Below are 69,339 nucleotides of genomic sequence, written 5' to 3'. Positions count from 1 at the left end.
AAAATTTGATATGGTCCTCTTCCATATCCTCAATTCATGGAAGAGGTGGTTCTGATAATTAATTACCTATAAGTTACTTCCTTAATAGGAGGAAGTAACTAATTTTACTAGAGTTATCTCTTACAAAGTCCATGTTCTCTATCGACCAATTGTTAGTGCCATACCAAGTGACACTATGATCATAATGAATTGAAGATTTTATGGAAATTTTTGGGAAGGATGCGTTGCTAAGGAAAGTACCCATCCTGTTGTGTTTGATTCATGCTTATTTGTAATCATCATATTCATTTAGGATTACATTGTGGTATTAGAGCAAGGTTATTTTTTTCCTACATTTTTGTTCGTTACAGAGTAATTTGCTTACGAACTTGTGTAGATTTTTTTTTTTTGTGCTTTGTAAAATTATTTTGCCAAAATATCTTGGACAACATTTTCATGGACAACAAATGGATGGGTGCAGGCGCGAACTATAGGAGGCACTACGCATGCCAGGTATGTGGCCTACACTACACAAGCATGACATAGTTATGTGATAGTATTATGCCCAATCAAGTAGATGTTGAAGAACCTGTTCTTGATGTTCCATATGTTTATGATGATGTTTTAGCCGATCTTGTTGAACAACAACCTTTAAAAGAGGTTGCTCCCATTGTAAACTAGCCTCCACAAGAACTTGATGAAACAACATCAAGAAGATCAACTAGAATATGAAAACCAACCATTTCTAGTGATTATGTGATGTACCTTCAGGAATTTGACTATGATATTAACATTGAAAATGACCCTGAAACATTTTCACAAGTTGTGACTAACAGTAAATCTCATTTGTGGTATGATGCTATAAAGAATGAGATGAATTCTATAGCAAACAATCACGTCCAGGACCTTTTTGAGTTATCTAATGAGACAAAATATATAGATTGTAAATAAGTTGATAAGACCAAGAAAGACTCATTATGCATCATTGAGTAATACAAGACCTGACTTTTTTTAAGGATTTTGACAAAAGGAAGGAATTGGTTATCAAGAGACTCTCTCTTGTTTTAAAGAAAGATTCCTTGCATATCATCATGACATTAGTTGCCCACTTTTATTTAGATTTACATCAAATAAATGTGAAAACGATATTCCTCAATAAAGACTTAGAAGAAGAGATTTACATGAAACAACCTAAAGGATTTACCTTTTGTGATGGTGGTCACTTTGGTTTACAAGCTTAAGAAATCCATTTATGGGTTTTTATCAAGCCTCCAGTCATTGCTATTTGAAATTTTATAATGTTATTTTTTCATTCGATTTCATTGAGAGCATTATAGATCTATTTATATACCACAATGTTAGTGAGAGTAAAATCATCTTTTTGATTTTATATGTGGATGAAATTTTTCTTAAAACCAATGATATAGTTTGCTGCAAGAAGTGCTCTCATAACTTTGATATGAAATATACGAACAAGACATCTTATGTCGTTAGCGTCAAAATCCATAGAGATAACTCACAAGTTATCTTGGGATTGTCTTAGGAAGCCTATAATAGTAAAGTACATGAGAGATTCAGGTTGTTAATCTATTCACCTAGTGTATCATTCGTTGTTAAAGGTGATCGATTTAGTTTAAACAAATGTACTCATAATGACCTAAAATAGGAACAAATGAAAGACATTCCTTTTGGAAAACTAATGTATGTCTAGGTCTGTACCAAACCAAATATTGCATTTACATTAGGAGTTTTGGGCAGATATCAGAATAACCTTAGTATGGATCACTTAAAAACTGCAAAGGTCATGTGATATCCTCGAGGAACCAAAAACTTCATGTTTACTTATAGACAATCAGACAACTTAGAGATAGTTAAATATTCAAACTCAGATTTTGTTGAGTGTATCGACTCTTAAGTCAACATTGGAATACATAGTCATGTTAGGTGGAGTTGTACATAGAAAACTATAAAGCAATCACTAATTGCTACTTCTACCACGAAAGCCAAGTTTGATGAATGTTTTGAGGCTACATCACATAGTATATGGCTGAAGAATTTCATCTTTGGGCTTCAAGTTGTTGGCTCAATCTCTAAGCCATTGAGGATTTATTACAATAATTCTGATGTTATGTTCATGGCTAAGAATAATAAAATTGGAAGTTGAAGTAAGCATATCAACATTAAGTACTTGGCCATCAAGGAGCGTGCCAAATCCCATGAAGTGTTTATTGAGCACATTTGTATTGTACAAAGGATGGATATCCAACTTATGCAAACATCGTCATCCCATTGGACAACATGAATGTTTCTATTTGACTCCTATTGGAAGGCGCTCAAGGTAATTTGTAGGATCCAATTGTTAAGGGTACTACGAAGATAATTATATTGATTATTATGGGGGTGGTTATAGATATAATTGAGCTACAATACTTTGGAAATAATTCTATTTATATTTGTTCTTCATAGTGGTTATCTATTATTTTGAAACAATAAAGACATTTCTCATAGCCATGTTTTGAACTACATGCCATAAAACACCATTTTAGGGTCATTTATCTAGAAACTTGTTCCATTTGAAATGCTAGTTTGAACAAATCATCATTGCACCATGTGCGAGAAGTATTGATGTTTGTTAACTACTCATCAATCTTGATACCTTGTCTCATATTGCTTACATTAAACCACTTTCATTTGAACATATAAATAGAATTATTTCCAAAGTATTGTAGCTCAATTATATCTATAACCACCCCCATAATAATCAATATAATTATCTTCGTAGTACCCTTAACAATTGGATCCTACAAATTACCTTGAGCGGCTCAATTTGGATTTGCATGCCATTTGTAATATAAGTCAAGTAGTAGCTGCTTATATGAGGTCGATACCAAGATTGTATATGTCATTATAGATATCAAGTTTGCTATGATCCACTAGTGTTTTAACTTATGATAGATAACATAATATCTAGATAAATGGCATTCTCTAATTAACCTAAACGTCCTTATTGTAGCCAACTAACCTTACATTTGAACCAATTGGCAAACTCATCTTCATGCCATTGATCTAGATTGGTTGTACCCTCGCTTCTTAGAAAATTTGTGTTCATTATTTAACATAAATATTATGTTACTAAAATGCAAAATCTCTAATAAAAATTACAAGAGGAAATGGAAAAATACATACAAGAGGTATTCTTCGATCTTGTCACAATCATTTAGTACTACCACAACAATTTCTGATATAAGATAAGGTCAACAATTAATTTGTTTAATCTACTAAGCTCTCGGGCAATGTGTGCAAAAAATGATATTTTGCGCTTGAGGTAGTCAACATATCCATTGTAATTTTGATCAGTCTTATTGAGTTTTATTTTAACTCCATCTAGGTTATCAATATATATGCCTCTACGATTGAACCTTTAGGACAAACATTATTTGGTAGTATATTTTCAATTTACAAATAAACATATTCAAAACAAGTATGCATTATCACAAAAAAAAAAAAAAATTATACATTACATGTTAAGATAGAGAAGGTTTATAATGATTCACCTCTTAATTAGGTGCATCCACTGACATTGTATGGGACCACCTAGTGATGCCTTTTATGATAAATGAATTTCTAGGTGGACCATCGCATAAAAAAATGATGATAGAACAATTCTTTCCAACTTACACAAGATTACTACAAAATCTCTCTATAACTTCTTCAACATATCAATCTTCAGTGTTTTTTTTTTAGTACAACTGTTTGAAAAATAACCTCAACTCAATAATTGGAGTGCATATGTTGCTGGAAAAATAACCATACAGTATCATAGGAAGCAAGTATTTCATTATTATATGGCAATCATTACTTTTTAAGCCCAATATACGTGAAGTATCCGCATTGGCACATTTAGATATATTTTAAACACACCCATTTGAAAACTTGATATTACAAAGCCAAACACAACCATTTTTTCTCTAGCAGAGGCATTATGTATGATATAATGAAGCCGATAAACTAAGTCACTGCTCTTTTCAAGTGTAGTTCTTTTCTCCATATCTTCCAAGTTAAACTAACTTTTATGGAGTCCTTCAATTTGCTAGGTAGGTTCAACATCTTGGCTTCAATGTTATCACAAATATTTTCCTCAACGTACATAACATTCAAATTATGCCTCAATATTAATTTTGACCAATATAATAACTCAAAAATATGTTTTCTTCCAGTTCAACTAGGCAGAAGACTGTTTCCTCTTCCTATGGGTTGGGTTTTGCCATATGGTATATAGGGGAGCCCCTACAATTATCTCTAGATGTTGCCATTTATGGTCTATGGATAGAAAGCAACAACAAACCATATAACACTTTCCTTTGTGTTTCAACTGTACAAATTTGTTTTACTCGTACATCTCATGCATGTCAATTTTGCTTTAATACTCCAACCTAAAAGTGAATCATAAGTTGAGAAATCATCACTTACTGTTTATGGGTAGAAAGCAATTATGACCCATATAACACTTCTTTCGTTTGTGTTTCAATTGCACCAAATTTGTTTGTCTTATACATGTCAGCCATGCCAATTTTTCTTTTGGTACTCCAACCTAAAAGTGAATAATAAGTTAGGAAGTCATTTAAAGTTTAAAAAATTAGCATGCTTCTTCAAAAAATATTATTTACCGTCAAATCCTATCCCTTCACTACTTATGATCTATAGGTAGAAAGTAACGATGACCCATATAACACTCTTTTCCTCCATGTTTCAACTGCCTCAAATTTGTTTGGCTTACACATGTCAGACATGTCAATTAAGTGTAGCATGCATCTTAAAAACCTCTCTCTTAAATGCATCGAAGATTTGCACTCCCTCATCCCATTGCTCCTTCAACTCATCTACCAAAAAATGCAAATACACATCAATATCATTACTTGGTGACTTCAACCCAAGAGTTGGTAAACTTATCATGAAATAATTATATGCTTGTATCTGTTTGTTGGTTGATCCCACATACCTCGACTCACTACAATATGGGAATTTGTCTTCATTCTCATATTCCCTTCAAAATAGGACACGGGCACTACTTAGTTAATAAGCCTAAGTAGTTTATACACCTAGCTATAATTATTATAATTACCATAAACCTTATTAACCGGGTTATATATTAATCATGTGAATAATTATAATAAACCGAAATATTTGTTAAAGAATAGGTATGAAAATATCTTACATGACTTTCACAGCAAAAATCTCACAGAGCCAAAATTATTACGGTGGAGTCTTACAGGAGGAAGTCTCATAGAAGAATCTCAGTTAAAGGTGTTTTAGTTATGTTAATCTTCTATTTATGTTCAGTTTTTTAATTGTTCTAGGACTAATCTTTTATTGTTTAACTTTGGGTATAATTGGAATAAAAACATCAACACCAAAAGTGACATATACAATAAGAAAAATCGATAACATGAATTTCAACACCAAAAATAACATATAGCATTTCGATAGCTTTTAGTGTTTAGGGATCAGGTTAGGGTTATGATTTGTGTTAATTTTGAGAGAAAATTTATAAATAATTAATAATTATGTTTTAGTGTTATGGTTAGGGTTTTGGGCTAGGGATAGACTTTAGGATTAAGATTTATGGTTTAGTTTTTATTTTTTAATTAATTAAGAATTAGAGTTTAAGACAATTAAATTAAATTAATTAATAATTCAGATTTATAGTTAGGATTTAGGGTTATGATTAGGCTTAAGGTTAGGGTTAGGTTAGAGTTTAGGGCTTAGGGTAATTAATTAATAATTATAATTTAGAGTTAAGGTTTAGGGTTTAGGATAATTAAGTACTAAATAACTAACTAGTAATTAAAAAAAGATAATTAATTAGTAACTAATAATTAATAGTTAATTAAAATTATTGAATTAATAATTAGAGTTTAGGGTCTATTAAGGTTTAATTAATAATTACAATAAGGCTTTAGAATAACTATCCTCGACTATCAGCCACCAGCTCCCCCCCTCCCTTGTTTGAGTGCCCCCCAAGCCCCCTAATGTGCCTCCACTCTCCTGCACACCCATCATTTTCCTCGTAAAATATTAATTTTACTGAAAAATAAACTATCCTAACGAAATATTAGTTTTGCTAGTAAAAATAAACTGCCAATAAAAAAATTCAATTTCATTAGGAAACTCTACCAACCAAAATTTAATTTGGTTGACCAAAATATTAATTTCCGCCAACGAATTAGTTCTACTAGATAAGTGTGTTTTCATGTAGTGGCTATTGGAAGAGAGAAAGGAACGACACCCATTTTCCTATTTGTTGCATAGTAGAAGTTCTCCCCACATGACCCATACTTTAAGCTAACTTAGTCTAGTTATCATCAAACTTAGTTGGTCAGTTGGATTTTAGTTCTTGGGTCATTTACTAGATTTCTTGGAAAGCAAAATCTAGTTGACCTAGTTTTAGATCTAATAAAATCGATAATAAAAGAAAGGCATATTGTTATCAGGGTTTTTTTTTTCGGATTTAATGAGCTACTCAGATGCATGAAAATTCAAGTTTGTGTATAGACTCACCAGTCTGGTGATCAGACTCAAAACAAGTTGAAGGCCACTAGAGTAGGAGGATCGACTCTTATTCCTAAACTCGGTTCATCTAGTCCTAAAAGCCAATATGATTTGATCGAGTTGCAAGTCAACTCAATGAATCGAAAAACTATAAGGGATTTTAGTATATTATCTAATTTTTTTAAATAATAATATGATTAACTAACTTTGACTAGTCAATTGCACATGTGTACAGTCTAAGGTGACGTGTAAGCTTTGAACGCTTGCGTGGTACCATGTCATCACACCACATCAACACCTAAAGAGTTTATGCCATGTCTTTGGAACGCCACACCACCCTATAGGATGCCATGTCATTAACTAAATATTTTAAAATATTAAAAATATAAATATATAAGAGATTTTTTAATTAAATAATTAAATATTTTTTAAAAAATTAAAAATTATTTTTTAAAAAGTAAAAAACTATTTTCAAAAAATTTTAAAAAATAAATATTTTTAAAAAGTTTAATAAATTTTAAAAAATAAATTATTAATTTTAAATATAAGGTAATAAAACTTGAACGAATAAATCAGATTTTTAAACTCTAAAATAATTTTATAAATAATTTTTAAAATTAAAAAATATTTTAAATCTATAAAAAATGTGTTAAATAGGTAAGAATAAAAAATTTAATTAACTAATATATGAATTTTATGTTTTTTTATTATAAAAAAAGTAGAATGTTTGTACCAACAAATAAGAATTTTGAAATTAAATTATTTTTAACTAAATATTATATTTAATTAAATAATATCTTAAAGTAAAATGATTACATTAAGGTATTAAGTAAAATAAAGTAATAATTATAAAAAAATTAAAATAATTAATAAACAAAATTTATATTTTTTATTATATTAAAGTGAAGGTAATGAAATGAAATGTGTATGGTTTTTTAAAACCATAAATTAATTATCAAAAAACCTAAATCAATCATGAAAAGAAAATGGGAGAAAAAGGCAAACCGGAGGGCTTATGTGGTATTTAATGATGTGGCAGATGACATGTCAATTCTACATGGATGATATCATGACTTACCAATGGCGTGGCATAAGTGTTCGGATGGTGATGCGGCATGGCGACATAGCACCACATAAGCGGTGAAAACTTATGTGTGACTTGTGACTGAAGTTGACCGGTTAAAGTTGGATATTTGTATAATTAAGTTCAAAAGTTGGTTATTTGTGTTATTATTTTTAAAAAAATAGATAATATACTAAAATTCTAAACCGATTCCATTCGTTTTAGCCATTTAGAACTTGTTTTTCACGTCTAATTTTGGATATTTGTCTCTGCTCATGACGAAAGAACATCTTTCGGGGACGCATGGAAGAGTAAAAAGCATACGGAGAGACAACCGTTCGCGGCCAATGTCGAGTGGTTTCTTCATGCTCAAGAATTCCAACACAGAATTAACTTGCATCAGCAAGACTACTTTCTAGTGTGCATGTCCGAAGCTGTCGAGATTTTATAAGATTTGTGGGTAAGAAAAGAACGATTAGAAACTTTTTGCTGGACTCGTGTTCCCTAAAGTCTCTAACAGAAAAGAAAGCTCAGATGATCCTTTAAATCAAAGCCAATCCATGTAAAAAGAAGTTTTTTTTACAAATTTCATCAACCCAGATCCTAATTACAGCAAAACCCCCCAGAAGCGATAGAAACAAAGGAAGGAATTAAAATCTAAAACCCAGATGAAACAGCTTGGAATCACTAGTTTCAGTTGGGAGTTTTGACATGCCCAACCCCGGGGCTGTGACCAGGAGTAGTGGGAGCTATGGCATTTGCGTCTACATCCAAGCCAGTGGGGTGAAATTGCTTCTTCCCCAGTTTCCTACTAGCCTGTGTAGCTTCTCCTCCTCGATGGCTTCTCCTGCTGCGAGGCTCTCCTTTCCTTCCTAACCTCTCCCATTTCGAATAAAAATGCCTTCTGGCGTGCTCCTGAGACGGTATAAGTGCCGACGAAACCGCCATTAGAGTGAGAATCACGACCAGTGCAAGCCTCTTAACCATGTTTTCAGGGGAGTCAAAGGGATGGACTTAAAACCTGACTGGACTCTTAGAACACGGTAATCAGCAATATATATATGACAAGGTAAAAGAACATTCATCTCCATCTTCCACAACAAGTAAAGATCCTAGAGCCACTGAAAGTGCAACACAAGATCAAGCAGCAATCAACTGGGCCACTGTGACATATATTCCGTTGTTGCTGCCATGAGGGTTGTCCCCCTGGGTGTCTAACTTAAAGAAAAGGATTCTTACAACTCCATAAACGTCGAAGCAGACACATTAACCATTCAATCGTGTTTGTCTTTAATTCTAGCGTTCAATAAACAAAAGGCTCTTCAACACCTTGTGGATCACTAGTAATAGATTCTAGCATTTTTCTGTCTGTCATGGCTGCCGATTAGATTATATAAGTGGTTCTGGGAGGCTTGAAAGGCGGCGGGTACCCGGGAATCGTTGTTTTGCCATCTCTTTTCGTAACCCACAGCCTGATATTCCATTACGGTTCTCTGGAATCTTTGTTAAGGAGTGAACATGAGAGAAGCACCCAGCAGGGAAAGGTGATTTTCAAGATTGCTCGAAGCCAAACTGCCTTGATTAGGAGTCCTTCATGGACATCCCCAGTTTGGTTTTTCTCCTTGCTTTAATTACTGTGGTGGTTGCCAGTAGTTCAGTCTAGGAGCTTGCATGGTTGTGTTCACAGCGTCTGGAAGGATAACTTTTGTACAGTTTGGAGTTCATATTTGATAGAAAGGTTAAAGAACAGATGTTGAGAGCTTTTTTTATGTTTTATTTCCTGTTCCTCTGAATCTCATACGCTCCTGTTTGTCTCATAAAAGGCTGGTATTATTTAAACAGAAACTTAATGCTGCCATCATGAGTTCAAAAGTTGCCCCAATACCTCTTCTCCCCATCTCTCTTTAAACGAAAAAGGAGAAGTCACACATGTGGTTGGTTCCCAAGGTTATGGAACTGTGTTCTTTATTTGAAAACAATATTGTATTATAATCAGTTCTGTACTAGGCTGGAATGCACGACCCTTTTTTCCAACTAATAAACTCATAATCTTTTTATTAATTTTTCTATGTGGGATAACTATTTCTAACACTCCCTCACATGTAAGCTTGTTTTTTACTCCTACTACACGTGAACAATTTGGAGTGGAAGCCAAGCCTGAGCATTTGCTCTAATATCATATTAGAAGTTTAGTCTAAGACCCATTCTAAAATGATTGACTAAGATAAATATTTTTTTACCAATTAATAAATTCAAGATCTTTCTACTCATTTTCCATGTGAGGCTTTTTTTTAGCTGACTTTGATATTATTTTTTAATTTATTTTCTAAATAACATGTCGATCAACAACTAGCCTTTGAAACATGTACTAGTCAATCAATAGCAACAGGTACAAGAACAACAATACATGAATTACTAACAATAGGAGTCACACAAAATCTATTAATCTCACACATCAAAGAATGGCCAACACTAGGACTACACATGACCTAGTGTCATTGGTCGAACTCTTCAACGTTTGTCACCTTACTTGCAACAAAGAGCTTCTTATCCTCGTCATCGTCCGATGCCTGCCCTCACATAGCAATATCTCATGCAAAAAAAGTCAGCATGAGGAATACAATTGCACAAGCAAATGAAGTTGGATTGGTGCAATATGAGAAATGAATAAATGATTGTAGGATTAGAAACACGTTTGAGCTAACTGAACAACTCAAAGTATAGACAACCTATAGCTTGGAATAGAAAGACGTGGATCGGAGAAAGAGAACGAAAATAGAGGAGAAGTTGAGAGAGGCAAATGGGGTACTCACATCCTCCACCCTCCCTCCTATTAAAGTGTTTCAAGCAAGTAGAAGTGTTATTAGGGACATCACTTAAACTAAACATACCAATTTAATTTACTAGGGTAATAGTGAATGTGCATTAAAGCATAGTTTTACAACCCAAACTCAAGCTTGCAGTTTGTAAACACATGACAATCGTTTAATCCAATTACAATGGCTTTAGTTTTGTTTTATTTCTTTTGTACTTTAGTTAGAGTAACACTTCCTTTTTTTCATGATAGTGCATCTTTTACTAGTCTCTTGACTAACCAATGCAATTTTATTGATTTTGATCGAATTTTTCTTTGGAAGTTGTTTACAATTAGGTTGGTGAACCAGACTAATTGACAAGGTCACTATATATATCTATATATGAAGCCATGAGATACGTTTAAGTGGTATAGTATATGTTCTCTTTTCTTCATATATATATGTCAGAAAGTGATCTTAAAGAAGTTCCATATGGCCCTTCCCCAACCCTGGGAGCACTGTGCTACTAATCTCAAATGCCTTCAAGGAATCTTCTACTTTTAGAGCAAAATTGAGATGGTACAGGAACCACCAAATAAACGGTATTTTAGGTGCAGAGGCAAGGACAGGGAATCCCTATCTTGTCCTCCATGTGAACGAATACTGTTTATGCTAATGGTTTATCCTCCCAAGGCCAACTTGCACTTTGAATAAGATCTTTAATGGCATTTACTAAACAAACACAGAGAGAAGAGAGGCAATCCCAACCCTTCAGTGTGGTGAAGCTAAACCAGCTCTTCAGTTCATGCAAAGGCCACATCACACTGACCTACTTGATGATCTCTGCCAATCTTTCTTTGGGGCAGACTTATGGTTAACAGAACTGCATATCCCTACTGACCCTTTAAGCAAGTGCAAACCAGCTTCACTATTTGAAAGCTACTTTTTGAGTAGTTATTTTAGTTATTCCAAAGACACACAGTACTTAAAGAATCGGAAGTTCCCAACAGGTCGATTTGTCGATACCTTTGGGAGTGTTATTGAAGAAGCACTGTGCACCATTCCTTTCTCTTAATAAGATATAACACTGCAACAAAGTGGGATGGTCCAGGGCTCTTCTCACCATGTGGAGGTGGGGAAGGGCACCTTGTTTCCACCCTTTCCACTGTCCTTTTAAATTTATTGTAATGATGAGATCAAAGGGCAGTGTACTTCCGAGTGAAGGAAGACAGAAAGACATATATATTCATCAACAAAAGAGTATCTAGCATCTGTACATAGAAAATGAACCAACTAATAGTTAAAACATGTCATCTCTCAAGTTAAACATCTTTATCACTTTTTCAGTTTTTTAGTCTAAGGAATCCCCACAACAGTGGGGTAGCTGTCAAGTATCCTATATCAAACATCTTCTTATATAGTGAAGTAGAACAAGTAGCTTCCTTGCCCCTATCAACCTTTCTCCACTCTTGGCATCAACCATCCTCTCCATTTCTCCCATTGAATGCAATCTTAGCATTTCAAACTCTCACATCCTTTACTTTCTTTAATATGGCTAGATTTGTGGCGGTTTCTACTCTTTTCATTCTTGTACTGATCTTTTGCTATGCGATTCTGCCTTCTGATGGGAGGCATTTAAAGTCCAGGCAGACCACGAACAAGTGCAGCAACTGTCAAGGCCAAGGGCTGAGCAACATTGGTGAAACGAAGAAGACTGAGCTGCCTTCTAGAAGAGATTATCATGCTGCTACCATGACAATAGATTTTGAAAGTTTTCGACCTACAACACCAGGACACAGTCCCAGCATAGGCCATTCTCTTCATAATTAATTATGCTCTGAGATGTACCAATTTCCTGTTAGTTTCAGTTGTGTGCTACGAGTGTAAGCAACAGTTCCCACTTTATGAAACTGGATTTGTATTTTTCTTTGGCAAAATATCGATAGTTCCCTTGCAAATGATCAAAGTGGCTTGCTCGGTGCCTGCTACACCGTATATTCCATGCATGAAACTTGAACGCGATTATACTCAGGTTTTCATGTTCCCAAATGAATGACCAGCAGCTTAAACTGTTCTTAGACAAGAAGCATGCAGATTGTTTGATAACGAACCAGGGATGATCATTATTTAGTGCTGCTGTAGACTGAAAACATTTTTATGCATTGGGCAGTGAGTGTATCAGTGGCTTATAGGAGATGTGATGGTGGCAATGTTCTTTTCAAGTTACAACCTACGTTTCTTTTCTAAACAAGCTTGAACAGAAACAGTAGAACAGCTTATATCTGTCAGAAGAAACTCCACAATCATCTTACTTGACAAATTTTTGTTATATATTTGCTTGAGAAATGACACACCCAGTCCAATGAGGCCCTGTTGAGCAAACCTGACGTTCATATCCTGATCTATATATATTTCGTGTTCAAGGAAATATCCAACCTTCAGACTTTAAGCAAAAGAGCCCAAAGCAGACGAGTACCTTTACGAAGTATATGAACTGAACTGGTTACATTATATTCAAATCCTATCTCCTTGTGTGACTTCAAATGCCTTCCCTCTAATAGGCAAATCGCTTGAGATAAAATCTATTGAAGAATGATAAGACAAGCACACAACTTGATCTCCGCCATTACAGCAGTTGCAAGCAGGATTATGAATGGTCGCTAGTGTGGGTATTACTTTTGTAAACCAGAATGATGAAGCAATCAAGCTCACTATTGAAAGCCTACAACCCACAAGAGTAAAAACTAAGAAGAGTAGTGGAGAAGAACAAGAGAAGCACTGATACTCTCTCCTCCAGACTCTCCTCAGTATATTCTGGACTGACAAAGGATAGTTCAAGACAACCTTTCCACAAAGTAAGAGAATATTAATTGTTAGATACTGAGGTAGATCCCAAAATCTCTTCTTCCCAACTCAACCCTAGCACTGTACAGACTGTTTGTATTTGTCTTTATTATGTTAAAGGAGCTCCCATTCCCAGAAGCCAACTGGGTCAATTGAATTTCTTGGAAATGAAGCATAGAAAGAATACGAAAATATTGAATATCTCCCACAAGTTTTGATTCTGTTTCCTTTTGACTTTCTTTTCCACGATTTAAATTCATTTTTTTAGGAGGGGGGAGGTGTTGTTTAGGTGTGGCTTCAAACCGAGCTCGCGAGCGGCTTGAGCTCTGTTCGATTCGGTATCTTTGTAGTTCGAGCCGAGCTCTGGAATCGGCTCGTTTAAATTAACGAACTGAGTCGGGAGCAAGAGTGGGGGGGGGGGGGGGGGGGGGGACCCTCGTCACCGCCGAGCCCCTCCCGTCTGTCCACCTCTGTCGCCGTCAACAGCTACTCGTCGGCCGTTCGATTTCTTCCTTCCCTCGCCTTCACCTATGTTTCTGTCGCGACCATCAACCCAATGACACCAGCACCGTAACCCCCTTCCTCTGTGTTGTCTCGGCAGAATACCTAAGTTTAGGGGAGAAATAATTTCTCCCCTACCCCCTACCTCCCCCCCCCCCCCCCCCTCGTACGAAGATGATTTTGCACGTGCGAGATCATAAAGTAAAAAAAAAAAATTCTTAAACTCTCCTTCCTCATGGCTCTTGAAGAAATTGAAAATACATTTTAGTATAAATAAGTTTCTAGGGACTATTAGTGTCTCATGTTTTTTTTAAACATTTTTCTAATTGAAAATAAAATATCATATAATTTTCTGAGTAATATTTTCCTGCCAAGATGGGCTGGAAAACCGTATAGAAAATTTTTGAATAAGTATTTGACAGTTGATGTTGTAATACTTTTATCATGAGGCAATTTTTATTGCAATTTTGTGTTTGACATTTTATTTGATTAAAAATTTATCGATAAGTATAGTAATATATTAGATTGATTATTAATTTTTATTTCTATCCCTAGAAGAGGCAATAAGAGGTCCATTTAACTTTCCTAAGAAAATTTTAAAATATTTCTTGTAATTTTCTAATAAGTCACTAATAGTAATAGGATTTTATTTAAAGTTTTTTTTGGAAATATGTATCATAGGAAAAATATTTTCTAATTTTTCCTAGAATATAAGCTTCATCCAGGGGCACAAAAGAGGTCATGGTAAATTTATGGCCAGATTCAAAAATTAACAAACAATCTAGACAATATTTGGAGTAAAAAAGATTAATATTGGTGCGTTTTAATCCATTATTGAAATTCAATCTTGAACCTCCCTTATCATTCTTTTTTTAAAATGTATGCATAATTTTATATATAATTTATTTGACATATATTTTATATAGAGTGTTAAATGTAGGTTAAGCACAAACTCGGGTAGAGCTCGAGCTCGAACTCAATTAAAATTAATAGGCTCGAGTTCGATTACAATTTTAGGTTCGAGGCTAGGGTCGGCTCGAGCTCGAGTTCAAAATATTTAAATCAAGTTTGGCTTGAACAAGGTTCGTACTTAGCTGGATTCGATGCCACCCTTATGCCCAATTTTATGTAGTATGCATAATTTTATATACAATTTATTTAACATGCATTTTTTGAAAAGTTTTAAATGTATGTTGAAGCTCGAGCTCAGCTCGAACTCGGTTAAAATTATTAGGCTCGGCTCAAGTTCGAAATATTTAAATCAAACTCGACTTGAACATAGGCAGGTTCGGGCTCGGCTTGGCTCGATGCCACCCCTAGTGTTGTTAGTGTATTGGGATTAGAATTTTCATTCCAGCATTAATTTGTCTAGAGTTTTCTTCAACTTCTGGAACTTTAATTTTGTTATCCAACAATAGAAATAAACTCAAGAAAGACAACTTTTACACAAAGGCATAAAGAAACAAAGACTTTTTCTCTAAAAATAACTTTCAGAGATCTTTAAAAAACATAACAAAGAACAACAATGCTTTTAACATTTTTTTAAACTAGGTAAACTTTTTGAATTCGTATGGTCCTGCAAGGATAAACTTAGAGAGGGAGGGGGGAGGAGGAGGGATTAATAGGTTTATCAATATTTTATGACTAAATTAAAATTGATTGCACTCAAGGTATTAATAAAAAAAATTATCATCCACTACACCAAGGATTTTTATCATGGTTCGCAATTAATATTTCAGATTGTTAATTAACTCCTAGGGTGCTCTTCGCATGGACTTCAATTTTTCACTATGATCAGCCAAACAACATCTATGACATAGAGTTTCAAAAGAATCAATTACAACACCAACCCAAACACTAGTCCACTTATGGTCAACAATTCCTAGGTGCAAACACTTGGACCCAATTAATGAATTTTTTACAACTTCTAATCAGCTTATATAAGCTTTTATTTAGTTGCACTCAAGGGTGATTTGCTTTTCTATTCAAAGCACAAATAAGCCTTTGAATCTTGACACATGGGTCAAGTTCGGATGCTTTATGAGGGATTTCTCGTCTTTGAATGTGATTTTTTTGTACATTCCTAACCATTCAATACACTAAAAATCTCATACATTTTTGTGTAAAATCCTAGACATATCTATAAAAATTAAGTAGATTGATAATTGTTTCCCAGATTAAACGCTCTGGTTCAAACCCCAAAAATTACTCGATGTACTACATGTTCGGTTAAGAGAAATTTTAAAAAAAAATCTTGTAAAGAAATAAATTTATGTAATAAATTGGTAAATCGATAAGTCAAGAGAAAATCTCTTGATTTGTTTAATTTGCTTGATTAATAAGAATTATTTCAATGATCAAGAAAAATTGAATGTTGATCAAAGAATCCAAATTATGTTATTTGTCTATAAATAGGCTTTGAATTCCTGGAAGAATTTATTATGATTCAATGAAATTTCCTTCTCTCTTTCCTTCCGTATGTGGATTAGGCTCATAGGGCCGAAGCACATAACATTTGCTTGTGCCTTTTGTTCTTTATATGCTCAATTTTATTTTTAAATAGTTTTTTCACATGGTATTGGAGCTAAAAGTATGTTTTTTGGCCTATTTTTGTATTTAATTTTTTGCTTTTTTTGCCATATCAATTTTTTTGTTCATGATTCAAATTGGTTTACTTACTATATAGAATGATCCACCCAATGAAACGACCCGGCGAATGACTTACAAAAGAATCTCCTTAATCGTTGGGACTGCCTGACTTACGTTGTGGTGCTTCTTGTTTCTCATCTTTCTGGTTTTGTCTGCAAGGCTTGAAGTTTGCTCCATTGCCTTGTGATGACTCAAATCAAGTTCTTCTGTTCCTGCCTTCTCCTCATTATAGCTTCCTCCCACATTGTTGAACTGTGTGAGGGAAGGCATCTAAAATTGGAGAAGAGAGACCAGAGGAACCACTCCAAGCATCATGGGAGCAACAAAGGGGGGAGATGGAGGAGAACTACTGACACTGGAGGAGACCATTATGGTACAGATGCAGCAATCGATATCGATGGCTGCCGACCAACTGCACCTGGTCACAGTCCTGGAGGAGCGAGAAGTCTTTCATGTCCGCCCATCCATCTCCCAAAAAAGCAACTACTCGTAGACTACGGAGCCAGATAGAAAAGGAAGAAGATGCCCGACATGAATCCTCTGCAGACTAGTTGTAAGCGAAACTTCCATTGACATGAGAGCATTCAATACTGCAACTGAGCAGAAAGAGAATCCATAGTTCTACTGTGCGCAGATCCTTCCGTGTCGTAGTGGAACAGAAAGAGTGGCAGCCATGGATTTCAGACGATAGAGCTGGAACACATTGCCGCAACTTGAGTTGTAAATCAAAGCAGGATCTACTTTTTGGTATAATTTATTTTTATAATGTCTCTGGTGTGGAGACAAGGGTTCGTGGATGAGATTACAGGATATGGGAAATCTCTGAGTTAGAAACTCTGAAAAGTTAGAAGATCTGACAAGAATATTCCGCCACAGGCTCACCATAACGCCGATGTTGTGTATCTCGGTCGATATTCTCTCAGTATTCTGCATGGGGGTGTACAAACTGAGTGCATGGGAAATCCTCAAGTATATTCTAAATATTAACAAGTATATTCCAAATTTATGATTTGAAATCTTCAAAAACTTACAGTTGAGCTATGATTTTGGGTGAATATTTGATCAAATCAAATACATTGGATGTTACCCAAAAACTTATAATTAAGCTTTGTTAAATGGGGATAAAATACTTATAAAAATGTACCAGAAATAAACAAGATTTATTCTGCAGGGAAAGACTCACCACCATGTGGAAATCAGCCCCCTTTTATTTCATTTTTTGTGTCTTGAAAAATTATATAAAGCTGTGTTTTATCACCTCTTCAACAAATTCATTGAAGCATTTCTCTCATTCTCCTTTTGGTGCTTTGAAGGCTAGTGTTTGTGCATTGAAGGTACAGTTTTTTTCTCTCAATTTGTCCATGGTGCCTTGAATTTTCTCAATAATAAAGGTATGGATGTGTCAATAAAAAACTATTGTTAGCCCAGCTGGCTTTTCAAGAGGGGGTGAATAGGAAATTATAATTTTCAAAACTTTAAGGCGTGAAATAATAAATTATGCAAATAAGTAAAGTAAGAAATTCACACCCACAATAATTGACACCAAATATTTTGTTATTGTTGTTTCCCTATTGGTATTCACTGCCTAAGAACCTGTGTTTGAGAAATTTCACTAACCTACCTCTATTAGTTGAAATTTATATTTAAGCCACGTGTATGTTCAAATACACGATTTAAAATTCAATCTCCCCTTGAGATTGGCTAGATTCTAGCTCTAACAAAGCCCTTTCTATCTAGATTTAATCAGGTTTTAGATGAGCATATCTCAAATGAAAAATACAAAAAAAAAGTAAAAATTTACACCCTTATGAATTGGAGAGAAATCTATTTCTTTGAGAGATCCAAGCCTCCAACCTTTGTAGCATAATGAAGAATGTTGGAGCTTGACTAAAATGTATGCAATGGGATAGTACGAGAAAATATAAAAGAATTTTTGAGAGTTTTGGCTCACTCTTTCTCAAAAATACATTTTAACAAGATTTTCAAGAGATTGAGAATAAATGTTGATAGATATGCCAACAAAAGCTCATTAACATCTCAACAAGGGAGGTTTTGTGGGGGCATTTATAAGTTGCCCCAAGCCAAACTAGCCTTTTTTTTACCTGTTTTTAAAAAGTTGAGTTTACATTGATCGATCGATCTAAAGTGGATGATTGATCAATTGTGTGTAACGGCTATTTTTCTGTCAAAATATGACTTATTGATTGATCAATCTCTGAAGTTGATCGATCAATCAACATAAATTTGCTTTGCCTGGACATTATTGATCTATCAATCCAAATGGGTTGATTGAGTTTGCTTTATAGCACAAATTGGCCATGTTCTGGATGATTGATCAATTGACTTTGGTTGATCGATCATGCTTTATATTTTTGGCCTGTGCACTTTTAGTTGATCAATTATTCTAGTGTCAATTCATCTAGTAAACTTTTAAAGCATGAAAATTAATGATCCTAAGTGATTCTAACATGTATGAAATGAATGTATGTATTTGTGAAAACATATTTGAATGAAAAATATGTTATAAAGCTTCAAATTTTTATTGTACCTCAAGTTTTGCAAGGAGTGGGTTTCTCTCTTACATAGACTAAGTTTTTAACATTTCTTAGTGATCCCTAAAACTCTAGTCTTCAATTTTTCTTCATCTTATGAGTGTGCTTCTTCAAGAGTTCTTGACATTCCGTGGGGCTTGAAGTCTTTGAGAAGCTTATATCAATTCAATATTTTAGACTTTGAAATTGATGTCTCTTGAAGGAAAAGTATATGGAATACTAGGTTTGCTATTGGTAACTCAATTAAGTTTTGTTATCATCAAAATCAAGAAGGGAGTCAATGCTCGGTCAACAATCTTCCCCTTTTTTTATTATGACAAAACCTAATATTGAATATTTTAAAATGACAACATCCCTAAGGTTGAAGCAAATTAAAATGTGCAAGTTTTGAAAATGGTTCCCCCTTAATCTATCCATATCTGATTTCGTATTTTAAACTTCAATTTTTTTATTTTTAGTGTGCCAAATGGGTCATTTCTTTTTCTCCCCCTTTTGTCATATTAAAAAACATATAGAAATTGCAATCATGAGTAACAAAAAAAAGGATACAAATTCCCAAATATAAATACAAGTATAACAAGCAAATGTAATTACACAAGGGAGCCAAAAAGTGAGGTCGGAAGGCAACTACAAAGCTAGGATGGCGGTGTGGATCAACTAAAGCGAGTCTTGAGCATGCTCTCAATCCTCTACTAACTCGCTCTAATCTCGATTTGGCCGGTCTTCAACTGCTCTTGTATAGCAAGAATGGTTGCTTGTATAGCCCGAATGTCATCCACAATGTCCTCTAAGGTTCTCAGTCGGTTCGTAGAGTAGGAAGCTTTTTAAGTGGTCCTTCTCCTCTATGGGAACTCGAACTGGTCAGCTTAAGATTTCAGACTCATCTCATCCCTGAAGACGACTTGAGGTGCCTCTTTTCCTATCACCTCCTTCTATACCCATTAACCCCGCCATTTCATGAAGGCAAAATTTTCAACCTTGGTCTCACCAATTGACATCTTCCTAGTCATGTCTATGCTCTCCTCATTGGTGAGGTCAACCCCGCAATGACATAGAATAGCAATAATCTATTGAGCAAATAGGTGGCAATATTCATCATTCTACTTGCCATAAAATATCCAAAGTTCAATCTGACCTTCTAAGTGATGGCCCACATCCAAAAGATGTCAACATTAGTCAATCGGGAAAATGTCCCCTTCCTTGAGTTTGAGACATGGATGACTATCTCTATAATGACTCCTTGTACCATGGTGAGGTGTTTGATCTTCACCTCATATGAACTCCCATTAGTCTACCCAAAAACCAATTAAATGGTGCCTTAAATATTTTGTGGGAGGTCATTGTATAAGTTGACTGGCCAACTTTTCTTCACATATCTCGTCATTCCTGTGAAGGTGTTTCCCAAGATAGCATTCAACTCAATAGACTGAATGGACATTGTTGTTTCTTCACATATGAAGTGATTCTTAGATTTTTTGTGGAAAGTTCCTCCACTTCCAAGTTTGAGTAGAAGACTTTTACCAACATAGGGTAAATAGCCTCCTCTCTCTCCAAAATTCCTATGTAAGGGAAGAACAATTCCTTAAAGTCTTCTATTCCCTCCAAAAAAACTCCAAATCTCCCTACTAAGCTCTACCATTCTCTTTGAGGAAAAATTATTGAACATACTTACTCCATTGTTGTCAAGTACAAAAAGGTTCTCTACAATACGACATTTCCTTGCATGTATTGGTTTCCTTTGACAGAGTACACTTCTTAGCCATGACTTTGGTGTGAACTAACTTGAAAATCTCGGATTTGCTGGAGGTAGTGAAGAAAAAGGATCTTTTCGGATTTAGATGTGGAATACCTCTAAAATCAAAATGGGATTGATGAGAAAGGCACTAGAATGCAGAGAAATCGCTAAGGCTTGGAGTTGGATGGTTTTCTGAATGAAAATGTCATTTAAAACTTTTCACCTTCCCATTTTGTGTCGTGAATAATTGATCATTCTATCTCGATTGATAGACCAATAGCTTAAGTTGATCGATCAATTAATTTGCATTGATCAATCAATGCCCTTTACAGAGTGATTGAAATGTAATCTTTTGATTTCTACTTCACTCTTATGGCACTACTAGTATGGGATGTGTCCTTTAAGCTCAATGTTATCAGCCTAAATGAATCAAGGTAGGTTGTTCATGTCCATTTCTCCTCGAAGATTTGAGAATCGATCAAATCCTAATGGCTTTGTGAAGATGTCCAATAGTTGGTTTTTCAGTAGGAAAGGATTCAATTTTAATTACTTTGGTTTGGACTAACTCTATGATGAAGTGATATCTTATTTCTATGTGTTTTGATCGAGAATAGTTAACCGGGTTGTTACTTAGACTTATGATACTCATATTATCACAATGGACTAGAATTTTACTTTGTTGTAAACCATATTCTTCTAGGTGTTGTTTCATCCAAAGAAGTTGAGCACAACAACTTCCACATGTTGTGTATTCAGCTTCGGTGGTAGATAATGCAACTGAGTGTTGTGTCTTGGAAAACCCAGAGAGAAGCATATTTCCAAGTAATTGGCAATTACCACTTGTATTCTTTCTGTCAATTTTGCATTTGACAAAATCAGCATCAAAGTACCTACTAGAGCAATTCCTGATGAGTTTGAGTACCCAAAGACCTTAGTTTGGTGTTCCAAGTAGATAACAGAAAATTCTTTTCACAGCCACTAAATAAGATTCTTTAGGCATATTGAGAACATTATATCTGATCTACTGGCTAAAAGGTAAAGTAGGGATCCTATCATGCTTCTATAGATTTTTTTATCTATGGCCTTATCGGAGTTGTCTGAGTCAAGTTTCAAGGACAACTCATGGGTGTGTTAATTGACTTAAGATTTTCAATGTTGAATCTCTTAAGCAATCATTTAGTGTATTTGGACTAATTTATGAATGTACCATTTTCGGTTTGCATTACTTAAAGTCCAAGGAAAAATGTTAGCTCACCTATTAAACTCATGTCAAACTCATTTTTCATTACACTAGCAAATTCTTGACATTGAGAGGGGTTTCTAGAACCAAATATAATATCATCCACATAAATTTGAATGATAATCAAATTTTGATCATGGTTCTTAGTAAATAGAGTCTTATCTACAATACCTCTCTTATAACTGTTTTTCTCTAAGAATTCGCTTAATCTTTTATATCACGCTCTAGAAGCTTGCTTTAACCAATATAATGCTTTATGTAGTTTATATACATGGTCAAACTTGCTCATGTCTTCAAATCATCTGGGTTGTTCATCATAAACTTCCTCTTGAATGTACCCATTTAGCAATGTACTTTTTACATCCATTTGGTACAATTTGAACTTCACGTAATAAGCATAGGCTAATAGGATTCTAATTGCGTCTAGTCTTGCTACAAGTGCGTAGGTGTCTTCGAAATCAATTCCTTCTTCTTGGCTATATCCTTTAGCAACTAACATAGCTTAGTTTCTCACTACTTTGTTTTCTCCATTAGTTTTGTTCCGAAAAACCCATTTAGTTCCTATGACTTGTTAATTTTGGGGCCTAGGTACTAGAGTTCAAACTTTATTTCTTTCAAATCAATTCAATTCCTCTTGCATTGCCATAATCCAAGTCATCTTTTCCAGCTTTGACAAAAAAATTGGGTTTTATTTGAGAAACGAAGGCACTCTCTGTCATACTTTCATGAGTTGCTCTTCTAGCTGTAATTTTGCTTTGAGGGTTACTCCATGGACTAGCCATGGGGTTTGTCTCCCACACTATCTATGTCTCATTTAACAAAAAACAAACTAATAAACCATGACCTTCCTAAATGACGCCCTATTTTTTTTACAATCCCATTCTATACTTCTATAGTGAAAAACACAATCCAATCCCTACATTGAACAGGGTCATATGTTCCCCACTTACAACACCTTACCAGCCTCACATCTTTCGACCTTCCTCTATTCTTAAAATACTCATACAAATAATATAAAAAAAATCACAAAAACAAAAACATTAACTACTTAAGTATATCTTTACATGACTTGAAGGATGAACATAGAATAAATGATTAACATTTCTTCTCAACCCACAAAAATATCACAACAAGCTATCAAAGAAAAGTTCAAACCTAAGCCACTTAAGCAATCAAAGTATTGCATGAATCAGTGATCCAAAAAATGAGACATTTGGATAGTGGTCCAAGAAACACAAGCAAAAATGAATAGTCACATCACAGTCCAGTTACTCTTAAGGATATATTTTCTTCACATTTGTATTCTTTAGGTAATCCACATCATAACGTGGATGCTGATTAGAAGAACTTACATGCCATAAGGACACAAAGTGGACTGACCATGCCAAAGAAGATAGATTTCAGTCTAAAGAAAAAAATACAAAATAACACATTGAAATGATTTCTTTCTTTTTCTTTTTCATTTTCTTGCTGCAAGTATAATTACACCATAATGAAGACATATTACAGCGATATTAATAGAAACAGAGAGACAGAGAGAGAGAGAGAGAGAGAGAGCAAAAACTCTCTCATGCAAGGCATTGTTAATTTCAGGTTGATTCATTTAACTGTCCTTCGATTCCTGTCCAAAAGGGGTATGTCAACTGATACTTCCTCAATTACTGATGGACAAGGATGGCATGTGATTCTTTTGACTGTGTCGTGACTTGGTAATTTGAGAGAGAGCTTGAACTATGTCTCTCATGGATGGCCGGTTCTTTGAGACAGAGTTAATGCATATGTATGCAAGAGCTGCTATCTCATTGAGCTCTTCCAAGTTATACTTCCCACCAAGACGGGAATCTGCGATTTCCTCCCAACCAACATTGCCTTCAGTATTTAGTGCCCCCTGTTCACATGAAAATGTTGCAAAGAAATTTTAAAATAGCAACAGTTTATTGGGAACTCATGAAATTGATAGTGTTGAACATTTGTAGACAGGAATGGAAGTTCATACGAGTTATCAGAAGAGTTGACATATAATATAGTATAATTCAAAGAACTGTTAGTCTGAGGATCAGTGTGAGCCATATGCATGCAAAGATTATGTCAGTTATGGGTATTAAGCAATGAGCAGACAAAATCTTCATCTATGAATGCAAACCAAGTTTAGCTCAATCCACAGAAACTTAGGACCAATGAAGATCAGGTGAACTCAATGCCACCATATTTAAGACAACTATTTTAAGTGGGATAGATCAGCTTTTCCATTTGGTAAAATTTTGACAAATCAAGAGATTGGGCCCTTAGTTCAAGAGCCAAACGAGGATGGAGTTCTTGTATGATGTCTTTGATGTCTTTTGGTTCAAGTCACACTAGGTTATGATGTTCAACATTCAAAAGGGTTCCTAAAATTTGCATCATAACAGAATGATGAGGCAGGGATCTTACAAGTTCAATATATTCAAGAAGGCCCTGTAGAGGACTCCTGCCAGCAATTAACTAAAAAAGCAGAATGCCGAAGCTGTAGACATCACTTTTCTTAGTGAAGCTCCTGGATGATACATATTCAGGATCCAGATAACCAAAAGTTCCCCTGATATTTGATGCATGTGAGTCGACCATTACTTCCCTTGAAAGCCCAAAATCAGCCACCTGCCAAATTTTAATTAGAATCATACCATATAAATACATAATCCACCTGATGGTCATTTGGATAAAAATATCACAGAAAACCACAATTCAGACAAAAACTTTTGCCTAGAAGTTATGAAGAGGACAAGAGATTACCCTAGCTCTCATGGATTGGTCCAGCAGTATGTTGGAAGACTTGATGTCCCGATGAATCACAGGTGGAATGGCCTGTAATATACAGAAATTTCAGTTAATATTAGCTAGTTATGATTTCTTTCTAGAAAGAAAAAGCAGGAGTTTACCCCATCATGAAGGTATTCTAAACCTCTGGCAACATCTAGAGCAATATAAAGCCTTAAACCCCAGCTTAATGGATCATGTATTTCTCCTTCACAACACCAAAATAGCACATTAAAATTTGGAAGGATATAATTGATGTCCAGAACTTTTTTGCTTTCTTAACTACAGATTAGGAATTACTTACTGTACAAATGAGAAGCAAGACTGCCGCTACTCATATAAACATATACAAGCATATGCTGGCCTTTCTCAGCACAATATCCCACCAGATTAACAAGGTTTCTGTGGTGTAACCTCCCAAGTAGCATTACCTACAAATAAAGTTCCAACAAATTTACTCCAAGCTGATGACTAATGGAAAAGACTCAACCAAGTTGAAGTCAACTAAAAACAGTAAAGTAGAAACACAATCTTCATCTGCCCAACAAAATGAACTAAAGAATCTCAAAAAGGCTAATCTGTTGGAAACTAATAATCATATAGATATCTAAGCAAATCACACCATCTGTTGTCTGGACACATTATATCAATTTAGGCAGAATGGGTTAATCATTTTAGTCTTACAAGCAGTGTTTTCAGGTGCAAGAAGTCCAAGACCATTGCACAAAATCAACTGCTTACAGAGCATACTGGCACATTGAAATGAAGCATATCGGGCAACGTCAAGTGCTCAAAAGCAAAGTTTGATTACCTCTGTCTGGAATTCTCTTTCTCCCTGCTTGGAATCGGTAGCAAGGACTTTGACAGCAACAGTCTCACCAGTTGACATTTGAGCTTTGTAAACAGGTCCAAATGCCCCCTGACCAATCAATGTGGTAAAGTTATAAGTTGCTCTCTGAAGATCTCTGCAAATGCATCACCATGAGCATGGTTAAACAGAGAAAAGAAACTAATGTTCATTTAGGATTTGATGCACAGTCACACAGCTTCTTTTTGAATTCTTGTTTACTCCTAAGGTATTTTCTACTATTCCTATTACGTATCTTCCATCAAGAACTGTTCTGAATCAGTAGAGACCTTCTGATGAACATGTACTACTAAGTTTGGTTTATAATAGATCAGTCTTCATGCTTATACCAGACAGATCTGAGCATGTGCGAGCTGCAAATTCATATTATCATTGAAATGACTTGGAGTTCGTAAAGATGATAAAAGGGTAACATTACAAACAACCGATATTTTTACTTCATTGGCAGTACAAAACAGTCACTAGAGTCAGAAGCTAGATTATAAAAAATAAAAAATAATCACAAAACACTTAAAGACCAAGGAAATGAACAAACTTGTACGAGTATTTGAGGATTCCAGAAATTGAGACTATGCTTTTTCTATTAGCCCCTCCCAGCCACGAAGCTTCAACATTTACATCTGATAGTTTTGGCGATTCCTGACCAGCAGTTGAATCTGACATTATAGTAGAGGAATCAGCAGCATTGGTACGGATGGGGATAGTAGAAGTCCTCCTTGAGCTGCTACTTCCTATCTGTGCTTGTTTCTTGCGATGCCAAGCACAGAATAGTGCAGAAATAGCTAAAAGCACCCCAATTATCAGTCCTATGGAGGTCCCAATAACTAAACCCAAAGGCACTCCTTTCATCTTCACAATTGATTGAGTTAATACCATTCAATTATTTCCATGGGTACACCTGCAAAAGGTAAAATTTGAGGGCTCTGTTGTTGTTGTCTCTGGCAACGATTGATTAATCTAATTAAAAAACAAATGCATGTTCAGAAACAGTAATAGACCTGCGGAATATAAGAAAATAACATCTAACACATAAGGGAGCATGTCAAAACGAGCACCAATGGTTTAATCCATAAACAGCAAACAGAAACCAGATGAAATGCAATACGAAAGAGCAGGGACTTACAGTACTGATCACGATGTAAAGATAGCAGCACAAAGCAGACGTTCACCATCAAACAGTTGAATTCTAAAAAAAGAAGGAATTACTAAAGAAGCTGGAGAAACCGTACACAGGAGATGAGATAGAGAGAATAACTTAGAAGAACAACGGGCACGGCCTTCGGCAGAACAGAAGAAGCGAAAAACTCAATCGTTTTAAATTCCGTGACTCACCGTTTATTTAATAAAAACGCGCCTACGGACATCAAGCGACAACAGAATCATTCAGCAAGTCATCCGTAGTTCCGAAAACCGAAACTACCCAAAAAAGCTAAAAAGTCACTATTAAATTCCAAACTTTGAAGACCGCAACACATTGATTGTTTGATGGAAAAAGATAAAAGGGTTAGGTGATTAAATGATCTAATCAAATGTGATTTTTTTCCCGTTCTGTGCTCTGTTTCCCAGGTCTAAATACCTTCCCTGTTTATGGAATTGTAATAGAACTCAATCATTTCTGCAACATATTCAAATGGATGCATCAAGTATTGCTTGTGGAATCCATCTGTTTGCCAGGTCTAAAAATACCTTCCCTGTTTATGATGACAATTGCAAAGGGACCTGAGTGCACCAAGTGGGTTCTGATCACTTGGAAGACAAGCATCATCAGAGCATGCAGGGGAAGATGGCAACCATGCTGAAGGAGGTTTTCCTATCAGAGGGACCCTCAGGAATCTCCCCACCATGTGACTGTAAGTTATTCTGGTTCTATGTTTGAAAACCAGCGAACTGATGGAAAATAAGATGTAGGAAGACACTGAAATGGTGATAAGATTCCATTACATTTGTTGTTGGGCATGAAGATTCTCAAGCTTCAGCTTCCAGGAGCAGAAATGTGAGCTGGTTTATGATTATTTTTGAGTTTTTCATGCTTTGCTTTGAGAAGGATAACAATTATTTCATTTTATGATGATGACTTAACATCAATACTGATGAGTTGATTGCATAAACTCTGATTTAACTGTCTGTGTTCAGTAGTAGAAGAAAATATTGAGAATTTAGCTTGGTTGATGGCAGTTCAACAGACGAGCAGAATCAGTTTATTCTAATGCTTTTAAAAATGGAAAAAACTTATAAGAAGTCTACAATGGACTGTAAATGTCGAGATTGGAGTTTTTTTTGTGGTTAGTTCAAAGTTCTAATGAGGGTTGTAATTTTACTTTTTTTTTATTTTCTATTTATAATTAGGTATGGGAGATTTTTTTTATAATACTTGAGTATATGTCGACAAGATTATCACTTGATTATTTGGGGGGTTAGTTATATTGGATTTTCTAAATCTTTGAAGATTTTTCATTTAAGCCCCGTTAGTGTCTCTGGTTGGAAATTTATATCCAAGGAAAAGGTAGAAATATTTTTCTTACGATAGACATTTCCAAGAAACCTTCAGATAAAATCCTATTAGTGCCTTACTAAGAAATTACATGGAATTTTTTTTTTAAAAACGGACTTGTTAGTGCCTTTTTCCAAGGAAATAAATAAAAAATAATAATCAATTTCATACATTACCATACTTATTCGATAAATTTTTAGTAAAATAAATTGTCAAATATAAAATTGCCATGTAAATTACCTTGTGCTAAAAGTATTATAATATTAATTGTCAAATACTCTTACAAAAAAAAATCATATGGTTTTCCAGCCCATCTTGGCCGGAAAATCTTGCCTAGAAAATTATATGATTTTCCTGGTAAAAAATTCCAACTAGAAAAATATTTTCTAAAAACGTAAGGCACTAATGGTCCTTGGATATATATTTCTACTAGAAATATTTTTTCAGCATTTCCAGGAAAAAACACTATTAAGTTGAACTAATTAGGGATTGTAAAATCCTTATGAACCTAAATGAAAAATCTTCATAGATCGCATGGTTGAACAAATTATTGAAATAAGGGTCTTTAATTTCAAGTTTGAACTAATTTTGACTAAACTATTTCTAGCACATATCTTATTAGAATGTATCATTTCCTTAACATTCAAAGACATAAGAAAGGTAAACTTATTATTCTTTTGTCGTAAGATAAATTCATCAAACTACAAATTTATATTAGTTACAAATAGAGTTGTTACTTGTTTTGGTTAAAAGGGATATATACATTGGTTTTTTTTTAAAGGGAAATTTGTTAGTTTTTTTATTATAGATAAAATCATCATATTACAATATATTACTTAAAATAAAGTATGTTACTAGTTTTTGTTAAAAGGGATACAATATACCAAGGTTTTCGACCCAACAATTGAGATGATCGGGTTGACACGGATTTTAAAGGGAAGTTAGGACCAGGGTCAAACTCATCCCCTTTTCCTAGACCATTAAAAATTTACTTTGTTATATTTCTAATGTTTTTAAATTCCTCCTTGTAGCAAATTACAACTCATTGTATAGTTAGGCATCCCTCGTACTAACTTTATTAATGTGATTATTTTTGTTAAATATAAGTATAGTGAACAATGTTATGGGGAGAATCGTTGAAATAACATATGTCCTTATTGTTGCAGATTCTATTATGTTTTTATCAGAGAGAGAGAGAGATAGACTCCTAAAAATTACATTAATACTCGTCAAAGGGTAACATATGCAACTCCATTTTCAACTCCTAGATTTTTGCCATTGACTAGTTGACTTTCCTTTACATCCTTAGATTCCCTCCCCCCCACCCCCCCTCAAATGAAGCATGGGTATAAGTATCTAAGTAAAGGTGTCCAAAAGAAAAACAAAAATAAAGAAAATAAAGATGGTAGCACATCAACTATGACTTTGAGAGGATGCTAGCAAGTTGATCCTCCGTATGGATGAACTAAGTCTATAATAACCAAATGGTAGTCGATTGTTATGGTCCCTAGCCATGGATCTAGTAACTCGGCGAGTTGAATATGAATCCAGCACTGTTAGAGGGTTTCTTAACACGTTTTTGTGAAAAGAAACTATCTTTTTCTTCCCTCACACGTTATAATTGAAAAGGAGTTTCCTTTTTCTCAATTATAGATGCAACCAGCAAGTTAAAGGACTGTTTAAGCACTCAGATATGAAACCCCTCTTTTATGATTCATGTGAAGAGGGTTTTACTTGCTGTAATTACTCAAGAACAACCCCTTTCCCTTTACTGAATTCATTCCCCTTGAAAAGGAGTTTCCTTTTCTTAATTATGAATGCACCAATTCAAGCAAGAGACTGTTTTAAGGATCCAATTATGAAACCCCACTTTATACCTCACATCAATGAGTAGGGTTTCTGAATTCATGCAACTACCAATGCTGAATGTAAAGAGGGCAGTCTCTAGCTCTTATAAACTAGGAAAAGATAGATAAAAATTCCTCTTGAAGACCTCCTTCAATTCAGCAACTCGAAAATCCCTTTCTTGATGCTAAGGCTCAACCAAATCCTCCTTCCCTCACTGCTGGTCCGTGAAAGAGATGGATGACTATTGCAGCATGGAAGAGAAGGCTGATTCCTCCTCCTTTTCCTTCCAAGATCTCCTCAAAGACTCCCCAATGGATGCAGCAAACCCCCAAGAGAGTTCACACCAAGAACCCTAGAATAGAGAGCCTAGAAGGAACCTAAATTACCCTAGTTTATGCTAATTCCGAACTTGCTTTATTTCTCAATCCTTACCCCTTAAATAGGGTAATTAACATCAACATAGGTTAGGGTATTAAAACCCAATTCTACCCCTACCTTTAAGTCTTATTACAAATCAATAAAATTCGAAATTAAAAGCAACATAAATAATAAAAGTAAAGTAGATGACTCAGTCTTATTGAGTCCATAACATCTGCCCCCCCTTGGAGATCGAGCTTGACCTCAAGCTCGGAAGCTGGGTAGACCTGGTGGAAGTTGTCAAGCCGCTCCCATTTTGCGTAGTTGTGGCCGATTGCTGCCCAGTAATGGCATGCAGGGAGATGTCCGGTGGTTCTTCCTCAATCATATCCTCTGTCACCTCGATATCCTCATCTTCAACCTTATCGATCAAAAACAATCTTTTGCACTGATGCCCAACCCGATATGGTTCATCACAGTTGTAACATAGATTCTTAGCCCGTCGTTCTGCATCTTAGCACTTGTCAATTTTTTTATATAAGGAGTTGTAGGATGACTAGATCTCGGATCCCCTGTCAAAGTAATACCAGGGTTGTTTCTCGGAGGAATGCGCTCCCCTGACCCTGGAGGTCGTCTGTGCTGTGCCTGTTGTCGCAGTTCTAAAGCACGAGCTATATTCATAGCGCTGGATAAGTCAACAGGTGCATAGAGCTCCACCTCAAGCTTTAAGGACTCCGTCAGTCCTGCTGTAAATAGCGCAACTTGCTGATCCACTTGTACCATATTGCTGGCTCGTGCTAATTTTTCCTGGAACAATTTTTGATATTGCTCCACGGCCCCAGTTTGGCGTCATAAAACCAAATCTCCCAAAGGGTTACTGTAAGCCGGAGGACCAAAACGGAGAGAGCACAATCGCTTAAATTCATCCCAATCTACCACCTCACTATCAACCTCAACTAGCTGGTACCAAAGTTGTGCTTCCCCTAGTAAATGGAAAACAGCTACGTTGACTTGGTCATAGGTTGGGACTCGCTGATGGCTAAAAATTTTTTCACATCGATACAACCATATCAAAGGGTCTTCTGACCCATTATAAGTAGGAAATTCCATTTTAGTATACCTCGGAACAGTGCCTCCCCCCTGGTAGAAGTGTCCCCCCGGAATGAAGGGTCCTTGCTGTCTCAAGAAACTCGTGCGCTTCAGAAATTCATCTCCCCCTCTGTTATACGAATGGTCCCCTCCTCTCTGATCTGGAATGAGAGGTACAGTGCCTCCCCCCTGGTTGAGGTGTCCCCCCGGAATGAAGGGTCCTTGCTGACCCGAGGAACTCGTGTGTCTAGTAAACTCATCTCCCCCTCTGATCTGCGAATGGTCTCCCGGAATTGGGTTCTTGCCAGTGCTCAGACCAGTCTCCATGCTATCCATCCTTCCTTTCAAAGTTTCCAAACTGAGAGTGAACTTCTCCTCCAATGCAGCAAATTTCTTGCCAGTAGTTAGACCATTCTCCATGCTATCCATCCTTCCCTTCAAGGTCTCCATATCGATATCAATTTTTGAGAACCTCTCTAGGACAGTATCAAATTTTCTTTCAAGTAATTCAAAGTAATCATTGGTGCTTCTCTCTGCCGGGTTACCCTGCTCTGATACCAAGTTGTTATGGTCCCTAGCCATGGATCTAGTAACTCGGCGAGTTGAATATGAATCCAGCACTGTTAGAGGGTTTCTTAACACGTTTTTGTGAAAAGAAACTATCTTTTTCTTCCCTCACACGTTATAATTGAAAAGGAGTTTCCTTTTCTCAATTATAGATGCAACCAGCAAGTTAAAGGACTGTTTAAGCACTCAAATATGAAACCCCTCTTTTATAATTCATGTGAAGAGGGTTTTACTTGCTGTAATTACTCAAGAACAACCCCTTTCCCTTTACTGAATTCATTCCCCTTGAAAAGGAGTTTCCTTTTCTTAATTATGAATGCACCAATTCAAGCAAGAGACTGTTTTAAGGATCCAATTATGAAACCCCACTTTATACCTCACATCAATGAGTAGGGTTTCTGAATTCATGCAACTACCAATGCTGAATGTAAAGAGGGCAGTCTCTAGCTCTTCTAAACTCGGAAAAGATAGATAAAAATACCTCTTGAAGACCTCCTTCAATTCAGCAACTCGAAAATCCCTTTCTTGATGCTAAGACTCAACCAAATCCTCCTTCCCTCACTGCTGGTTCGTGGAAGAGATGGATGACTATTGCAGCATGGAAGAGAAGGCTGATTCCTCCTCCTTTTCCTTCCAAGATCTCCTCAAAGACTCCCCAATGGATACAGCAAACCCCCAAGAGAGTTCACACCAAGGACCCTAGAATAGAGAGCCTAGAAGGAACCTAAATTACCCTAGTTTATGCTAATTCTGAACTTGCTTTATTTCTCAATCCTTACCCCTTAAATAGGGTAATTAACATCAACATAGGTTAGGGTTATAAAACCCAATTCTACCCCTACCTTTAAGTCTTATTACAAATCAATAAAATTCGAAATTAAAAGCAACATAAATAATAAAAGTAAAGTAGATGACTCGGTCTTATTGAGTCCATAACATCGATCTCAATATGTTTGAAGCAATTATGCAATATCTGGTACTTGACTATCAATGCTAAAATCCTTTAGGTCACAACAAAGCATAGATTGGCTTATGCATGAAGAACTGGATGAAGTTACTGTCGTATCCAAACCAACTGAGCAATAGTCATGGCCATGGTTTTGTATTTAACTTCAACACTAGAACAAGTCATAATTCATTGCTTGTGACTCTACCATGAACTAAAACTATCACCAAAATAAATAGAAAATCCATTGACAAATCATTTGGCTTTTGGACTCCCAACCAATCAAAATCATAATGCCCCACTAACTAATCAAGACCAATCAAATTTCAATCAGACCTATGCAAAGTAATGTCACAAGTAGAGATCCCTTTAACATGCCTAAAGATAAATTTCGATGCCTAAAAAATTGTTGATGCGGAGAGTGCATGAATTGACCCACTTGAAGGCAATGTTTCAAATGAGTTAAAGTGACATATTGTAAAGCACCTAGTAGACTCCAATAATGTTTTTGTGAATGAACTTCAACATCTATCACTTTGGGAAGGTTTCAATTCAAAACTCTAGGAGTAGATACAAGTTTTTAGTTTGAAAGGACAAACCTAGAGAGTAAATCTAATGTGTATTTGTGCTTTGAAAATCAAATTTCAGAATTGGTTTTATGAATCTCAATTCCCAAGAAGTTTTGTAAGGGCCCTAAATCTTTCATGTGAAAATGTTTGTTCATCAACAACTTCAATTCTTGAATAAAAATATCATAACTTCTTATCACAATGTACCATCAACATAAACTAAGATCAAAGTGAGGAACTGACCTTATTGCCAAATAAATAGAGAGTAATCAAAGGACACTTGGTGAAACCTTTAGTGTCATAACTCTTCATGAAACTTTTAGTACCAAGATCTAGAAGTTTGTTTAAAACCATAGAGTAAACTTTTAAGTTGATATACATAACCAATTCATTCCATTCTTCTAATCCTAAAGGTTGTTCCATATAAATATTATATCTATATCCATGAAGGAACACATTTTAACATCCAATTGCTCTAAAGACCATTGAAAAGTCAATGCTAAGACTGACATGATACAAATAATGATGACTTTCACAATCGGATTGAATGTCTCAACATAATCAACACAATTTTGTTGAGTAAACCCCTTGGTGACCAACCATGCATTATAACATTCCACATTGTTATCTGATTGGGATTTCACCTTATATACACCCACTTGCTACCAATTTCATGGAAAGATATGCAACTATTTCTCAACTGTAGATCTCATGCATGACATTGATATGCTCTCGTGTAGCCTCCACCCAATGACTATCTTTATTACCTCCATATATGTAATTAGTTCAAGTAACTTCTAAACTTTGATAGAAAATTTTAAATAACATATTCAATCAGTGGATAGTTTTTTTAGGCAATTGAGATACATTTAGATTAGTGCAATTGTGGACAAAAAGGAATTGATGACTCAGAGAAAGAGAGAGAGAGAAAGAAAGCTTAGGTGCAAGGTAAGGAAAGTCATGCATGTCAAATGAAGACAGAGAGGAATCAAAACTAGGACTTGGAAAGTGACTAAGAAAAAAGTGAATAAACATCAAGGATGGAGTTGTAAAAACATCGAATAATTGACTCGAGGAAGGATTCAGTCAAGTTCATTGAGGAATGAGTGGATTGAAGTACTCTCAAGATCCTCATTCACCATGATTATGATGATAAAAATTCAAGGTTTTCATCATGACTTGAGAATTTGAACAATTTCAAAAAAATTAAAACTTTTATAACTTAGAGAGGTGATGTAGTCCACTATTTGAGTTATAGTTGAGTGCCCAAAATGAGGCACTTCACTTGCAGCTAACTATCCAGTAAGCAACAACTGAGTGGTAATCGAACAGAAGGTTTCAGAATTTGTCAGTAACCAACTACTCAAATAAGTTTAAATTAAAAAGGCATTCAACTCTCATAAAAGCAACAATTGACAAGTGAAAAACAGAGAGTCAGAAGAATTTTTGCGAAGTCAATTACTACAATTCCAGTCGGTTGCACAAATGAATATAAATGATAAATGACTTGAGAATTTGAAAATTTTCAAAAAAATTATAACTTTTATAATTTAGAGAGGTGATATACTCCACTATTTGAGTTATAGTTGAGTGCCCAAAATAAGGCACTTCACTTGCAGCTAACTATCCAGTAAGCAACAACTGAGTGGAAATCGAATAGAAGGTTTTAGAATTTGTCAGTAACCAACTGCTCGAATAAGTTTAAATTAAAGAAACATTCAACTCTCATAAAAACAACAATTGACAGGTGAAAAACAGAGAGTCAAAAGAATTTTTGCGAAGTCAATGTCTACAATTCCAGTCAGTTGCACAAATGAATATAAATGATAAATAGTCAATTACACATCAACTAGCAATTGATGTGTTGTTAAAATTATGAGCAAAAAGAGGTTAAGGAGGAAGAGAAGAGAGAGAGAGAGAATATTGAAAAGAGAAAAAATGGAGAGAAAGAACTTGCGTGTTCTCTCCTCAAGATGACCCTTCATTAATATAATTGGGAGTTTCCTAATTACATTCTAATTTTCCCAGTCACCCAATTACACCCAAATATAACTTTCTAAGTAAAATAACATGTAAGAAATAAAGCTGAATAGAAAACTAAAATAAGAAAATTTAAATAAGATCATTCTTTCTTCACGTACTTCAAGTAGGAGAGACTTCTTCCTTTTTTCTTATTTGAGTTGCTTCTAATTGTGAAACAGTTCTTCATGAGACTCACCTTAGACTTCATGAAGCCAACCTCTTTAACATTCCTTCCTCAAGCTAGAGTTTGTATTTCTCAGTTTTGAGTCTACAATCTTCGTCTTCCTTAATACCTTTGGTTGTGTTGAATTATTAGTATAGAAGACATTATTTTATGTAATCTACATGTTGTGTCGTTTTACAACAATTTTGTATCTTACCTTGTTTGTAGCTTACAAGGGCAATATTGGCTTCTTGTATCTAATTCCATATAAATAGGAATAAGACGGATGTGGAGAGTAGAACCTAACACAAAAGGGCTTTTTCTCTTTTGTGCTCAAAATCTCTTCTTTCGTATTGTTATTCTTTCTCTATTCCACCTCCTTTCCTCTCCTTCATTTTTCTCCTTCCATGCTTAACATCTTAAAATTTAGGACTCTTAACCAGATTTACATGGTATTAAAGCGGGCATGAATCTAGGTAGTGTTCAAATTGATTAAGCTAAGGATGTATAATCTACAAGAAGGCAAACTCAAGCAGTAGGTTGAAAGTGAGCAGAAGGTAAGAAGTTGTAATATAATATTTGTGTTTTATACTTCTAGTCTAAATTTTCTCAAGAGTTTGATTCTAAGAAGTTCTCTACAATGTATGCAGCATTATGTTTGTGGACAATAGATGGGTTGAGATTTGGTGGGACGTTTGTTCGAAGAGAACATATATTAATAGACCTTGGAGGAGTTTGGTTTTCAAAAAAAAAAATGAAATCCATCCTCTCTATTGAGTAAATATGGTGATTATTGATCATGATTAGGGTATGAACTTTATGAGATATTGTCTTGACTGATTTTTGAATGATTTTGTCATCTGAAGTGGGAGAAAGAAGATGTTGTAGAGGAGGTATCAAATACTACAAGGTGGATGTGTAGTTGCATGAAGAAGAAATATAACTTTGTTCTAATAGTTACAGTAGGAATAGAATTCTATATGAAAGTGTTTACTCTGCGTTCTAGCTCTAGAGGATACTATTCATGTCTTAGTCTAAGCATTGCAGTTACAAGGATGCATGAGTGGTGTGTGCCTTAGTTAATCGTATTGTTTTATATATCTATTAGTAGATTGCGACTACTGCTATTCTAAGAGAACTATTTTAGTGGTGTAATTTTTTGTTTGTGGAAGAGTCAAGACTAAAGGGAAAGAAATCATGTAACCCCATAACCAGGTCAAATAGTACCTTGGAGAAAGATTAATACTTTGGCAAGATAACCAGTCTCAAACTCAATGGTGACAACTATATACTATACACTATATTCTATGCGCTAGAGCAGCAGAGATATATATATCAAAATGAGAAATAAAGAGAAGTTCATCTATGAAGAACCTCATGTTATTAAATGCACTCAATGAAAGTATAGAAATCTGAAGGTTATGTTATGGTTGGTGAGCAGTATGAAACCCCATGTAAATACTCAAGTTGCTTTCTATGAGTCAAAATATGAAATTTGGGTAAGCTTAAAGAAAAGGTTCTCTCAAGAGATTTTTTATTCTCAAATATATGAACTATATACTAACTTTTTATAGAATGGAATGTGGAGACAAGCTATCGTGCAATTTTTAGGGGTGTTCAAATGTGTGCGACAACAAATAAGTAAATTTCACCTTATTGAACTAAATCAAGCAATTCTTGAAAGTAGGGGTGGCATCGAGCCGATCCCAAACCTGCCTATGTTCTAGTCGAATTTGATTTAAATATTTCGAACTCGAACTCGATCCGAGCCCAGGCTCGAGCCTAAAATTGTTATCGAGCTTGAGCCCAATAATTTTAACCGAGCTCGAGCCGAGCTCGAGCTCGAGCTCTATTATTCATTTAAAACTTTTCAAAAAATACATGTATCGAGTTCGAGCTCCAACATACATTTAAAACTTTTCAAAAAATACATGTTAAAAAAATTATATATAAAATTATGCATACATTTTACATAAAATTGGGCATGTCCTCTACATAAAATTGGGTATGACCTCTACTTAAAATTGGGCATAAGGGTGACATTGAATTGAGCTGAGCCCGAACCTTCCTATGTTCGAGCTGAACTTTATTTAAATATTTCGAACTTGAGCTCGAGTCAACCCTAGCCTCGAACCTAAAATTGTAATCGAGCTCAAGCCTAATAATTTTAACCGAGTTCAAGCTTGAGCTCTAGTCGAGTTCGAGCTTAACTTACATTTAATACTCTACATAAAATATATTTCAAATAAATTATATATAAAATTATGCATACATTTTATAAAAAGAATGATAGGGGAGGTTCGGGATTGAATCCCGATAATGGATTAGAACGCACTAATATTAATTTTTTTTACCCCAAATATTGTCAAACTTATTTTTCCCTTCTAATTTAGGTCCTCTGGTTTCCGTCAAGGATGACGCGGAGGGAAAAGCGACGCCGGTGAGGAACTTTCGTTGGGGATGACGGCGGCGATGGAAACAAAGGCGAAAGCAGACGAGGGGGAAGAAATCGAGCAGCGGCGAAGGCGGCCGGTGAGGCAGTTGTTGACGGCAACAGAGGCGGCCACAACAGCGGACAGGAGGGGCTCGACGGTGATGAGGGGAGGAAGAATCCCCCCCTCCCCCCTCGCTCTCGCTCCCACTCCCACTCCCGACTCTAGAGCCCATTCACGAGCCGACTCGCGAGCTTTCGAACCGAACCATGGTTCGATCAAGCTCAGCTCTTTAACTCAAACGAGCCATATATGGATCTCGAACTTTGTTCGAGATCATGATAAATTGAATCAAACTAAGTCGGAACCAAGCCAAACTCGAGCCGCTTGCGAACCGGCTTGGTTCAATGCCACCCCTACTTGAAAGGCTAAGTGAAGAGACCACACTCACTAGATGTTACATTCCCTTGGTCCCATTTATGAAGCCATTCAAGCTCAAATTCTTGCTAGAATGAATAAACCAACTTTTGAAGATACAATGGCCAATCTTATGAGGGCAAAACAAGTTTTATGTCCTTGACTGACAAGCTTCTGTCAGATCGATCGATTTGGTAGGATGGTTGATCATTCCAAATCAGATTACATGGATAATATTGATTAATTATTCCAAATCAGATGATCGATCGTGCTTTATAGCATGATATGACTGTATTATGGATAATCGATCAATCAACTATGGTTGATCGATCATATTTTATAATCTTGGCCTGCACACTCTTGGATGATTAAGTGGACTTTAAAAGCATGAGAATGATTTTGTCTAAGTACTCTAACATGTTCTAAGAGATGTATATGATGCTCCTAAATATATTTATATGCAAACAATATGACCTAAAGCTCCATCTACACCATTGTACATAAAGAAGGGACATATGACTTTTACATTTGAACTTTAGTCTTCTCGATGTCTTCTTCCTTGTGGGTGTTTCTTTAAGAGTTGTTCTTCAATGATGTTTGAGGTCTTGAGCAAATTTGATCGTTTTGAAGTTTTAGACCTTGAAATGCATTGACTATTGAAGGTAAAATATTTGAAATACTTGGTTTTGTAAATTGTTAGATCTATTAAGTTTTGTTACTATAAAAAAACAATAAGGGAATCAACTTATTGTTACAAGGGAGGGTGGGAAAGAATTTATTTGGGGAGGCAAATCAGGACTACAAGTCATGTCCAAGAACCGCAACTCATCCCGACTTGCATATCCAAATCACATTTTCCAGGGTGGTTCAGGGCAAGTCCGCGTTACTGATCTGACTTGCTACATTGGAAATCCGAGTCAATTGGTTTGAGTCTCGAGTTAACCCACCGAATTACCAAACCATGTTCACTCGATAGCCCAACGAAGAGAGGACGAGTCGAATCAAAGAGAGGACAAGTCTCATCTTTTTTTTTATGTGGGTCCCCTTCCTCACGCTTGAGTCGGTGGCCCAGCCCGACCTGATTCACTACGATCAAGTCAGATCCCTAGTTGATGTAGCTGAACCCTGGTTGGCTGGTTCTAAATCAACCATGCAGACACCTGAGCCGGAGTCCAAGTCGGCAACGAACTATGAAACAGGCAGACACCGTAACGTTTATGGTTCACGTGCATGAAATCTAAATCTTCCTTTGTTACGAGGAAGGTGCACGTCAAAAAAACCCTAAGTGGTGGGACCCACAGGGCGACGATTTCCAATCATGAGACACGGTGACCACGTACGGTCAAGATGGGACGGTCAAGGCGCATGTCCAAAAGACGAACAACCCCGGACCTCCCTCCTTTTCCAGAAAGGGAAAATTTTGAAAACCCTTGTAAATTATTTAGTTAATTTTACAGTAATTACCGATACCAAATTACGCGGAACTGACGGTGGAGATCGGATCCTAAGACCGGTTTTGAGACGGATCTGACGGTTGGAGGCCGACTTTCTTTTGCTATTAAACTGATCCAATACTGCGTCGTTGAGCTCTCTTTCCGCCCCTGGTTCTGCTCCCCCAGACCAGGCCTTCTCTTCTCTCCTGCCTCTTTTATCTCTCTTCCTTTCTCTCAGTTACATGCTTTGTTGTTCCATTTTTATAGCATCGGAGTCGTAGATTCGTTGGCATATTAGGGAAGATGATGCAGTCGACGGCAGGAATGGATCCGCAGCAGCACCGGCAGCAAACGCCACAGCCGCCGCCGCAGCCCTGGGTGGCGATGCAGTACCCTACCGCGGCGATGATGATGATGCCGCCGCAGCATTACCCGCAGCAATTTATCCCGTACCATCAGCAGCAGCAGATGACGAGCAAGTCGAACGACGAGAATAAGACGATCTGGGTTGGAGATCTACAATATTGGATGGAAGAGAGTTACCTCCACAGTTGTTTCGCTCACACCGGCGAGGTTAGATTTCTTTCTGTTTTTCTTTGGTGAGATCCTGTGTGTTTTTCGTGTAACTTGATTATTATTAGCGAAGATAAAGAGTTCTTGTAATTGTATAGTTTGAAATTGTGCTCATTTCGCGCTCGAATGAGTTGTTTAATAGTTGTGTATAGATGGGGTTTTGTTCCCGTTGTCTCTTTCTCTTTGGGTGGATAGACTTTCTGGTGGGTGTATTACTTATACGGAAGCCTTGTTTTTGTGTTTTAGTTTTATCTAAAACTGATGCCTTATTGATGTGAGAAAATGAGTTTCTTTGAGAGGTGCTTTTTTCAGTTGTATTTGGAGAACTAGAAAAAGTTATAATTAATCAAGTATTTTTTTTTTTTTCAAACAACAACAGTGAGGAATGAGTGAAATCGCTTAACAACTTGATATTTTTGTATCAGGTGCAGTTGAGTGTGACATTATATATCTTAAATAACGGATATTGAACATTTGGCTTCAAGGGTCTCTAACACGTAAACTTCAATTGGATAAGTTCGTTGTTGTGATTAAAAGTCACTCTTGCCGTTGCAATACACTGGATGACAGATGCACATGTAGTGCTCTTCTTGGAAATTTTCATCAGCTTTAAAGGAATAACTTTCAGCATCCCTCTTTGTTTGATATAGACCTGTGTAGCGAATGAATCATCTCTCATTGTTAGAGAAAGAAACTCAATCAGATGGTTCCTTTTGTTGTATCTTTGTGGATTAAGATGATACATATAAAAATTGACTTGTCGTATTCTATTTAAGCATCAATTTCTTACAAAAAGAATAGGGTGAAAATATCTTCCATTTGTAGAAAATGACAATTGGATCCTAATACAGCTTTGCATGGCTGGTAGATTCAACAGAAAACTTATTCTTTGATTTTTTTTGCTTGGGGGAACTGTAATTGAACAACTACTAGCAGCAGTGTACTGGCCATAAAAGAACTCAGAAAGAGATATATTTATGCTTTATGACTGTTTTTGACTCTCTAGGTTTGGTAGAAGACAATTTGGTCGTTAAATGTTTATCTTTTTTCCAAATGCCAAGAGGATTAAGAGAAGAAGTAGCAATTTTAACCTCATCCTTTTCTGTTATTTTTTTAGTGCCATTTCTTCGCTTGTTTCTGGCTCATCTGAAGCCTCTGTTTTCATCTTTCATTATTAGTATCTATTCTAAAGTAGGGCCAAAGAGGGGAAATCATCTTTAACTCAAAAGAGAACAGCACCAAGTCAAATTTTATAAGGCTCATGTCTGACTCTTTTTGACATTTAAATACCCTGTTTAATATTGTCCTAAAAAGATATCCTGTTATGGTAGAAGTTTTCACATGATACCATCTATAAACTAATTTTTGGATGGAACTTATTCTATTAAGGCAGTGCTACAGTTGCCTGTGACAATCATCCCCTCACGACTACTTAAGTTAGGAACCACTGAAGCAATGAGGCAACTGTACCAGTACCCAACCTTCCCAACCCATTCTTGTTTGTTTTTCCTTTAGGCAGCTGCATCGACTGTGTTGTGATATCTTGGCGCTTTCCCGAGAAAACATGAGATTGTTAACAACATTGAAAATACCTTTTACTCTAGGTTTTGTCTATTGCAATTTTCACCCAAAGAGCTTCCCAAACCCCAAAATAAGCCTTCTCACCAACACAAAAACAAGAATTAACTTCTCATATATCTATATAAGTCTAATATGGAGTTTGATATTATTTTTCAATTTTGAAATGCATTTCTTGTAAAAATGCACGGTTGAAAAACAAGTACAAGGGTATTTTGGTCATTTTAATTTATCTTTATTCATTTGTGTTGATGTAATCTTGTTACTTATGTTGAATTATGTCTTTGGTCCAAACTTCATGTAAATAGGACATGTAGAATGAGAGATATAAGGAGATTAGGGTTTCACTTAAGTAAAGGCATAGTTGTAATTTTACTCAAACAACTTTAATAAATAGAGGTTGGGGTCGTGCACAAACCCCAACACAGCTCTTTCTTTGGAGCTCTGTTCTCCACTCTCTCTCTCTCTCTCTTCATCGTTCTCTCTCCTTACTTTTTTCATGGTATTAGAGCAGTAAATTGCATCTGGGAAGGTTCTTTGTCAGTTTTTCATCCTTTTGAAGCAAACTTCTAGATAAAGGAAGGATCTTTGTAAGGTTCTCCGGCTATTGGTTGGTAAAAATCTAAATTTTCTCCTTTTCTCTTTGTCAAAACCCTAGGGTTAGTGGTTCTATTGTTCCTAGAACAGATCTTGATGTTTTAAACTGTCCAAAAGGGGTTTTTATGCTGATATCAGGGTGTGCACCAACTCCCGAGCTTACATTTGCTGACATCAACATCGTTCTCGGCGTCTGCTGATGTCAGCCCTATTAAGGCTCTTTTGCACTGTTTGATTTGGAATTTGATACTTGTGCTGGAATTCTGGTATTTCTGATTAGTGCACATCACCTACTTGTCCTAACCCTAATTCTACATGTTGGGGCCCACCTAGGTGGATTACTTGGATTTTGTTTGAAGGTTTATTTGATCTTTTTGGTTTTTTTATGTTCCTATTATGGCTGATTCTGGTAAAGTTTACACTTCATCTAAAGAATCTTATAATCATGATGGGAAAGATATTATCACTATCACTTCAGAAAAATTGAAAGGTGATCATCATCTCACTTGGTCCAGATTTGTTAGAATGTATTTAAACGGCAGGAAGAAGCTAAAATTTATTAGGGATGATCCTCCTATCCCTCAAGATGATGATTGGGAAACAGAAGACAACCAATTAATGACTTGGCTTGTCAACAACATGGAATCTACTATTCAGAGTCAGGTTATGAATTTTGAAACTGCCAAAGCTATGTGGTTATCTTTAGAAGCCTTATATACTCAAAAGAGCAATCTTTCCAGGGTATATGAGTTATTTTTTGGGTATTGAAGTTGCAAGAAGCAAGGAGGAAACATCTTCGACTCAGAGTAAGTATGACATTGACATGCTTCAAGAGTATGGACTTTTGGGAGCTAAACCTATTGATACTCCTATGGAGGTAGGACATGATCTTCATGATGACCAAAGTCCAAAATTGAAAGACAAAACAATGTATCGAAGATTAGTAAGCAAACTCATATATGCTATAGTTATTAGACTGGATATCTCATTTGTGGTTAGTTTAGTGAGACAGTTCATGGAACATCCATGTAAGATTTATCTAGAGGCTGCACAAAGAGTCTTACGATATCTAAAAGGAGCACTAGGAAATGGTCTTCTCTTTAGACCTAATGATCACTTGACGATCGAGGCCTTCTCTGACATTGGTTATGCAGGCTTCAAGCTTGACTGAAAATCAACTATTGGGTACCGTGTATTTCTGGGAGGAAACTTAATCAACTGGAAGAGTAAGAAACAAAATGTAGTTGCTCGGTCTAGTGCAGAAGCTAAATACAGAGCAAAGACCTACATCGTCATTGAACTAATGTGGGTGAAATTTGTTGCCCAGGAGTTGGGCTTATATCGGAAAGATCCTATGACTATGTATTATGATAGTAATCCGGTGTTTCATGAGAGAAAGAAGCACATAGAGGTAGATTATCATTTCATTCAGGATGCAGTGATGAAGGAGGTGACAAGCCCATATATTCGGTTTGGTGATCAACTTGGTGATGTCTTCACTAGTGTTGGGAAAGCATGAATTTCTGAACTTTTGTAGCAAACTGAGACTTTTTGACATATGGGCTCCTATTTGAGGGGAAATGTTGAAAAATAAATAAAAGGGCATTTTGGTCATTTTATTTTATCTTTATCTATATGTCTTGATGTAATCTTGTTACTTATGTTAAATTACATCTATGGTCCAAGTTTCATGTAAATAGGACATGTAGAATGGGAGATACAAGGAGATTAGGGTTTCATTTAAGAGCATAGTTGTAATTTTACTCAGACAGCTTTAATAAATTACAACCCCCAACACAGCTCTTTCTTTGCAGCTCTCTTCTCTACTTTCTCTCTCTTCATCGTTCTCTCTCCTTTTCACATGCACTTTTTGGTTGCAGTTTGGAATCCTAGAATTAGTCACCCTGATTATTTTATGTTATAACTTATCTTGAATGCAGGCTCTTGATGTCCACATAATAGTGCTGGAAGGTACGCATTCGTAAAGTATTTGACTCCTCATTGCTACTTCCATGGAATGGTTTTATTTCTAAAGTAATGTCAGCTGTGTTTTAGATTTAGGAATTTCTTCTTGTGCAGTACTTTTAGAATTTTATGTTTTCCTTTGCAAACACATGGTTTCAAATGATGTTGGCTAAAGCTTGTGTTTTTTGTATTACATGAGAGCTGTCTGTGACACATTAATTTTCTCCCCACAAACATGAGAGCTGTCTGAACCCTTGAAAATAGAATTCCTTCCTTCTTGTACTCAGTTCTGATCAAGTAAATAGCACCAACTGTTTTTTAAATGATGGGAATCATATGAATCGTTGATGGAGAATATGGCATGATATATACTGAAGTATCAACTCTTTAGCCATTGCCATCTTCTACAAGAATTTTTTTAATTTATAAAATTTGGATAAAAAATATTTTATTATATTAAATGTTTTGCCAAAACTTCTTATTCTATTAACACGTTAATGGTGTTTTTCTCTTCATGGCTGCTTAATTATGTCTGTTCGCTTTTACTAATTTGGCAACACGATTACTCAGGTCATCTCCATAAAAGTTATTCGGAATAAACAAACTGGTCTGTCAGAGGGCTATGGGTTTGTGGAATTTCATTCACGAGCTGCGGCAGAAAAAGTATTACAAAACTACAATGGTGCACCAATGCCTAACACAGATCAGCCCTTTCGGCTGAACTGGGCATCATTTAGCATGGGGGAGAGACGTTCAGATTCTGGTTCAGACCACTCTATTTTTGTAGGTGATTTGGCTTCTGATGTAACTGATACTTTGTTGCAAGAAACTTTTGCTAGTAGGTATCCATCTGTAAAGGGTGCAAAAGTCGTCATAGATGCAAACACCGGTCGTTCAAAAGGTTACGGTTTTGTAAGATTTGGGGATGATAATGAGAGGCAACGAGCTATGTCTGAGATGAATGGTGTATATTGTTCCAGTAGACCCATGCGCATTGGTGTGGCAACCCCTAGAAAGTCTTCAGGATTTCAACAAGGTAACACGAAATGCTAAACTTCTCAACATGATAAACTCCTGAGATTATATTTTCAGTGGGATAATTGGTCCTTTTTGTTTATGTTTTTTATGTGAAAAAAAGACAGTTATTATTGTTTCATATTTTCCTGACGGTTTTACTCTTCTTTTTTTCTTCTTAAGGTTGATTTTTCCCTGGCTTTTACTTTCCTTTAATATACTATCTTTTCAAAGGTTAAAAAAAAATGCTGACTCTGTAATTGAGCTTGGAAAATAATTGTTTATTATCATTTCTCTAAGGAAAAGAATATGGTTGATTATTAGACAGCTAATTGATTTACTAATGTTAGGTTAGACTAGAGTAGCATGTATTGACCATCTTAATGGTTGTCTCTTGCCAATTATTTGTCATCTGGTAGCATCTTTCCATGATTTGGTTTTCTTGCATTTGATACATGAAGCAAAACAAAAATATAATATCACATAAGCATGCAAGTTAGTCAACCTGGTAAGTCTCTGTTGAACCATCTTCTGATGAATAGAAGTCACCATGTGTCAGAACTAAAGCTGAGTTGTAGGTGTCTGACAAAGCTTTTTTGTTCCTAAGTCAAGGTAAAGGGTGATGTGTCAAGTAGGTTGACAGCCATTGCAATTTCTTTTGATTATAATCATCAATTTGAATATGGGGTATTCAGTTTTTCGCGACATATGTGGAACCAAAGCTTAGTTTTGATGATGGTACATGTATTTTGAAAATATTCATACTTAGGAAAAAGTTCATCTATTTGAAGTTGCTGTATACTAAGCTGAGAGCAAAGTAAACATAATAATTATTTATACCAGGAAACTTAAATTCCTAATTGATTACCATTGCTAATGAGATTGTAACTTAAGTATGCCTTCGTAGAAATTAAGATTTGTACCCAAAACATTTATTGATATAAAATTTATCATTGGGAAATAAAGTGGTACCTTCTCAAAATCTTACTTGACTGTCTAATCTTATTTTAGCCGTCAAGTATTTACTAAAATCACTTAGGTGTGTGGATTGGGCCTTTGGCTGTGAGGGTTTTTAGTGTAAGGTCTTGGTTTCGAGTATCTCTGAGGAGATTAGGTGTAGGTTGCGTGTAATCAAAATGCAAAAGATAAAAAAGAATCACTCAGGTTTGTAACTCAACCATGATTCAATTATATACAGGGCCAAATTGTTACTCATGCAGCAATTGACAACAGTTTGGTTGTTTTCTTTCAATTCCAATATGACGTTGCTCTAGAAAATATGTGATGCCTAGATAAGATTTTGTAGCTAGTTTCGTTAAGTTTATTGTGTTCTTGTTTTCTGAAAGTCTTTGTTCTCTTTCTCTTTCTGGAGATACGATATATTTGATCTTCTTTCTGTTTTTGTTTCATTCAGGTGGTTTTGCATCTAATGGTTCTTCTCAATCAGACAATGATTCAGCTAACACTACAGTGAGTCTAAATCTTCATGAGTTGATCAGTGAAAATTTGTCCTTCGCTGTGAAAAGCATACTATATATTTGCACCTGTTACTTCTATTGACATGTTTTGTATGATAGATATTTGTTGGTGGACTTGATGCTAGTGCCAGTGATGACTACCTCAGGGAGACCTTTTCTCAGTATGGTGAGATTGTCTCAGTGAAAATACCTGCTGGTAAAGGGTGTGGATTTGTGCAGTTTGCACACCGGTAATTTTCTTCTATTGCGCTCAACTACAGAAATTTGATTTATATTATAAATTAAACAGAAAAGCCTTTTCTGCTCTTGTGTGAGGTGAGAGCTTAAATATCCTATTGGAAATTCATCCCATGATGACAATTTTGTGAGTAGTCAAAATGGGAATAGTCTTTCTTTTATCCAAACCTTTCTAAGGGAATAAGGGCAAATAGGGCCTGGGCTGAAAAGGGAAAGTAGGGCAAGGCTTTCACACTGCCAGTAGCTGGGCTTGGACATCTACTTTTGGGGAATAAACTAATTGTGCCTAAATAAAGAGTAAAGTTAGCTCTCCAATTAGCTGTAGGTCATTAAATCTGGAAGAAACTGACAGATTTTTGAAGCATGTCCATATGCTAGGAAAGGTAATATACCAAAATGAAGGGGTAAAACGAAAACAGATCTATCATTTTACAGTCATTGTTATCGAATTGAAGTTAATTTAGACAGTTCTGGAGGATCAGGATATTGCTATTCTAGAAAGGCTCACCCTTTAGCTGAACTCATATTAATTGGCTCTTTCTGTTGGATCTGAATCCAACAAATGCACCAAATGAAGCTCTGTGGAAGCAGCAAAGGAATTATCAAATGAATAAAGTTTTAGCAATCCATGTACTGTAGGATGATTTTTTCTGTCTACTTGATGTTGTTTGAGATGTATTATTGGCCATGTTTGACAGCAACAACGCAGAAGAGGCATTGCAGAAGTTGAATGGGACAGTTATTGGGAATCAGACAGTTCGTCTCTCATGGGGTCGAAATCCAGCGAACAAGCAGGTAGGAAATGATTCTTTCTCGAGTAATGAGGTCATTTTTTTCACTTTTCAGTTCATCTAAACTTTGGTATCCTCTTGAAAGGGATATAACATTTCCTTTAGCATGAGTAGAAATTCCAACACTTTGGTAAATGTGTTTATTATCATAATAGCACATTCACAACTTGTCACTTATATGTTTTGGTCCTCTATGATCTTCCTCGTCTTTTACAGCCTAGAGGTGACCACTCAAATAACTGGAATGGAGCATACTATGGGGGACAGATTTATGATGGATATGGATATGGAGTACCTCATCAAGATCCTAGCATGTATGCTGCTGCCGCTGCATATGGAGCTTATCCTGTGTATGGCCAGCAACAAGTAAGCTAAGTTGTTTAGACTGTTATTCCAGGGAATTGCAGCTTATAGAGAGAAATTGGCAGATCAGACGCAAATTGGCTGTGTCGGTAGTTTGTAGTAGTAGGCAGTGTATTACTTTCGGCAAACCACAAGGAATTGAGGCCTGCAATTTCTTGAAATTCTTTTGAACTTTTATTATGTTAAATTTTGAGAGGTTGAAGAACATCAAAAGGTTCTCTACCGTGTTTGTGTTTCCTCTTACATTGATCATGCTAAAATTAATTCACGAATTCTATCCAGTTATCTGGGCAATCCGTATTGAAGGGGTGTTCCTTCTTTCCAAGCAAGTGGTGTGCTTGAAAGCGGTAGCTTCTCTCATGGTTTCAGCTGTTCAATGAGACTCTCTGCCGTTGCATATGAAGTCTTGAAATGATTATTTTGACCCATCAATTATATGTGCCTGTGTGTAGCAGACACAAATTTTGAAGTAGCATTTTAGGCGTAGTTACTTCAATTCTGTTCTTTAACTTTCAAAGATATCATATTTTGCAGGTTCATTGCACCTAAGCCTTGTTCAGTCAAGCCTCTTTTCTTTTCAGCTCCATTAAGAAGAACATGAGCCTTATCTTTCTAAACGAGTAGAGAGCAAACCAGGTTTTGTAAAGCATGTTCTAGTGCTGACCAGAGTTTGGGTTATAGTAGGGGCTGCTGCATGTGGGTCAGGTCAAGTTGGGGAACTGTAAGATCCACATTCGATTCAATACGGGTCGGGTTTTAAAATTCCACCATCCTCAAATTTTCAAACCAAGCTCCAAGTGACTACTTCAGCCTGGCTTGTTAAATTTACATACCTTCTATCCCTCAACCACAAAATTGTAGAACATTCATAGATGACCTTTATGCTTGTACTATTTTAGACTAAGTAACATCGGTAACATGTAAGGGACCACAAACATTTAAATGTATCAAAGCAAAAAGACTAAGAGCAACTTTTCCAATAGGAGGAGCAAAAATGATGTCCAATGATATTTAACCAATTCATAAAATTAAAGAATTATACTTTTGTATTTTTATCACCATTGAAACAAATCTCTTGATTTTCCTAACCAAATAAATGTTGTCCATGGTTATAGAGAACTTGGAGAGACATGAAACTTTTCGATACATATTCTCTTAGATGTTGTACTTCTAGCTACTAGTTAATAAACACAACAATCCACCTAGATCATGCATCTTTAATTTACTCTATATTACAAATTGATTTTGACTACTATATTATGTAATATTCTAAGTTATATCTTGATTGTTAATTAGACTTCGATTTCGATAGTCGATCCAAATTTTGACTGAGACATTGATTTTGACAATCGATGGATCATTTGACTAAACCATCATGCTTTGACTTTTCTATTTTGACCATCGTTTAACTGATGATCAAGTTCTTTCGATCTACACCGTTGAGTGATGTTAATGATCACCGACTAGCGTTTTATTTTGGCGATCAAATATTTATGTTTATACCTATAATCAAATCTTATAACTCTTCCAAGTATGAAACATTTATATATTAGAATTTGAATAACTAAATTATATCATAATTAACTTTATATAGCATATAATAATAAACAATCAACACCTATAGATTTAATATAATCACTTATTTATATCAGACGTCATGCATGATGCATACTAAACTTAGAAACTATGTTATAGGCACTTGTATGTGAAGGAACTAGTTCAGCATTACTGATCAAAGCCAATCAAACCATACAACAATTGACACCTATGAGAGGTTCTATGATTGTAACAATATGAAATGATATTAGATTATATAATATATAAAAGTTACTAACAGTGACAACAGTTCATGAGATTTCTTTGATCAATTAAATAATTCTGACTGCCAGAAGAAGGCAATTCAGCTGTTGGTAGTCGTATAAACAATTGAAAACACCTCATGCATTGGCCTGCGCTTCTTTCCACATTGAAGAATCAGAATACAGTCTTTTTCTAATGGTAGGGAAGAAAGCTTTTCATTGGCAGGAGGGCCAATTGTCTCGTAAGGAGGTTTCTTTCCTCAGGGACCAATGAGATTGTGGGTGTTTCGCAATTGACAGGCTACCCTTTTTCTGGTTTTCTCGATGACGATATTTAGATTGCGGAATCAGTTTTTTATTGGAGTAATCGATTTTGTAAAATTGACCGTGCACCAGGTGTCTCTGGATTAGCGATTACTAAAGGGCAGAAAGGAGGATGGACGCTTAGACACCTACACGTTTCGCCATGGCGATTTCTCTTTCTTCTTCTTCAGCTTCCTTTCGGAGATTTTCGCCTAGCGTCTATATGCGCCAGGTTCCGGCTTCTCTCTCTGCGTCTCCGAGGCCGGAAGTTGTGGTGACGCGGGAACAAGGGAAAAATGGGAAACTTATCAGTGCCCTGGTGAGTTACTCGTGTTCTGTCATGCTTTTTAACTCTTTGAAATTGCACATTGATGTTCCTGAACTTCATCTGTACGTCTCTCTGTTCCCATTCTGTTTCTTATCTGCCATTGTCCTTTGTTTCTTCTTTCGTTCTAGAAGCTCTAATGAATGATGAAAATATCTGGGTATGCGCTCGTGTTGATATCTCAAATGGGTTCTGTCAACATTCTGTTTATGTTTGTCTGGTTTTGCCTTGACTTGGGACGAGGGAGCTTTTTTTTCTTTTATTATTGTTAGTGTCCAGGTGTTATTTCCATGTTTTCAGTTGTTAGACTTTGTTCTCTTATTTCACCCGTCTTCTCTTAATATGCTTCGACCTGTTTCTTTTCGTGCTTTTTATGTTTCATGTACGTATTGTATGTCGAACATTTAATGAAAACTTCTGTACTGTCGTTATTCTAAATTATCTTTGGAAGGGAGTGTCGGCATTTAATTTGTCTTCGTAAATTGGTCTTTGCTCATTTAATTTCATTTGATTTTTTACTCTTTACCTGATAAATGTTTATTATTGAGACGGCAGCATTCTGATATTTCTTTTCTTGTGACAACTGATAAATGGAAGATAAAACATATTTTTTGGAAGAACCCAGTGTCGGCATTTGCAGTTCTGCACTTGGAAATGTCGATCAGAGTAAAATATTTTCTGACGTATTAAGTGGCATTGCATCAAAGCTGAAGTGGGTGATCTATGCACCTTTTATTTCTTCCCCTTCTTTGGGAGGCGTGGAGGGAGATATTAGCAGCTGGTAGATTATAGGCATACATGCTTAAATGTTTAGACATTGGGATGCTATCTGTTTATTAGTTGAACAAAATTTTGGAATTTAGTTGAAGATGACGACAAAATGGTGCAGTTAAAATTATTGTTTTGAGGTAGGCTGTGAAGCAGAGTCCTGAGAAAATTGCACAGAAATAGTGTTTCACTGCAGGTTAATGATTTATTTATTGTGTAAAGGTGATTCAATTGAACGGCAAGTGCACCTAGCTGTGATGTGTAGGCTGAGTCTGGTGTTTCTTGTCTTTGATTTGTTAAATAAAGCTTGAGAAAAGTTGTTCAAGTATGTATATAGACTTCATAATGGGGCTTGAGAGGAAAAACTCTATTGTGATGCTGATGCAACATGCTTAACCCCACTCAGAGTGATAGTGTGTCCTAAATCTCCTCTCCTTGATGTAGCAAGCTCTTCTCATAAATATCAGATGGTGGGAGAACTTGCGTACATGATCACTCTAGGATTTAACGTTAGAAATCTTATGTAAAAGAATATGATTGAATCATATTTAATTTTTTTAATCTTTTTTTTTCTTTTTTTGAAATTTTTAACTTTTATATATTTTATTATGCCAAAACCATCGCAATGATACATTTTGATGATATTTGCCTCTTCAAAAGAAACGAGTTGTCTGAGATCATGGAGAGGCTTGAGCATGTGATTCTTGTGGACTTCCAGCAGTGTCTAATGTAATGAAGCTGAAAATATCCATTATGTGGTTGCCAATTTGGATAATGTCTAGCTTCATTGAAAGCATACTAGGACTTTGATTTACGTTAATTAGTTTGCATGCAATTGATTTATGCTGGCAAACAGTAACATCCTTGTTTAAATAGCTACTATGTACTTTCTCCAAAGAACAAGCAAAACAACTATATACGAAAAATCAGTTGAGATTCTTAGGCTCAATATGCTGTTGGATCTTGGTAAACTCATAGAATGAAGTCTGACATCTATCTAGCATAAATTTTAAGGTTAGGATTCCTTTAACATAAGAACTTTCTGATTTATATTACATTTTATGTGTTATTTTTGAGATCCCATTATATTCTTTTCTAATTGCTTATTTCAGATAGTGTTGATAGCATATCCCAAATATAGTTATAGTGTGCCTTTAACATGATTTTACAGGCTGTTCATGGTGTTCCTTGTTTGGAGGTTCCTCTTGTTGAGCATACTAAAGGGCCTGACATGGAGAGGCTTTCTACTTTATTAAGTGGTAACCATTTCATTACCTTTACGAACTTGGGTTATCTGATTTTTTTGAATTATTTATGGTTTTTCTTTTTATTTCCTTTTCCTCGAGTTGATTTAGATTTCTTTTAGGTTTTTTATCCTACTCAAACTAGGACATTTTTTGAGGTCTAAATGGGATTAAAATCAATTTATTCGTACCTTCCATTGTTGCAGATAATTTGTTTGATTGGGTTGTTATAACTTCTCCAGAAGCAGGATCTGTTTTCCTTGAAGCCTGGAAGTGGGTGCATTCTTTCTTCGAATTTCTTGTGCCTATTCAGAAATTTCAAAGCCAATGATGGCATGGATTGTTTGTTGTTCTTTGAGATTTTTAGTTCAGTTATTATGAGTATACAAAGTACTTGGGTGCAAATGTATGAACTGTATTACAAAAAGAAGAAAAATATACCTGGTGGTCTGACAGTTGTTGAATGAACTGTCCACTAGTTAATTTTTTAGAAAAAAAAGGCTTCTCTTAGGAATGACTTTGAAAAGCCATATCATCATAAAATGATTGTGGTAGCATTTGGTGGTTTAGGTTTCCTTCAATTCAATAATTTTGTCTATAAACAATAATTTCCTTAGATTGACTTTTTATCTGTGGCTTTAGGTGGCTTGGGACCCATTGGAGGGAAAGATAGAGTTCTTATTGGGATGAAGGGTGCCACTCACAGTCTTTTAGATTATTCTTGCATGCTTTAGATAAGACTCTTAGTTTTTTTTTATGGAACTTCATTGGACTACTTTAGTGGCTTGAGCCATGTTTTGGTGTTTCTTGAGTTTTGGTTGAGATCATCAGGCATGAGCTTCATACGTGTTGCAAACCTTTATTCAAAATGTTGAGGAGAACTAAGAGCAGTAACTGGCTGAACCTTTTGCACCACTGGAGCTTCTATAGCGACTCTTCTTAGTTGATATGCCCACAAAATGATACAAACTAAGGTGTTATGAATGTTCATAAATTCGGATTTAGCTTTAAAACTTCAATTTCAGACCCGCAAAACCTGGTAGCATGAGACACCTACCACATCTACATCAGTACTTGGAGTTGGAATACAAAATTACACTACATTGATTTTTTTGGGGGGAAATGGCACAAATTCATTAAATTCTGAAGACAAACAAGAAACAATCAAAAGGAGGGGTCCCAAACAATGAGAGATTGACAAGCAATCCATCCTTAGCAAGAGAACTTGCCAAACAATTGGCAGACCTCAGAACATGATTCCGGGAACAAACAACATTCTCAGCCAAGTGGGTGATCCTTTTTACTGATGCGCCAGGTAATAACCAACAAGGAGTAGCCTTCTACAATAAGGGGGCCTTGGGACTTGTTCTTGAGAATCTTCAAACCTCGGACCAGCATCGAAAGCTCAGAAACAGTGGATTCTACTAATCGCAAGGGGCCAGAGAAAGTGGAAAGGACTTTGCTGCTTCTAGATCGGAACTCTACACCGAATGTTGGAATTAAAAAATTGAGAGCCATTGAAGGAGAAAATATTTCTGTTCATTATTTATCTTAAGTTCGCATAAATAGATACTAGATTAGTTACAAAGTATAATAATAAGTAATTTATTGTATTTTAGAAGCCATACCATTGCAAGTCTGTAATCCTTTCTACCATACTTAGATCTAATTTAGCACATTTGAGAAAATCTAGGATAAGAAATTAGAGAAGCTAAAGGTGAATTCACACAATTTTTTTGATTTGGAAACATTTGTTTTAGATTCTATTATGAGATATAGAATTGCATACTTTCCTACCCAGGGCTGCTGGAACTCCGAAGGTTTGTCTTGGTGTGATTGGAGTTGGTACTGCAAGTGTCTTTGAGAAAGTCATGCGATCTCACCATAGGTCTCTCCAAATTGCTTTTTCTCCATCAAAAGGTACATTACCATCTTCTCTAAGTAATTTGTGTTTATATCAAGGTTTGGTACACATGACTTTAATGTTGTACTAGTTGCATTGTGGTGTCTTGTCATTTCATTTATGATTTCTATAGGGCGGATTTTATGTTGGAAGTGCAAGAAATAACTAAGAAAGAAGTATTTTTGGTGAAGTTTATTTGTATATTTGCAATTTGTTGATTCACCTAATTTTGTGGCGTGCTAAAAATTTCATGCTAGGAAAAGGTTTCAATTTGGTAAAACACTATAAAATTAAGAAGCTACCGTTATTGAAGTACAGTTTCCTCTTGGAAGACTTGGACTCTTATCTAAAAAAGAAGCAGGTCTCTCTTTTATTTTTTTATTTTTTTATTTTCTTTTCTTTTTGACCAAAGGGCAAAGGAAATGATGGCGGACTACCAATGAAGGATTGGAAGGACACTCCCTGCTTAGAAAGAGAGTTAGTGAAAGACTTGGTTGATCTTGGAACATACATCCAATTACAGGAGAATTCAGAGTGATGTTCAAAACTTCATGGAAAGTTTGCCAATGGTCACAAGGGGGCTCTTTAGCTTTGGAGCACCAACAAATGATGATGTGAGAGTCTTTTTCGATCTGGAGGTGGCCCTGAATGGGTATTTTAAAGACAATCTTTCTTTGCCAAAGACTGAATTCCTGTTGTTATAGAGTCAAAACACCCTATGGACCCTGAGTAGAAGGTGATCGTGATGCTCTCGTTGGTGTGGAAAAATCCCCAATGCCTGTGGAGCCGGGGTTCCCAAAGGCGCTTGTTGGGGAGGAGCCCATTGTGCCATATTCTTGTGGCTAGGCAAGAAAAGTTTGCAACTAGCCTCCAATTCTGCCGGTGTAAGCCACCCGAAAGAGATTGGAACTCCTTTCTCCTGCTGATCCAAGCCAGTATGGAGGTGTTGATGATCTCCAGCACATGGTTATTGGAACTATAATTACCATTTAAGTGCCGTCTATTCCTCTCAAGCTAGACCTTCCAAGGAAGGAAAGCCAGCCAGGCTGAGACCAGGAGCTTACTGAATTTAGGTATTGGGCCCTTTCACAGGAACTAGGAGGTCCACCAAGTTGCTGGGAAGGCACAGATTGGTTCCCAGTTTGTTAAAGAAATTTATCCAGATGGACCAGGTGAAGGGGCTATGTAGTGGAAGATGATTCATGCCTTAATCCTCCTGCCTGTAAAGTGTGCAGTGGAATGTTAGTGCCTCTCCTTCTTAGGTTGTCAAAAGTTAAGAAATCTGTTTCTGTCAAATGGAAACGAAACACCTCATTATAATTTTCTGATTTTGAAGAAGGTTGTCGTTCTTTTTAGCAAAGAAAAAAAAGGGATAATTTCAAGGTGCCATCTATCTTCGACATGTGAATTATTGGTAAAACTCTAGTCAACAGACTTAGTGTAAAAGATTGGGTCTAAAGGTCTTAAGCGTCATGTGTCTTACTGTTGCTTGGCTGTCCTTTAGAATGATGAGGATCATGCTTACAGAAAGATCCACCTTCGTGCTGAGGTTGTTCAAGGAAGAAACTTGCTTACAAGCTTTTGGGACATGGATTTCACCATGGACAAGCTTTGGTCCTTATTTCGCAAGTGCTGGATCTTGATTGAAGCCTTCTTGAAGTGAAGACAACTGACAGTTATACCAACCAGATGTTTTACATTAGTTTCACTTGGAGACAACCTTATCAGGTTGAACATACTTGTTAGATCCTCAATCCAGCTATATGAGGTAGGCTAGCAACTAAATGATAGTGATAATGACCAACCAAACACTTCCTCCGATCTTAAGGAATCGGTACAGATTCATTCATTCCTGAGGTCATCAGAAAAAAATTGAGGAACCAACTGTTTATTTGGAAATTCAAGATCTTGAAAGCCCTTCCTTGCGGGAAACTTATGGAGGGCCATGGGACTACCAACAGAATGTTAGGTTGAAGTTGAACAGGCCAGCTCAAGGCATTGTAGTTGAAGAGAAACAGAAGTTATTGGCGCATAGACTTTTATATTTCAGTTTAATCTTAAGTTATATTTTGGCAGTTTTTTTAGTAAATTAAAATAAGTTTTACCTTTTCTGGTTGAATTCTAGGTACTTATTTGGGCCTTAGCTTGATCTTTATTGTTTGATCCAGTAGAGAGAAAATATTTTATTCTTGGTGCTAACCAAGGCTTAAAGTAGATAGCTGCTTTAGCTTGATTGTTCTATTCCATAAATAAATCAGTTAAAAAAATAATTTTCCGGTTTACTATATCTATTTACTGTGTTAGGGGGCAAAGTGGCTCTAGTGCTGGTCACCGTCTCTAGCTTCTATAACATGAATTAAATTGATCTTATACTTGTTGAATTTTTGGAAAAGATAAATATTGCACCGACTTGGTATAACTTGAGTACAATGTGTTTCTATTTATAATAGAGGAAACAAGTAGAATCAGATTACAATTAAACTACCCATATCCCAATTACACCCAAAGTCTAACACTTAAAGAGAAGTCCTAATACATTAAACAAATGAACATAAATAGAAGACTAACATAATTCAAACACCCGTAGACTTGAACCTCTTCTGTGAGACTTCCTTCCTATGAGACTCATCTTAGACTACACCATATTAATTTTTGTTCCATGAGACTTCTTGTTGTGAGAGTCATGATAAACTTTTCCATAGTTCTTCAACACTCCCCCTCAAGCTGGATAGGTTCAGCTTATAAGGAAAAAGATTCTTGGTCTTTAATCTTCTTTTGTTGAAAAAATTCTTCATAGATGCAAAATCTTCTTCTTTTGCTCTCTCCCTTTCTTGAATATTTTAGTCACATAAAAAGTTACCACAACATATAAAATAAAACACCTCTTTCTTGTACTTTTTCCACTTTTCCCCCTCATGTTAGGGATAAAAAAGACAAAGAGACCTAGCTTGGATAAAACACAATATGAAAGAAGAAAACTACTCTTAGCCGTACGATAAAGCTCTATAGACCAATCAAAATGATCATAGTCTGAAATACACTCCGCTAAATTTCAAAGGCGAAAAAATGACCCAATTTTAGGGCACAACAAAGTGACTACTCTTTGTGTTAGGGCAGCTCAAACACAAATCACTCTTGGATGAAGAATAAAAGACTCGATTTGAGTTAGATGTTGGACACACTCCTATACTTTTGGGTAGTGGGTCTAGGCATTACTTTGAAATGTTGAAAACACAAGATGATAAATTGAATAAATACTAGAGGAAAAAAAACTTTTAATCGGAATGAGGCAAATATGTAACACTCATACTTCCAAATGAATCTAGAATGTGACATTTTTTTAAAGAAAAATATAGGGGATATTGTAACGGTAGAATTTTAAACATAACAAATAAGTTGGACTAAATATGACCTCAGAGAAATTTCGGAGGGGGGGGGGGGGGGGGGGGGGGGGTGACAATGCAAAAAACACAAAAAATTGAAATCACATACCTTGAATGAACACATCATAGACTGATTAAGTTTGACCAAAACTCTTTGATTAAAAGAAAATTTTGCCTCAAAAACAAAAGAAACTTTGGTACTTTTGATATCCATATATGCCACAATATAGCTCAGAATCACAGAAGTTTTGTGCTAAAGAAACTAAACTCAAAGAGCTTTAATTTGATACCTAATTTGACATAAAATAATTCTTTCCTGTATCTTTTATGACCACTTGATTTACTTCATTCTTTAGCGTGACCCTTTCTGACTCCAATGAGAATATCTCCTTACACATAGATTAGATTGAAATGAAAGTTGCTCCTTTTGAAACTAGACTTTGATATCTTTCATTCAAGTATAACTTTTCTTCATAAAATATGCTTCTTTTGAGAGAAAAAATCTGATAGATTTCGGACTCTGCAATCTAGTCAAATTGAGTACTTTTTCTTTTGTGGTTAGCATTGCCACTAACTCTTCCGATATTGATATCTCCCTTTAGAAAACTCAGATTGAGAATTGGTTTGATAGGTTAGAAAATAGACTTATTAGATATTTCTTTTGACACATAATTTTCCATATAAAGTCTTGTTCTTGATGGCATTAATTGCCTCAAAAATTGAAGTTTTTTGTTGCTACTCAAACCTTTCTAGCTGTCTGAATTTTGCTGCTTCAAATATCAATATCTCTTTGTAGAGAACTTTGATTGCCTTGCATCGGAAAATAGACTTAAAGATTTTTTCATCAATATATAATTTGCAATAGGAAAAGAATCAATATGGAGGTGCGAACACCAAAGAAATAACAGATACTAGGATAGGAAAGAAAGAAAAATGTAGAATATGAATCAAAATTATTAGAGAAGAAAAATTAGGAAAAAGGGTCACATTATCTCTGCGGGTTGACCGAGTCAATTCACAGAACCTTCTTTGACACAATGTTGAATTTCTGGAAAAAAAAAATACTTCATTGATTTGATGTAATTTGAGTATAATGAGCCTCTATTTATAATAGAAGAAACAAGTATAACCAAATTACAATTAAACTACCCATGTTTCAGGTACCAAAGTCTAGCACTTAAAGATAAGTCCTAACACAATTAAACAACTGAATATAAATAGAAGACTAATATAACTCAAACACCCGTAAACTGAACCTCTTTTGTGAGACTTCTTATGAGACTCTTCTTAGGCTGCAACATATTAATTTTGGCTCTGTGAGAGTCATGTTAGACTCTTCCATACCTGCTCTTCAATAATATGTCTTAAGACTAAAGCTTCATCTTTCATCTGTTGGTGACCTCACTCCTAAAGACTTGCGTAGCATGCTACCAGATCTATCATCCTTTCAAGTTATGCAAAAAACAGACATTGGAAGCCTATAGAAGATTTGACAAGTTTCTAGTCCTATCAGGGGAGGAGAGATCATAGGAAGCCTTTCAGCTAATGGCAACTTGTCTCATGCTCAAACTTGTCTAGGGAAAACACATGCATTCTCCTATAAAATAAAAAGGAATAGATGGATGATGCTTCAATCTTGGTTAGAGCTTAGTTATTTCTATCATGAGAAAGCTTGTATAAAATCGACTTGTTGAATTTTTAGAGAAAAAAATAATAATCAACTGACTTGATTATAAGTGAGTACAATGAGCCTTTATTTACAATAGAAAAAACAAGTAGTATGAGATTAAAACTATCTTGTTCAGAAAACGAGATAAAAACAAACTAAAGGAGCATTTCCCTAACAACAAGAAATTGTAGGGAGGCGCCTTGTTTGGTAAAAGAATCAACAACATCATTAGCTAATCTAGGCACACAAGACCAATTACAATAAAGAATCACCTTCAATAGTAAGAGGATCACTGAAATGGTCATGGAAGACGATGAGCCCTTGGAGAAGGGCAAACCACTCAGTGGGTACGGGTAGAGTCACGAACAACCCCTCCAAAACCAGCTAACCTAGGGCTCCCACTTGCACTCCAATCAAAATTAAGTTTAAGATATATAGCAGAAGTAGTCTAAGCAACCATGAGGGGAGGCAGACATGCAGGTGAGGATCCTCCAATGAGGTGAAGAGACGAATCTCTCATGCTAGCAAATTCAGGCTGATTATGAATCTATGAAGAGACGTGGCCAATGATGATGCTAGCAACTTCGTCAGCAGTTTTGAATTTGTAGCTGAGCCTTCTATGGCTTTTTCCCTTCCAAATACCTCACAAAGTATGAGTTAAGGCATGCTAAAAGGACGACTTTGCCAAGTTTTGGCATGTTGGTGGCAAAAATTATTCTGCATGAGTCTAGAAGATCCATTGGGAGGCAAAGTTGGAACCCAATATGATTGAGGAGATGCGTCCATATTCTCCAAGAAAAAAGACAATGCAGTAATAGGTGATTGACAGTTTCATCAGCTTTGTTGTTTAGGCAGTAGAGAAGACAATGTGTCTGATTTCCTCTTCTTCTTAGATTGTCTCAACTTCATTGCTAGCATGTTTGTACCTATGTTAGACTTTGTCTAGCGTGGAACATTGGATAAGTTTCTTGACAATTGTTAAAGTTGGATTTAGGTTCATCCCAAGATGACTAGCTGAGGAGACTCTTTTCAAACTAATGATCACAGGATTTTTCCTGACATTGACCTATGTGAGGTTTTTCTTACTAACATTCTCTTCACAAATAAGCAATGGGCGTAAGACATGGACAACACAATATTTCACGGTAGGGATTATCTTATTGGATAAAGGTGTAGTTGAACCTCACCATGCCCCATGTCATACCTTTGCCATACCTTTCCTATGGATGAAGCTTTAGATTGATGTCTGCTCAGGCACATCATGGATGTAGCATGAGAAACTTATGATTTGAGTTAGCAAATAACATTAGAAATTCATTGTCCCATTGGCTGATGCAAAGATTTTCTGTATCTATTCTGCCCCCCTTGATGAGCTAAAGGTTTCTATCGTTTATCACAGTGTGCAACATTGCTTGTAGGAGTCAATTTTATTGAACTCTTGCGGCCACTTGACTCCCAGTTGATCTATTTTTGTTGTTACTTTGACGAAGTGTGCTATTCCTGTGGTGAGTAATATATGTGTGACAATACTGTTATTTTTGTGCAGTGATAATGGTAGTCATTTACTGCAGCAGATACAGATTTTTCGGGTGAACACATTACATTAGATATAGATAAGAGAATAAACTTTATTTGATAAGTTTTTTTTTTTTTATAATTTGCAGCCACAGGCAAGGTCTTAGCTTCAGAGCTTCCAAAACATGAAAACAGAATTTATACTGTCCTTTATCCTGCTTCTGTGAAGGCTAGCAATGAGATTGGTATGTTTTCTATCTGCTTGTTCATGTTTAACAGCTTAGTTTTTTTGTTTTCTTTTGGTTTCTCTGTGTGATGGGAGGGATATTTTAGTCTCTGTCTGTAGACAGATTATCGGAGCAATTAATTGTGAGCCAATATCATTTATATGAAGGAATCCACTTTTGCTAACTTCTCCTACAGCTGGTTTAAAGCCCGTGGAATTAAGATACTACAAATGCTTGGCTTTGAGTTTTCTTAGAATTCAAGAGGGCCATCACTTGCTATAAGTTTGTGTGAGCGTTTGATTATGAATACCTCCTGTTGGACTGGTTTACTTTTCCATTGGCTGAAATATATGATCTTAAACAACAGAGGAGAGCCTGTCAGTTCGTGGATTTGAGGTCACAAGGCTGAATACCTACTCAACTGTAAAGTCTGAACTCTTTCTTTCTTGTCTAATGTTGGTTGCTTTCCTGATGAATTAAAACTATTATATAGAAAAGTTTTTGATTTATCACAGATTGTTCACATGTATCTGTTCTCATAATTGATTGTATATATTTTCAGTAATCTTGGTTAGTTAAGGTGAAAAAGGGTAAAAATAAAGAAGAGAGAGAAATTGAGAGAGAAGAGAGAAGAGAGAGAGATGAATGAAGAGACTTCTGGAAAAGAGTCTCCCTGAGGATTGTGCACGATCTCCTTCTCTTTTATTAAGTAAGATAGATGCAATTTACAAAAATACCTCTATTCAGTTAAAATACATTTTTTTAAATGAGTTAAATACACTTAATTCCTTATATCTCCTAATATACATATTCAAATTATATGAAAATTAATCTAGAGACACATCTCAACATGCTGAATGAGATAATGTAAACTCTAGATACTACAATATATGTAAAAAGACAAAACTACTCTTCACTATATTTTCTAGTACTCTCCCTCAAGTTGGAGCATATATATCTAAAGGACCAATTTGTTACAAAAAATCCCAAACTCTCGTTTACCCAAAGATCTGGTTTGGCACCCAACAACCTATACTCTTGCAGCATACCTATGACATATCTTCTTTGGGTTAGAACAAGACTTACCTTGTTTCTAGCTACTTCAATGTCAAAAAAATACTTTAATGATTTGAGGTCTTTAGTTTGACAGTGTTTTACAAGATGCGCCTTTACCTCCTCAATACCTTTCACATCATTGCCAGATAAGATGATGTCATCCATATACACCTATAACACCACAATACCCAACAATCTCTCATACAAAGAGGGAATGGTCACTATGGCTTCTGGAGTACCTGGTAGACATAATAACTTGGCTGAATTTTTCAAATTAGGTTCGAGGGCTCTGCTTGAGACAATTTATGGCTTTCTTGAATCTGCATACTTTGCCAATCTTCCCATGAGCGACAAACTTAGGTGTTTGCTCCATATATACCTCTTCATCTAGATTATATACAAAGGTATTTTTATTATCAAGTGGACATAGAGACCACCCTTGCTTTACTGCCACCGACATCTAAATCATGATAGAAGACAATCGGGCAATTGGAGAAAAAGCCTCAAAGATCCACCCCATATGTCTGTGTGTAGCTCTTGGTTACCAACTGAGCCTTGTATCTATCAATAGTTCCATCGACATTATATTTCACTATATAGACCATCTACAACCAACAACTATAGTACCAGGTGGTGGATCACACAATTGCCAGGTGCCTTTGTCTAGTAGTGCTGCTATCTCAACATCTATCGCCTGCTTCCAGTGAGGAGATGATAGAGCATCTTGCACAAAAGAAGGAATAATACAAGAAGAGAGAGACAAAAGCAAACTGCATATATTGATATAAATCAATTCAATCAAACTGGTAGCTCTAGGGACAACTTTCTGAAGAGTAATAGGAAAGTGTAGATCACTTACCTCAGGATCCACAACGAGGGTGAGTCACGATCTTATGTGAGAGGGCACTGAAGCTTGATGTTGAGGCACATGTCATCTATGATATACCTGCAGTGGTTTCTCAATAGTAGTACTAGATGAAGAGCTAGGAACCTCCATAGGAGTTGGAACAACTACTTCTAGACCAAGAGTAGAAGGACGTGTGTCTATGGTGGATGACAGAAAGAGGGAAGTATCCTAAAAAAATGTCACATTTACGATATAATGTCTTCTTATTTGAAGGATAGAAGCATTTGTATCCCTTCTATACACGAGAATATCCTAGAAAAAACAAATTTGTCTGCATGGGGAGAAAGTTTATCTGTGGAAGAATTAAACATGTGTAAAAAAATACACCCAAATACACTAGGAGACAAAGGGAATATGATAACAAATGACATTAGTATTTGTATGGGAACTAGTCCCTCTAGAACAGAAGAAGACATCCTTTTATTAAGAAAGCATGCAGTAAGAAAGCATCATCTCAATAAGATTTGGGTGCATACATATGCAATAACGTAGTACGAGCAACTTCTAATAAATGACGATTTTTGCATTCAATCATGCCTTTTTTGTTGATGAGTAAAAACACATGATGACTAATGAATGATCCCACATTCTTGAAAAAAAATCAAAATTTTGGTTCATGAATTCCAGGCCATTATTAAAGCGAAGTACACGAAAAAATTTATCAAACTGATTTTTTTATTATAAAATGTTTGAAATACATGAAATACTACATATTTCTCTCGTAGGAGAAACACCCAAATACATCTACTAAAATCATCAATAAATGAAAGGAAATACTTGTAACCTGACATACTAATCACAAGACAAAGACCCCAAAAATCAAAATGAACAATCTCAAACAAACGACTGCTCCTGGAATGACTTAATGGAAATGGTGTCTAGTGATTCTTGTCTAGTTGGCATGAGTTACACTGAATTGAAAGACTGGAAGGAAATGTAGGAAAAAGTTGAACCAATTGTGCTAGAGAATGATGACCTAACAATAGGTGTCAGTGTAGAGGTGAACCTATAAACTGTGGCATGTAGTGATTGCTCTAGTAAGTGGGTCTCCAAATAATATCTCTCATGCGCAGAACTAATTGTCTTCCTCGTAATAAGATCCTGAAACACACAATGAGAAAGATAAAATGTAACGAAACAATTCATAGACTTAATGAGTTGACTAACAGATAACAAACCGAGAGGAAATTTAGGAACAAATTACATAGACTGAGGAGACATGGTGAAGGATGGAACTAAGTTGCCGACTCCTTGAATTGATGAAACAAAACCATCAGCTAAGGAGACGTGTTTAATATAAGAGGACTTCAAGTTAGAGAACAAGGATGACATACCTGACATGTGGGTAGTGGCACTTGAGTCAAGAACCCAAGTGGATGACAGACGCACATGGAGAGCTGACATACCTGCACTCGCAAAAGTGGATGTTGGAGTGGAAGTTTAACTCATAGATGTCGAGGAAGAGGCAACGGTCCACTGAGCTATACATTGTACTAGTTGGTGCATTTCATCAGATGATGTCGGTATAATATTGCTTACCACTTCAGTAGGAATCTCTCTATTCTCATGAATAGTCGAGTTCGCCTATGCTAGCTTACCAAACTTGATCCAACACTTGTGAGAGAAGTGGTTGGATCTACCTAATGATTACATTTCCTTTCAAATTTACCATGACCTTGACCTAGGTCCATCTCTACCTTTGCTTCTACTAATACTACCACGACCTTTAGAAGACTCTGTGAAACTAGAAATATTAAGTGTAGAAGCGTCAACCATCTTAACTCCTTCACTACCTCGGGGTACAACAGTAGTTTCACCATGCATGATTCTATTGATGTAATCGACAATGTAGATACATATCTGAAGGAAGTAATTGTACCTTCTCTCCATCAAATTCTGAACCCAAACCCTCAAGAAATTTAGCAACCAGCAATTGGCTTATCTACTTTCTTAATTCCCGTTCATCAATAGTAAACGGATAATATACATTTATCTCATGCCACACGCCTAGAAATTCACTATAATACTCTGTAACATGCATGCAAGGATTTCCAAGGACATCCACATCTCTTTTGCGGTCTCACAATTCATAATTTGATTCCTCAATTTGGAATCAACACTGTTTATCATCCAGGTCATAACTTGACCTTCTTCTGCCTCCCAGTCATCATTCTCTGATATTTTTGACTTTTGCTTGACCTTTAAATACATTCGTACTGATTTAGACCAACTCAGATAGTTCTGCCCATTCAATTTCTTCGAAGTTATCACAATGGAATCTTTTCCATTAGAATTCCCTACCTCTTTTGAGGGGGTGTATTTCTCACTGGAATCAGCCATGAGAATCACAAAACAATCACAATTCAGCAACTGAAGACTTCAGCTAACAAGCTAGGTGCACAGGATAGGTGGGCCAACTTCACAAATAATTAGGGTTTTATGCTATTCTCTCATAGACCCAAATTGACCCAATTTCATCAATATAGAGCGACTTCACCCTCAAGAATCACACAAAGCTGACAATCCAGGGCTGAAGTCACCTTTTCAGAGGGTGATGCAGTAAAAAAACTCAATATTGGGTTGCACACCAAACAAGAGGGAGAGACCCTCAGCAATGAGTCCTCTCTAGGGCTCTATATCATAATTAAACTGCACTAAAGGAAATATAAACCAACAACCCTAGAGTTATGGCAGAAAAAAAGAGGAAAAATGATAGAATGTTACCAACCAATAGGGCATGAACCTCAAGAACCCCTTCCTTGTGAAGTCACAGCCCTTGATAGGGTTAAAACACAGAAAAAGGGTTGTCAAACCTAGATACTTGCTCTGATACCATGAAGAAGGGTAAAATTAAAGAAGAGAGAAGAGAGAAGAGAGACAGATGAATGAAAAGACTTCTGGCAAAGAGTCTCCTTGGGGATCGTGCACAATTTCCTTCCCTTTTTCAAAAATACCCCTATTCACTAAAATACACTTAATCCCTTATATCTCCTAATATACACGTTCAAATTATATGAAAATTAATCTAGAGACACATATAAACATGCTGAATGAGATAACGTAAACTCTAGATACTACAACATACATAAAAAGATGAAATTTTCCTTCACTATATTTTCTAACATAAGGCATTGTATGTACGATCTTGATATATCGTGGCTAACCAATATTATGATCAAGAGCTCTTTCTGTAGTTGTTTTTGGTAAGATGGCATTATCTGAGGGCATACGCCTCTCAATGAGAAAACTTTGTGTTTTGAACTTATTCTTCCATATTACTAGAGGACCTGTTCAGGAAGATAACACATTGTCTTTGTTTTAGGTACTTCCAATTAACGAGGATTTCTTAGCGTTGTTTGGGAGTGGTCCTAAATATGTTTCTATTAATAGTATTTTGTTCTTCAAAATATAAGAGCTGTGGATTTGGCCTTTGGCTCCATTGCCACATGTAAGTTTCTAGAGTAAGGTCTTGAGTTCTAGTTTCAGTGGGGAAAGGAATGTAATGTGTGTGTATGTATATATATGCTCAATTTTGTCTTAGGTAAAAATTTCCATGTATAGATTAGTATTGTGTAATCTTGGCTTTTAGTGTTTGCACATATGGTCTGACACTCTTATAGAGGAAATATAATTCCTGGACCTTTCATGAACTTCAAAACAAAACATTTGCCTTAAATTTTCCAACTTTTGCAGGTAGCTGTCAATAACATTGAGCTGGCAATTTTGACTCAAGCGCTTTCAGCTCCAGTGGTGGCAGTAGCTTCACCTTCTGCAGTTCGGTCAGCTCTTATCAATAAAATTTATGTTTTTAGGTTGTTTTTCATTGTTTAGTATTTCAATAATTTTGTCTGAAGACAATTTTCTCTAAGCAACTGAATATTGGGAGGTTAGCCTTGTTTGAGTGATCTTATTTGGTTGGGGTGCCAGGGATGTATTTTGCATAGTGGTTTCTAAAAGCTAAACTTAAAAAGTGTTTTGTGTGCGTAATTCCATTCATTCAGTTCCATTTGGTTCCAATACTGACTTCATCTGATCCTGATTTGTCCAGTGCTTGGGTCAACCTTGTTCCAGAGTCAGAAAAGTGGAACCATTCTGTTGCTTGCATTGGTGAGACAACTGCCTTGGCTGCAAAACGATTGGGATTACGGAATGTATATTATCCTGCTAATCCGGGCCTTGAAGGGTATTCTTTTTCTTCTTGCTTCTTGAGGATGCATTGGCAAGATTTAGGCCTCCTGCTTAGGATCCATTCAGGGAGGATTTACTTGAACTATATAAATTTTATTGATAGTTTATGATATTTTACTGTAGGTGGGTTGAAAGCATCCTCGAAGCTCTCAGAGTACATGAAGAACAACTAAAGGTCTGAGTAAGACCCCGTTTAAAATCATTTAGTAGCCACTACAGTGGTCATTTTTTTTTTTTTTAGCGGTCCTTTTCAAAATGCCTCTTTGCTTATTCTGCCATTTCCTTTCCTGCACCAGGCAGGTGTTTGTTGATAAACGACTCAGGTGCAGGGACTGGAATTTGGGCAACGAGGGCAGCTGTAAATATGAGAATGGCTTGTCCAAAAAGAATGAAATCTGAAGCGACTAATGCTCACGGACCCACATAGAAACAATTGGTTTGACACTGGAGAGCGTGATAGCCACATTCCCTTTAAGCTCCCAGGGCTGCCAACGCAATTTGCCAGGTGGTCAAGGAAACCTAGCTTGGGAAAGAATTGTTGATGAAATTTGTTGTCATTTTGCCAATGTATAATTGAATCCATCTTCTTTTTTGTTTAATAGCATTCATAACAAAGCCAAAACTTGCATCTTCTGCTACCACATTATAACATTTTTTTGTCGACTATTGCTTTGGCATGTAAAGTTCGAGAATTGAACTGTTGACTATTGATTGGAAGAGTTTAATGGAGGTGTCTGTGAGTCAGATTGATCTCTACCTACTAGCATGTGATGGAACTATTGGAACAACTGAATCTCAACAAACAGATAAAGCTAAACAAATAGATGAGGATGACGATTATGGAAGATAATCCAAGATATAACCAAATCTGTTCAAATTTAAATATTTTTCAAATATTTGTAACAGATGTATCTTATGTATAAAACACCTATAAATACAACTGCATGTAGTCCTCCAGAATCAAGGAAGGAAAACATTGTTTCTATCTATCTTGTTTTACTTTTACATGGTATCAGAGTTTCCAAAGACATACGTCGCTCATCCATGGCCTCCAACGTGTCCTCTACAAGCCAACCTTCTTCCAACAGTTCTTCTCTGTCTACAGCCAGTTCTATTCTCCCCACCCAACTCCATCATATCATTGCAATCAAACTCACCAAAGACAACTATCTTCTTTGGCGAGTCCAATTCATTCCATACCTCCGTGGTCAAAATCTCTTTGGTTATCTCGATGGTTCCATTCTTTGCCCACCTCTCACAATTCCTTCATCTTCCAATAGCTCCATACACATCCCCAATCCTGCATATATTCACTGGTCACAACAAGATCAAACCATTCTAAGTGCTCTCCTTTCTTCCCTCACCGAATATCTTCTCACCCAAGTTATTGGTCTTACAACTTCTAGAGAAGTCTGGCTTGCATTAGAAAAATCATTTTCTTCCACTTCCTCTGCCAGAATCCTCAGTATTCGATTCTAACTATCTACTCTTAAAAAGGCCTCCCTCACAATCACCGATTACTTCACCAAAGTAAAACAACTTTCAGATACTCTC

General features: G+C 36.0%; 2 protein-coding genes and 1 pseudogene across 5 annotated transcripts; 2 read left to right on the top strand and 1 right to left on the bottom strand.

The window, feature by feature from the left end:
• Positions 1–23,398: 23,398 nt before the first annotated feature.
• Positions 23,399–26,814, bottom strand: LOC137937110 (calcium/calmodulin-regulated receptor-like kinase 1; annotated as a pseudogene).
• Positions 26,815–40,074: 13,260 nt separating this feature from the next.
• LOC137936033 (polyadenylate-binding protein RBP47-like) lies at positions 40,075–48,779 on the top strand. Of its 2 annotated transcripts, XM_068780533.1 has the most exons (6): positions 40,075–40,475; positions 45,186–45,651; positions 47,044–47,099; positions 47,207–47,337; positions 48,043–48,139; positions 48,352–48,779. In XM_068780533.1, exons 1-6 carry the CDS (start codon positions 40,206–40,208, stop codon positions 48,508–48,510), a joined length of 1,179 nt encoding a protein of 392 aa, XP_068636634.1. In that variant the 5' UTR covers positions 40,075–40,205; the 3' UTR covers positions 48,511–48,779. The 2 variants fall into 2 exon arrangements, with proteins under 2 accessions (XP_068636634.1, XP_068636635.1); XM_068780534.1 differs by lacking the exons at positions 48,043–48,139; positions 48,352–48,779 and having other exon boundaries at positions 47,207–47,341.
• A 1,725-nt stretch (positions 48,780–50,504) lies between these two features.
• On the top strand, positions 50,505–68,520 carry LOC137935904 (uroporphyrinogen-III synthase, chloroplastic-like). 3 transcript variants are annotated; one of them, XM_068780314.1, is made up of 11 exons: positions 50,505–50,575; positions 50,694–50,919; positions 52,865–52,952; positions 53,144–53,210; positions 54,739–54,857; positions 61,557–61,652; positions 62,002–62,057; positions 67,291–67,409; positions 67,646–67,780; positions 67,909–67,960; positions 68,082–68,520. In XM_068780314.1, the coding sequence occupies exons 2-11, from the start codon at positions 50,764–50,766 to the stop codon at positions 68,094–68,096; spliced, it is 903 nt and encodes a 300-aa protein (XP_068636415.1). In that variant the 5' UTR covers positions 50,505–50,575; positions 50,694–50,763; the 3' UTR covers positions 68,097–68,520. The 3 variants fall into 3 exon arrangements, with proteins under 3 accessions (XP_068636415.1, XP_068636414.1, XP_068636416.1); XM_068780313.1 differs by having other exon boundaries at positions 50,559–50,919; XM_068780315.1 differs by having other exon boundaries at positions 50,561–50,919; positions 67,291–67,376.
• Positions 68,521–69,339: the final 819 nt, after the last annotated feature.

This window comes from Aristolochia californica, unplaced genomic scaffold (genome assembly GCF_029961685.1).
Source record: "Aristolochia californica isolate CCGP_79_NKW_82.1479 unplaced genomic scaffold, dmAriCali1.0.hap1 SCAF_7, whole genome shotgun sequence".
Taxonomy (NCBI): Eukaryota; Viridiplantae; Streptophyta; class Magnoliopsida; order Piperales; family Aristolochiaceae; genus Aristolochia; species Aristolochia californica.
Note: the sequence above shows the minus strand (reverse complement) of the source record. Positions and strands in the feature narration are given on the sequence as shown.

What these genes read in the sequence shown, in the direction of transcription:
- LOC137936033 (XM_068780533.1), top strand. Translation starts at nt 40,206, where the DNA reads ATGATGCAGTCGACGGCAGGAATGGATCCGCAGCAGCACCGGCAGCAA. An exon ending in TTTGTGCAGTTTGCACACCG is followed by an intron (nt 47,338 to 48,042) that starts GTAATTTTCTTC and finishes CATGTTTGACAG; the next exon opens with CAACAACGCAGAAGAGGCAT. An exon ending in GAAATCCAGCGAACAAGCAG is followed by an intron (nt 48,140 to 48,351) that starts GTAGGAAATGAT and finishes CGTCTTTTACAG; the next exon opens with CCTAGAGGTGACCACTCAAA.
- LOC137935904 (XM_068780314.1), top strand. Translation starts at nt 50,764, where the DNA reads ATGGCGATTTCTCTTTCTTCTTCTTCAGCTTCCTTTCGGAGATTTTCG. An exon ending in GGAAACTTATCAGTGCCCTG is followed by an intron (nt 50,920 to 52,864) that starts GTGAGTTACTCG and finishes ATGATTTTACAG; the next exon opens with GCTGTTCATGGTGTTCCTTG. An exon ending in GGCTGAATACCTACTCAACT is followed by an intron (nt 62,058 to 67,290) that starts GTAAAGTCTGAA and finishes CAACTTTTGCAG; the next exon opens with GTAGCTGTCAATAACATTGA.